This window comes from Rhinopithecus roxellana, chromosome 4 (genome assembly GCF_007565055.1).
Source record: "Rhinopithecus roxellana isolate Shanxi Qingling chromosome 4, ASM756505v1, whole genome shotgun sequence".
Classification (NCBI taxonomy): Eukaryota; Metazoa; Chordata; class Mammalia; order Primates; family Cercopithecidae; genus Rhinopithecus; species Rhinopithecus roxellana.
In genome coordinates, this window is record NC_044552.1 from 54,443,864 (window position 1) to 54,515,952 (window position 72,089).

Here is a 72,089-nt window from a genome sequence, read left to right on the forward strand (position 1 = left end):
GGAGTTCACTCAAGATTTAGCTCTCTGTCTGTTATTGATGTATAGAAATGGTTGTGATTTTTGCATATTGACTTTGTATCCTGAGACTTTGCTGAAGTTGCTTATCAGCTTAAGGAGATTTTGGGCTGAGACGATGGGATTTTCTAAATATACAATCATGTCATCTGCAAACAGGGACAATTTGACTTTCTCTTTTCCAAATTGAATACTCTTTTATTTCTTTCTCCTTCCTGATTGCCCTGGCCAGAACTTCCAACACTATGTTGAATAGGAGTGGTGAGAGAGGGCATCCCTGTCTTTTGCCAGTTCTCAAAGGGAATGTTTCCAGTTTTTGCCCATTCAGTATGATATTGGTTGTGTGTTTGTCATAAATAGCTCTTATTATTTTGAGATATGTTCCATCAGTACCTAATCTATTGAGAGTTTTTAGCATGAAGGGCTGTTGAATTTTGTCAAAGGCCTTTTCTGCATCTATTGAGATAATCATGTGGTTTTTATCTTTGGTTCTGTTTATATGCTGGATTATGTTTATTGATTTGGGTATGTTGAACCAGCCTTGCATTCCAGGGATGAAGCCCACTTGACCATGGTGGATAAGCTTTTTGACGTGCTGCTGGATTTGGTTTGCCAGTATTTAATTGAGGATTTTTGCATTGATGTTCATCAGGGATATTGGTCTACAATTCTCTTTTTTTGTTGTGTCTGTGCCAGCCTTTGCTATCATGATGATGCTGGCCTCATAAAATGAATTAGGGAGGATTTTCTCTTTTTCTATTGATTGGAATAGTTTCAGAAGGAATGGTACCAGCTCCTCTTTGTACCTCTGGTAGAATTCAGCTGTGAATCCATCTGGTCCTGGATTTTTTTTGGTTGGTAGGCTATTAATTATTGCCTCAATTTCAGAGCCTGTTATTGATCTATTCAGGAATTCAACTTCTTCCTGGTTTAGTCTTGGGAGGGTGTATGTGTCCATGGATTTATCTATTTCTTCTAGATTTTCTAGTTTATTTTCATAGAGGTGTTTATAGTATTCTCTGATGGTAGTTTGTATTTCTGTGGGATCGGTAGTGATATCCCCTATTTCATTTTTTATTGTATCTATTTGATTCTTCTCTCTTTTCTTCTTTATTAGTCTTGCTAGTGGTCTATCAATTTTGTTGATCTTTTCAAACAACCAACTCCTGGATCCATCGATTTTTTGAAAGGTTTTTTGTGTCTCTATCTCCTTCAGTTCTGCTCTGATCTTAGTTATTTCTTGACTTCTGCTAGCTTTTGAATGTGTTTGCTCTTGCTTCTCTAGTTCTTTTAATTGTGGTGTTAGGGTGTCAATTTTAGATCCTTCCTGTTTTCTCTTGTGGACATTTATGCTGTAAATTTCCCTCTACACACTGCTTTAATGTGTACCAGAGATTCTGGTATGTTGTATCTTTGTTCTCATTGGTTTCAAAGAACATCTTCATTTCTGCCTTCATTTTGTTATGTACCTAGTAGTCATTCAGGAGTAGGTTGTTCAGTTTCCATGTAGTTGAGCGGTTTTGGCTGAGTTTCTTAATCCTGAGTTCTAGTTTGATTGCACTGTGGTCTGAGAGAGTTTGTTATAAATTCTGTTCTTGTATATTTGCTGAGGAGTGCTTTACTTCCAACTATGTGGTCAATTTTGGAATAAGTGTGATGTAGTGCTGAGAAGAATGCATATTCTATTGATTTGGGGTGGAGAGTTCTATAGATGTCTATTAGGTCTGCTTGGTGCAGAGTTGAGTTCAATTCCTAGATATCCTTTTTAACTTTCTATTTCGTTGATCTGTCTAATGTTGACAGCGGGGTGTTAAAGTCTCCCATTATTATTGTGTGAGAGTCTAAGTCTCTTTGTAGGTCTCTAAGGACTTGCTTTATGAATCTGGGTGCTCCTGTATTGGGTGCATATATATTTAGGATAGTTAGCTCTTCTTCTTGAATTGATCCCTTTACCATTATGTAATGGCCTTCTTTGTCTCTTTTTATCTTTGTTGTTTTAAATTCTGTTTTATCAGAGACTAGGATTGCAACCCCTGTTTTTTTTTTTTTGTTTGTTTTCCCTTTGCTTGATAGATCTTCCTCCATCCCTTTATTTTGAGCCTATGTGTGTCTCTGCATGTAAGGTGGGTCTCCTGAATACAGCACACTGATGGGTCTTGATTCTTTATCCAATTTTCCAGTCTGTGTCTTTTAATTGGACCATTTAGGCCATTTACATTTAAGGTTAATATTGTCATGTGTGAATTTGATCCTGTCATTATGATGTTAGCTGGTTATTTTGCTCATTAGTTGATGCAGTTTCTTCCTAGCATCGATGGTCTTTACAATTTGGCATGTTTTTGCAGTGGCTGGTACCGGTTGTTCCTTTCCATGTTTAGTGCTTCCTTCAGGAGCTCTTGTAGGGCAGACCTGGTGGTGACAAAATCTCTAAGCATTTGCTTGTCTGTAAATGATTTTATTTCTACTTCACTTATGAAGCTTAGTTTAGCTGGATATGAAATTCTGGGTTGAAAATTCTTTTCTTTAAGAATGTCAAATATTGGACCCCACTCTCTTCTGGCTTCTAGAGTTTCTGCCAAGAGATCCACTCTTAATCTGATGGGCTTCCCTTTGTGGGTAACCAGACATTTCTCTCTGGCTGCCCTTAACATTTTTTCCTTCATTTCAACTTTGGTGAATCTGACAACTATGTGTCTTGGAGTTGCTCTTCTCAAGGAGTATCCTTGCTCTTCTCAAGGAGTATCTTTGTGGCATTCTCTGTATTTCCTGAATTTGAATGTTGGCCTGCCTTGCTAGGTTGGGGAAGTTCTCCTGGATAATATCTTGCAGAGTGTTTTCCAATTTGGTTCCATTCTCCCCATCACTTTCAGGTACTCTAATCAGACATAGATTTGGTCTTTTCATGTAACCCCATATTTCTTGGAGACTTTGTTCATTTCTTTTTACTCTTTTTTTTTTCTAAACTTCTCTTCTGGCTTCATTTCATTCATTTGATCTTCAATCACTGATACCCTTCCTTCCAGTTGATTGAATTGGCTACTGAAGCTTGTGCATTTGTCAAGTAGTTCTCGTGCCATGGTTTTCAGCTCCATCATGTCATTTAAGGGCTTCTCTACACTGGTTATTCTAGTTAGCCATTCATCTAATCTAATTTTTTTTCAAGGTTTGTAGCTTCTTTGTGATGGGTTCGAAATTCCTCCTTTAGCTCAGAAAAGTTTGATCATCTGAAGTCTTCTTCTCTCAACTCATCAAAGTCATTCTCCTTCCAGCTTTGTTCCATTGCTGGTGAGGAGCTGTGTTCCTTTGGAGGGGGAGAGGTGCTCTGATTTTTAGAATTTTCAGCTTTTCTGCTCTGTTTTTCCCCATCTTTGTGGTTTTACCTACCTTTGGTCTTTGATGATGGTGACATACAGATGGGGTTTTGGTGTGGATGTCTTTTCTGTTTGTTAGTTTTCCTTCTAACAGTCAGGACCCTCAGCTGTGGGTCTGTTGGAGTTTGCTGGAGGTCCACCCCAGATGCTGTTTGCCTGGGTATCAGCAGTGGAGGCTGCAGAACAGCAAATATTGCTGAACAGCAAATGTTGCTGCCTGATTGTTCCTCTGGAAGCTTTGTCTCAGAGGGGTACCCAGCCATGTGAGGTGTGAGTCTGGCCCTACTGGAGGGTGCCTCCCAGTTAGGCTACTGGGGGATCAGGGACCCACTTGAGGAGGCAGTCTGTCCGTTCTCAGATCTCAAACTCCATGCTGGGAGAACCACTGCTCTCTTCAAAGCTGTCAGACAGGGACATTTAAGTCTGCAGAGGTTTTCTGCTGACTTTTGTTTGGCTATGTCCTGCCCCCAGAGGTGGAGTCTACAGAGGCAGGCAGGCCTCCTTGAGCTGTGGTGGGTTCCACCCAGTTCGAGCTTCCCTGCCGCTTTGTTTACCTACTCAAGCCTCAGCAATGGCGGGTTCCCCTCCCCCAGCCTCGCTGCTGCCTTGGAGTTCAATCTCAGACTGCTGTGCTAGCAATGAGTGAGGCTCCCTGGGCATAGGACCCTCTGAGCCAGGCGTGGGATATAATCTCCTGGTGTGCGATTTGCTAAGACCACTTGAAAAGTGCAGCATTAGGGTGGGAGTGACCCGATTTTCCAGGGGCCATCTGTCACAGCTTCCCTTGGCTAGGAAAGGGAATTCCTTGACCGCTTGCATTTCCTGGGTGATACAATGCCTTGCCCTGCTTCGGCTCACGCTCGGTGGGCTGCACCCACTGTCCTGCACCCACTATCCAACAAACCCCAGTGAGATGAACCCAGTACCTCGGTTGGAAATGCAGAAATCACCCATCTTCTGTGTTGCTCATGCTGGGAGCTGTAGACTGGAGCTGTTCCTATTCGGCCGTTGGAACCTCCTATGTTTCTTCTCATGGTAATCATCACAGTGTGTAATAATTCGTTCCTGTGCTCAACAAACATTTATTGAAGACACTTATGTCTCATGTATTCATTTAGGCACTTTGAAATATAACAATTAGCAAGATATACCAAATTCCAAATTTCATGAAGTTCACATTCTAGCAGAGGAAAGAGAAAGAAAACTGTCTTGCAAATAAATACTTAATACAATGTCAGGAAATGACAAATGCTATGAACTAAACTTGGGAAGAGGATAGAGCATAATGAGGGTAGACGGAGAGGGAGAAATGTTAATTTAAATAAGATTATCAGGTAAATCATCTCTAAACTGCTAAATGCTATTTGGAGCTTTGAATTTATCCTGTTAGTAATGAACAACCAATTGTAAGATTTTAAACAGAAGAGTGACAAAATCTGAATTGTGTTTCATGAAACAAAAACACAATACAAGTGAGAGAACCACCAATAGATAATTTGATGGAGGAGACTTTCAGGCAAGAATAGTGAGTATGTTATTGAGGTAAGAATAAACTTGGCGTATTTGATTAAAGACAAGAAGTCTATAACAGCTGGAGTAGAGGGAGCACGGTAAAGAAAATATTAAAAAGAGGTAAGAAAGTTAGGCAGGAATCTGCTTATATGGTGCCCTCTAGGGTAGGTAAAGAATTGGGATATTATTATAATTAAGATGGCAAATCATCAGAGTATATTAAAGAGTGATCTTAATAGATCTAATATTGTGAGAGGACAAGAATGGGAGCAAGAAATCAGTTAAGAAGCTATTCATAGCCAAGCGTGGTGGCTCACGCCTGTAATCCCAGCACTTTGAGAGGCCAAGACAGGGGGATCACGAGGTCAGGAGATCAAGACCATCCTGGCTAACATGGTGAAACCCCGTCTCTACTAAAATCACAAAAAATTAGCTGGGTATGGTGGCGGGTACCTGTAGTCCCAGCTACTCGGGAGGCTGAGGCAGGAGAATGGCGTGAACCCTGGAGGCGGAGTTTGCAGTGAGCCGAGGTCTCACCACTGCTCTCCAGCCTGGGTGACAGAGCGAGACTCCGTCTCAAGAAAAAAAACAAAAGCTATTCCCTAGAAAAGAGATTAAGTTAAATTATTCTAAATTATAAATATATGTGTGTGTGTGTATATATATATGATATACCATACAAATAAAGATATAATATGATCATCTCAAAAAATGCAAATCATTGCACTTGACAAGATTCAACAGCATTTAATGAAAACAATTTTCAGAAATCTTAGAAGGTAACTTTCTTATTCTAATACAGAGCATCTACAAAATCAATCCCTGAGCTAACCTTATACTTAATAGTGAATGACTGAATGTTTTTTCTTTTAATTTCTTGTCATTGAAAAGATGATTGCATCCTTTTTATCTGGAATCCATAATCAGGAATAAGGCAAAGATGTCAGTTTGTACTATTTTTGTTCTGTAAACCAAAAAGTACCCGAAACAAGTGTCAATCAATTTAGAAAGTTTAATTTACCAAGGTTAAGGATGTGCCTGTGACACAGTCTCAGGAGGTCCTGACAACGTATGCCCAAGGTAGTAGGCCTACAACTTGCTTTTATACATTGTAGGGAGACATATACATCAATCAGTACATGTAAGATTTACATTGTTTCAATCTGGAAGGGCAGTACAACTCGAAGCAGGGGGACTTCCTAGTCATAGATAGATTTAAACATATTTTGATTGGCAATTAGTTGAAAGAGTTATTATCAGTAGAAAGCAATGTCTGGGTTACATTAGGGGGTCGTGGGGACCTAGGTTTATCATGCAGATGAAGCCTCCAAGTAGTAGGCTTTAGAGAGAATAGACTGTAAATGTTTTTTTATCAGACTTAAGGTCTGCATTAATGTTAACGCTAGAGAGGTATAATGAGGCATGCTAGACCCCCACTTCCCACCAAGGCCTGACACAGTCATTCAGGTAAAAGTTCAGAGTGCCCTAGCCAAGGAGAGAATCCCTTCAGATGATTATGGAGAACCTTTGAATTTTACTACTGGTTTACGATTCACTATTTATGTTATAGCCAATGCAATAAGTAAAGGAAAAAAAATAAAGGTATAGAGATTAAAAAGGCAGAAACTGCCTTAATTTGAAAATTAAAATGATATTGTAGAAAATCTGAAGGAACCAATAGAAAAGCTACTAGAACTAATAAGTTTAGCAAGGTCACATGATTAAAAGGAGGGAGTGTATCTTACTGATAGAGAAACAGAATAAGAATTACAGTGGAATTCTCATTAGAAACCACGCAAGCCATGCAAGCAAAAGAAAAAATCAAGATAATGATAAAGAGGATCACAGTTTTTACTACTGTATGCCATGGAGGGGGCAACAAATATACATTGGAACTGATTTAAAGATTTGTGACACAGAACACGGCAGGACTCTGTATCTTTAACTCTCTTACTCTATATCAAGAGCCAAACTTCACTCATCACTTTTGTTGATAAGATCTACAATGATGGTATTGTACAGCTGAAACTAAACATGAGAAAATAATGATTTCAAAGAAGCATTGTGCTACATACGTGGGCATTATCTCAGTAAGAGCCTTCTGATCCAAATAGCTTTCAATGCACAGAAAACAATATTCATCAGAATAAGAGTATATATCTTTCCACATGCATAAAATATATCTGGTACTGTTTCAGCAGTGAATCCATACAGGTCTGCAGCAACCTCAATTCTTGCCTCCTCAGAAGAAATAATTTGACCAATAGGACATAAGGCAGAAAGAGAGACCAAGGCAAATTTTAGAGCAGGAATGAAAGTTTATTCAAAATCTTTAAAGCAGGAATGAAAGGAAGTAAAGTACACTTGGAAGAAGGTCAAGCAGGCAACTTGAGAGATCAAGTGCATGGTTTTGTCAGAAGTGTGTGAATCAGAGCAACTCCATCTTAAATAGGGACTACGTAAAATGAGGCTCAGACCTACTGGGTTGCATTCCCAGATGGTTAAGGCATTCTAAGTCACAGGATAAGATAGTAGGTTAGCACAAGACGGTCATAAAGATCTTGCTCATAAAACAGGTTGCAGTAAAGAAGTCAGCTAAAACCCACCAAAACCAAGATGGTGACAAGAGTGACCTCTGGTTGTCCTCACCGCTACACTCCCACCAGCACCATGACAGTTTGCAAATGCCATGGCAGCATCAGGAAGTTACCCTATATGGTCTAAAAAGAGGAAGCATGAATAATCAACCCTTTGTTTAGCATATATTCAAGAAATGACCATAAAAATGGGCAACCAGCAGCCCTCATGGCTGCTCTGCCTATGGAGTAGCCATTCTTTATTCCTTTACTTTCCTAATAAACTTGCTTTCACTTAGTCTATAGACTCACCCTGAATTCTTTCTTCTGTGAGATCCAAGAACCCTCTCTTGTGGTCTGGATCAGGACCCCTTTCCTGTAACATCTTTCCAGTGACCATGAAGAGATAATACTGAGGAGACTCCCAACCCAAAGGAAATAGACTGCAGCACTGATTGGCTGACTTTAGGTAAGTGGGGCGCATATACTCAGGTAAAGAATGGGATTGGGTTAGAGGCCCACTTAGGGGGGTTAGAGTCTCTCCTAAGACAGAGTAGGCTAAAAAGCCTCTCTTAATAAAAGTAAGGATGTTTGACTGAATTTGGGTTCAAGGCCCAACTTAGGAAGGTCAGAGTCCTTCCTAAGATGTAAGGGGTTAGAGGCCACTCTCAGTAAAGTCCCTTTTGCTAAAAACAGATTTGGCACTACGGAATGTTAACCACCATTCTCTTTGGATTAATCTGCCTTACACTCTTTGGTGACAGCTGTGGGTGACAGAATTAGGCATGTAAAGGATCACGGGACATGAGGAACTTTTTTCCTCCATAAAAGGGGAAACTTGATTGCCAATGGGAGTGCTCGAAAAGATCCCTTCTTGACTGACAAGCAGCCACCAGAACTTTTGATTCAGTGCCAGCTGCAATGGGTGGGTCTTTCTCTGGCCTCCCTGAGCACCTCACTTTCCCCACCCTGCTGCAGGCAATGCTTTTCTCCCTTCCCTTTCCTTTCTCTCTCTGTGCAAACCTGTTGAATGAATGGTAAAAATTAGTGTTTACTTTCTCTGTAAAGTTTTGATTAATGGGAAAAAGGATTTGCAAGGCTAGTCTTAAACTATAATAAATCTGGTGTGCTTTGTATGTCTTTTTGCATTGTTCTGTCATAAAAGAGTGGTACCTTAGGATAGAATGTGGACTTAGGACTCTCATAAGCCCACTGTTCAAGATGACCCAGCAAACCGGTCAGTTACAAACTTTGCTGCAAGTCCCTGAAAAAAAACAGAAACCTGGATGAGGTTTCTATCTTGTCTTGTATGTTCTTGGAAGCGTGACCTTGTAATCATGTGGCAGTACTTTCTCTTGGTCTCTGCCATCACAATGGCAGCCCAGGTTCAGGGTTCAATTCCTGGCTTAGGGAATGAGTCCTTTATCTTATTCTGTCTATGTATTTATGTATGCTGTGTGTGTGATATAAAAGAGCTTTAATTAATTGGTTTAATAATAAGAGCTCAAATAGAATATTTTGTCAGAAAAGTACAAAGTGTAATATATTTTATTTATTTCATGTGACTTAAGTAATCTTTGGGAAATAAAGACAGTTTTAAATATTATTGGTAAAATAAAAATATCTTCAAAATGTAAACATTTGGTCTAAATTATACAGGTTAGATATTAGGTTTTCTTTAAGGTCATGAACTGCTTCTTCAACTCTCAAAAAATGTTCAATTTATTTTGGAGCATTAGATTCTATATAAAGCCTGGGGACGTGTGGCCGGGCGCAGGGGCTCACGCCTGTAATCCCAGCACTTTGGGAGGCCGAGGCACGTGGCTCATGATGTTGGGAGATCAAGACCATTCCGGCTAACATGATGAAACCCCATCTCTAATAAAAATACAAAAAATTAGTTGGGCATGGTGGCAGGTGCCTGTACTCCTTCTACTCGGGAGGCTGAGGCAGGATAATTGCTTGAACCTGGGAGGCAGAGGTTGCAGTGAGCCGAGATCATGCCACTGCATTCCAGTCTGGGCAACAGAGTGAGACTGTGTCTCAAAAAAAAAAAGTCCTGGGCACATGTTAAATTAGCCATGTCCCCTATCTATGTATACAAGGTTATAAAGAAAAGAGATTTCATATAAGAAAAAATCTTGTATGGTAAATCCTTGTCCTAAAGTAAAATAACTGGTTGTTTAAAAAGACGGATGTTTAGGACAAGTGAGAAAGCCCAAACACTTCATAGATGGTCTGGGTAAGTCATGAAAGAATTTATAAAATGGAATTTGTGCAAGAAATGTGCAATTTAAAGGTGATTAGGCCTCCTAAATGCTTCATAAAATGCCACTATGACACTTAACTGTACAACTTGCCTACTTTACAGCTAGGTAAAGCCTGAGACATGTGGAGTTAGATATTGGAAAAAGTCAGACCTTATCTGCACTTCTATCTGGGTCCTAGGCTCTACACTTAGTACATAATTAAAATCCTGAACTTTCCAAGGTTTTCACCAAAAGTAAATGTTGCTAAGAGTTAACATTGTAACATGTAATCGAGACTAATGAAGAAACAGTTTTACATGCAAGGTGTATAAAGAAAGTAAAATGTGTTTTCAGTTTAAAAAAATTATAAGAAGTCATGGGAATGTGACTTTTTTTTGCCTAAAGGGTAAAGGATTGTTTGAGTTCGGATGAAGCTGAAGTTTTAAGCAAGTTGTGAAAGTTTTGTGAAAAATTAATTGTAAAAGAAATTCTGTGTGTGAACATATCGACTAAAGTTAAAGGGGTATCATTTCAGTTTTTCTAAAAATTAAACATTGGAATAAAAGCACAACAGGTTTTTCTTAGAGCACTGATCTACTATTTAACAAAAATTGGTAAACAGTTATAAAAGGTTTAAGAGAATATTACCTTATGGTCAGACATTAAAAATGGATAGATTTGTCCATAAGATTGTATTAAAAATTGGGTTTAACATTAATAGTACACTAACACAGAAGTGAAATTTGGCTTATTTGATATAAAAGTCACACAGGAAGCACCGTCAAATATGAAATGGTGTTTGGCTTTCTTTGGGCTGTATTTGTATAAACATGTTGCTGGTATGTGTTCCAAAATTATAAAAATCTATAATTTTGATGTGACTTAGTGTATGTTATTAATAGTTGTTACATAAAATCATTATAAACCACAAGGGCAACCAAATTTCTTTGTCAATAATGTTTTTGACTGTGGCTGCCCTAAAATATTTTGTCATCCACAGACAATTGCCTTGTTTTAACCCTCTCTAAAAGGTGGTTTTATAATCAATGATAGGACTTTCACAGGTACTAAATGCAGGTTTTCTGATATCTTTGGAAATTGTGACATTAGAATAGAGGAAAAAACTTTCAGGACTCTCATGAAGAGCTGAAATATTTATGACTATTTTTCAGAACAGGAGTTAACTGCATGGACTAAACCAAAAAAGTCTGAAGTAATCTTTTTGACTGTGCTTAAAATGTTGCTAATCCTTTGTTTTGTTTTTCAGAGTCTAGAAAATTTTATTTTAAACTGTTTACAGCTTTTAACAACTAGGTAAAGTATGCTTCTATAAACAAAATCAGAAGCACATTTGTTTCTCTCTGCTGATTTATCCAGAATTTGAAAATGGTTTGTGGGTATTCTTAACTTATGGCAATGTAGTTATTTGTGTAAGTGTAATAAGAATCAGTTTTCTTTTGCAACAGGACACAATTGGAGAAATTGTTCATTTTATCAAGGCTTTGACTGGAATGGTGTGCTTTCCTTTAAGAAATCAAACTTGACTAGTAAAGCCAAAAAAAGCCCCTTCAGAAAACTGACCTCATACCTTGTCTACACAGTCCCTCTACAGGGTTCCTGACCTTTGGTCAGTAAAGAATGTCACTTCCTGACAGGCCTAAGAGCCCCAGATTGTCTTGAAACCTCAAGAGTTGAGGAATTTAGCCAACTGTTAGGTATTTGAGGGTAAAAAACCCATGGTTGGGCTTGACGTTGAAAAAGCCTTATCTGAGATTCCTTTCACGAAACAGAGTTCCATCAAAGCCAATTTTTAAAAAAAAGCTTATGTGAAAAATAATTATTCTTGCTACACTTCATACAAAGAATCCAGCCAAGCATAATAAAGCAAATCAGTTTTACCATGATTTGTCCTTTGTAAAAATAGGAAACTGGAAGGAGAATTATGTTTCACGAACTATGGTGTACCTGCTATGAGACTCTAGTCTCATCAGTTGTTTTGAGTTTTTTTCTGCAATTTAGAGTAACCCTGCTTATTCCTGTGAACCAACCAGCAATCTCTGGTTGTTGCTCAGAAGAAAATGAAGGAAAGGATAATGTAAAAATCTGAACCAATATTCCAATTCTGGGCACACTGGAATCAGCTAGTGACCCCATATCAGCTTGGTTTCAACAGTTGCCCAGTTCGTGGAAAGCCTTCTAGTGTAGTTAACTTAGGATAATTTTGCTTATTTTGCTTTACTGTTTTAAAATATCTAGCTGTTGTGCTCTTTGTGTAGGAATAGAGGATAAACTTACTCAACCTTTTAAAAAATCTTCCAGATATCACCTTTTGTTGAAACTCAAGAGTTATGAATGGCCTTCATCATGTTAATGCATTCTGACTGAACTCCTCTGTACCCTGAACACAAGAGATCCTAATAGTTACACAGAAATATCTTTGCTCCATTCAGCCTGAAGAAGTTAAAGAAGATGAATCTTCATCTTTCTGCAACTGTTAGGATTAAGGATTCTCTTATAAAAGGGAGAGTAGAAATGTCAGAGGAATGTGAACCAGAGCAACTCCATCCTAAACGGTCTGTTAAAATGAGACTGAGACCTCCTGGGTTGCATTTCTAGACAGTTAAGGCATTCTAAGTAAAAGGATAAGATAGGAGTTTGACACAAAATACAGGTCATAAAGACCTTGCTTGTAAAACAGTTTGCAGTAAACGAGTCAGCTAAAACTCACCAAAACCGAGATGGCAACAAGAGTGACCTCTGGTCGTCCTCACTGCTACACTTCCACCAGGGCTGTGACAGTTTACAAATGCCATGACAATGTCACGAAGTTACCCTATATGGTCTACAAAGGGGAGGCATGAAAAATCCACCCTTTGTTTAGTGTATAATCAAGAAATAACCATAAAAATTGGGCATCAGCAGCCCTTGGGGTTGCTCTGCCTATAGAATAGCTAATCTTTCCTGTAGAAATTTGATCTTTTGACTTGGGGTTTTATATGTTGGCATACTTCCAGGGTCTTGCATTGCTCTTCCCTGACTCTTCCCCTGGATCAGGCCATCTGCATGTGTAGTAGCCTGCTAGCACTTGGGAGTGGCCTCATGCACAGTGTGTTTACTGGACATGCTCACTGAGAATTTTTTCTATACCAATACAGTGCTCCTAGAAGTGTTTCCACTTGTTTTAGTCCTAGAAAGTCCTTTGGTTCTCTGCCTCTAGGCCCTATTCTCCTGCTTCATTTCCCCACTGAAAGATGTGATCTCCGTAAATCTTTATGGGAGGTAAAAAAAAAAAAAAAAAAAAAAAAAAAATCTTTATGGGAGGTGGAGCAACCGATGGTCTTTCTTCTGTAAATGCTTTATGACTGGCGTGGGGATCATAGACCTCTTGTCTTGCTTTGCCTAGTGGAGGAAGGGTAGCTCCTTGATGGTCAGGGGAGGCATCTTCACCTGGAACTGGCTGGAACCCTTGTCACATGATTATCTAAAGCTTAATGGTCTCTATGCAAGAGGAAATGAATTGGGTTAAAGATTTAATGGGAACTTCAGGGGGTGGATACCTATTCTGTCAGCAATGTTTGTTCAGGAAATTTGCAGGAGAAAAACAAAACCTGATCTTTTCTAGGATCTATGTGTTTCCTTAAAGTCTTAGCACAAGCGACCCTGTTTTGGTTTGGTTTGGTCTTTTGGGGCCTAGTGCATGAAATCAGTCCAAAACAATGGCCTCCTATGCTTTTGCGTAAAAAGAAAATCCCCCCCCCCCTTTTGATCAGGTTTTCACTTAGGTGAGAGTGTGACCAAAACTTAGGGTGTTAGCGCCACTCTTGATTCCCATTATTTCAGGTTTCTGGTCTCACCACATCATTCATAGGTTATGGAGTCCTCATGGTCACACATTTCTTTCAGCTCTTGTCATTCAAAAGTTGAAGAGAGACCATTTGACATTCAAGCAATGGCTGCATGCAAGCATTTAAAACCTTTGAGAGAATGCAGTGTACCAGGGAAACTAGTATTATGACTATCAGGAGGATAATACCAAGAGTTTGGAGTATGCTCTTTACCCAGGTTACCCATAAACCAAACCACCTAAAATTAAATAGATCAAAAAATGAGCTAAAGAGTCTGCTTACTTAATTAAGCAATCTCTTCATTTATCCTCTACAGCTAAACCTCTATAATCTTCATTGGATGTATTTCTCCATAGGCCACAAGTGCCAGCAGCTGCACAGATACTTCTCTATTCAGCCAAAATCTATCAACACTTTTAAAAAATCTCTTCATATTCCACCCTTTTGTCCCATTTCTACTACTACAAAATTAATCTGGGGAATTGTCACCACACTTATTTTTCCTGCCATTAATTTGTCAGCTCTGCAAATCACCCCATGCAGTGAGATCAGGTGGCTTTTATGAAATAGTATTTTGATCAAATAATTTCCCAACCCTCCAAAACATCAATGAAATTACTTTCCTATGTTATACAGAAAAGCACATCTCTTTAGACTTCTATACAAAGTTTCCCCAACCTTTTTAACAGTCTATCTTCCTGTCTTGAATATGCCTCATGATATAATGATTTATCTGCTTTTGCTCTTCCAACTCTTTCTCCCTTCAAATCAAGCCATATGCATTATTCAACAACAGTTCAGATGTCAAAACTTTCCTAGGTTTTACCCAGATCATATCAACTCACCGAACTCTCAATTACTGTATATATTTTTGGTTGCCCTATTTAGCATTAAACTACAAATGCCTAATAGTATTCTTTACTTATTCATATACATACTCCTTTCTCTCATAGTACTATGAGTCTTAGAAAAAAGAGATTTTATGTCCTTTTTTCTGTATTTTCTAAGAATCTATGTCAGGTCAATATTTAGTCATTTAACAAATATTTACAAACTACCACCTATATTTGGTATTGTGCTAGGTTTTGGAGATACAGCAATAATCAAGAGAGACATAGCCAATTTCTGAAATTCTTGTTCACCAGCAATTTCTGGCACCACAGCACTCAAGTTGCTCTCATTCTGATATCATCAATGTGAAGATGGGAACAAGTAATAATTACAGGAATGGCTCTTCTCCAAAAATGAAAAATAAGATATTCATAGTAAATGACAGACTATTATAGAGCTGAGAATGAATTGTTTGGCACTAGAAAGAACAAATAGGTAGGCAGAGATTTTGTGCATATAGGTATTTGAAATGTCCAATTAATAACTTAGGCAAGATATGGTGAAAACATGAACATACAAGTGAGAGACAGATTGAGGACTAGATTTCATAAATATTTAGAAAGGCAAACTGTCAGAAATGAACTTTGATTGGATGTAGATATAGGAGTTAAGCAGTCTAAATTCCAAAATTTTTGTCATTGCTGCATGAACTGAAATAAGCAGCAAAAGAAAACTAAAACAATGTCTGTGTGCTGATCCCTTGAAATTACATTGTAACACTGCCAAAGAAAAATGGCACTGAGCACCAAGTTTGTTATAGTTTCAGTTGTGCCCAAGTGAGTCTCCAGAGTTGGTGAAATCTCAAGCTTCTTATTGCGTGGCTTACAGAGAACCAAGGTATGACGGATATTAATCCTTGGTTTGACATCTTTTGACCCAACCTTCTTCCTCTAGGTCATGAGCTAATTCACTCCTTTTCCCTTTGAAAACAACAGTGAATAGGAGAAAATGCACCTATTACTCATCTGCCTTCTGAGAGAGGCAACATGTCTTTAACCAATGCTTGACACATCTGCTAAACTTGGAGCCAGTAGCCTTGGGTCAGGAATTCTGAGTATTTTCATAAGAGTTGTTCCTGCTACTCTTCGTGAATTTTCTCACCATAAAACTGTTGCCAACGGGGAAAGAGGGGCAAGAACATGAAGTGTTTATGAGAGAGCCTGAAACTGACAACCTGTGTAACCGGAGTGCGCGGTTGGCATGATACTGGCAGCACATAGCAAACTTAAGCAGCTGCGGACTCCTAATTCTCTCTTTAAATTGAACTACATTAATGCAGGCATTCTTGTCTGAATGCGAACACCTCCTTTTTCAAGCCACCCACTGGGCAATCCGAATCCTTATATGGCCTCCCTCCTCCTCCTACTATGGCGCAGGTATGCGAACAGACATTTTCTTTCCTCATCAACTGGTGGTAATGAGAAAAAGAGAACTCTGCTTTTCCCAAGGGAAAACGGGCAGGGTTTTCTCCGTAGTGGGGGCGGGGAGGCGATAGGAGGAGAGCAGCCCACGTAGGCGGGTAGCGGCGATGAAAGCATAAAGCCCGGTGACGTCGCCCACACGCGGCGCCTGGCAAGTGCACAATCGCGGTGAGGGAGGCGCGCAGCAGCCGCCAACGCTCCGGCCCAACTGCCGGAAGGTCTGTGCTCTGGAGCCAGGGTAAATATAAGACCCAGATTGTAGACTAGAAATGGCTAGGGACGGGGAGGTGTGGTGAAGCACAGGGGAAAGAACCATCGTTGAGGTGAGGGGGCTTCTGATCCTCCTTCGCTTCTCTGCCGGCACCTGGAGGGCACATAGCTGATGTCGGGCAGACTGAGAGTTCAATTTTGTTGCTCAGCACCGACCTACCACAACTTTCAACATGCTTCTCTATGTTTAGTCTATTGAAACTCTTTACCTACCTTAAAAGATAAATCATTCTAAGTACAAAAGACCCACTGAATCATAGTAGAAGCCTGAAGCCATCTCTAAATCTGATTTTTACGAAGTCAAATTAAGACTCTTAGTTTCTAATAGATGTTTTGAATGTACAGGTATTAGAAACTGTAATAACAATTAGAATTGGGGTTATTGACTCGGCTGGACTTTATATTATCTATTGGCTTCCAGAATTAAAAAAAAAAAAAAAAAAAAAAGAGATAAAGCTGTTACCCCCAACTCCACATAGTTAATACTTACCATGTGGGACACTGCTTATGGAAATGATCTTTTAAAGAATGGATTGAAGTCCTAGATAAGGGGTTGGGAGTCTTGAAAATAGGTTGCAATTTTCCAGGCAAGTTAGCCAACTAGTAGTTACTGAACTTCAAGAAGTCCACTTTTTTGTTAGTGTTTGAAGGAAATATCAGGACGCTGAAATACAATCTGACCTCAGAAGGACAATATGGTCTTAACGGTGAGATCAAATAAATAAAGTATTAGAAACAATACTAAACAATTGAGTCAAAATTTAAGTTTGTGACAAAGATTATAGACACCATCTATAAGCGTATTTTTCACATCTTTATTTTAAATATTTTGTAAATATTTTGTTTCCTTGTTCTAGGGCTATAAAATTATACATCATGGCCCTCCTAGAGACACTCTAGGAAAACCATGTCATCCTGATCTTAAAACACCTGCAAGAAAGAGCACAGTACTTCACCATTAGTAAGTAGCAAGGAAAAAAAAAAAATGGTAGCCAACTTTTCAACTATATATCAATGTGGGTTTAAAGAAATAAAATGTAACTATACGGAATAGAAAAAAAATATTTTTACTTGAATATACTCTCACCAACAGTGACATTGCTTTCATTGATGCAATGAAGATGATTATAGGTTAGATGGTTGAGGGTATGGGAGAGAAGAGCAGCAAAGAGAAGAATATGGCATCATGGCCTATTATACAATTCTGGGTCATCAGATGCAAACAATGGGTGATTGAGCTATGCAGAAATCTTCAGGCTTCTGTGTATTGCTTTCAATGAACTGATGACGATACAGCAGCCCAGATGTTAGAGCATTTTCCTAAACTTAGCCAGAAGGTCTCTAATAGAACCAGGCCTTGAACATATGAATCTCGAATTAGATTATACTGATTTGTTTTTCCTATAACACCTAGAAGGAAATACATGTCTCTCAAACCCTTAGAAATTAGCAATTCAATCAAACAGCATATGTTTACAGAAAGATCTTATGTGCTCAGCAATCTAGCAGGCATTGCAAATGATAATAAAAACATGGATAATTTCCATTTATTTGTATTATATGCATAATGTATTTATTGTATTAGAGGTGTTACATACATTGTCCCTTCCAGTCTTCAAAGCAAAAACCTGTGATATAAAAATCTACATTTTACGTAAGAAAAAAACTGAAGTTTGGCATAGATTTCCCAGACCTGATGGTTTCCAAAGACTGCACCTGTAACCAATAAGGCACAGGTAGTTGATAACTAGAAAGTAAAAATCATAGACAGCTGAACTATAAGAGTTCAACTATAAAGCAGAATCCTGGTAACCTTCACAGTAATTAACCTGTCTTGGGTTGTCAGTATAGAAATACCAGTCCAAAAAGGCCACATCCAGATTATAGTGTGCCTAAGGAGAAGGGAGGACTGATTAGAAAGGGAGGGCATGATTTACTTACTCATGTTAAAAACTATGCGGGAAGCAAATAATGTCAAAAGCATTATCAGACAACTGGCAAGGAAGTTTGAGGTTACTGGTATGAAAAATACTATTTCAGAACTTTGTTAACTTAGATTTATTTAACAAAACCAGAGTTTGCCAAAACAGGAATATGTGTGATATATATGTTGCTCTAAACCTTCCACCTTCTTTCTTTCTAAAGATAAAGCAGATATTTCATCTTGCTCGGAAAACCAACAGTAAGTGATAATTCATTTATTTTAATGTGAATATTTTATCATGCCAATCATTTTTATGTTGTCAAGGGTAAAACGATTAGTGAGTTTGCTCATGATTTTATCTTTCACTTTTTGTTTGTTTGTTTTAGAGACAGGGTCTCTTTCTGTCTCCCAGGCTGGAATGAAGTGCTGTGATCATAGTTCACTGCTGCCTCGAACTTCTGGGCTCAAGTGATCATCCCACCTCAGACTCCTGAGTAGCGAGGAATACAGGCACTTGCCACCATGCCCAGCTCATTATGTTTTGTTTTTGTTTGTTTGTTTTTAGTAGATGTGAGCTCTCACTATGTTTTCCAGGCTAATCTTGAACTCCTGGACTCAAGTTATGTGCTGTCACCTCAGTCTCCCAAAATGTTAGGATTGCAGGAATGAGCCACTGTGCCTGGCCTATTCATGATTTTCAAAACTTTGATAAATTTGTATTGAGAATGACCTCAAGTTAATTTTATTCTTTTACAGTTAAGAAGGTAAATTACAGCAGTATCATACCCCCCAAAATTTGATATATAAAAATTTTTTACATTTTTTTTCTAAAAATAAGTAATGGAATTAATTCTCATGTTTGTGACTTTAAACAATTATAGTAGAACTACCTTTAATAGGAAAATGGAAAAGTATGACTGTTTAAGCATATCGTATAAGCTGGCATATTAATGATTTTACTATTAACATACACAGTTATGTATTAAGGGAATTATTAAAGTAAAAATAGAGGGTCTCCATTGTGCTGCAACAATGTCTGCCTTTTCCCAGTTAAAACTGTGTCTCTTTCAATGAGTCAATATCTCTTTCAAAGTCATTGACTTTGAAGTCATAATTGGATGAAGACTAATTTCTGACATTACCTATGCATTGGCACAGGTTAATTAACTGTCTTAAGCCTTCATTGCATCATCCATACAATACAAATAGTAATACCCAGTAAGGTATGGGAGTGAAATTATACATCATTTTCCACAAACCATCAATAATTGTTCACCCCTCATCCCTTTTTTGCATACCATTGAGGATAAAGGCAATGGATGGAACAAGTATCAATGATACACTATTTACAGTAAGTGAAGCCTGAGAAGTATCACAGATAAATTGTTTGGAATTTTCTTTCCTTCCAAGAATTTGGGAGTGCAAATCCCACACACATGCAACAAATCTAGGGAGCATAACTCTAATTTACAAAAGTAAACAATTTATATGTCTAGTGGCAGAAAGGTGAGTGTTTCTAAAACTAAGTGGTCTTGTTGCTTCATCTAAAGGATGTAGGACTTTTTGACATATTGAGAAAGGACAACATGGGTAACAAAATTCTGAGTATCTTTTTAGGAGATAATGAAAATATGAAACAATCTTCGTACAAAATAATGCATTGAGTAAATTTGAACAAGCTATATTTTCAATGCATTAATTGTATTTTTTCTATACAGAGAAATTTGAAAATATTCACAAGTGTAAGGAAGAAAATAGATATAACTTCTAGTTACTCCATTAGGGAAATAACTAATAAAGCATTTGTACAACCATACCTGTGTAATCACAACCTTGTTATCTTAGAGTCTGGTATAAATAAAAGGACAAACCATTATACTTTTCATATAGAATAGCCAATTGAAAGATGGTACATATTGAAAATAAACTTTTCTCCAAAAATTGAGATGAAGAATGAATGTCAGTACTATAATTATTCAGGAATCTGTTTTCTTTTTGATGGCGTAAGGATAGCAGAAGTAGGCAGAAAGAAGGGAGTATGTGTCTATCTTTTATAGATGTACCTCAAGGGCATCAGTAGAGTTCTTCAGCTTATTTTTTTATTGTCACTACCAGAGACAAGGTTGGCCTCATTATGATTCTACTGGTACCATACGGCAATTCTTCTTTTGTTCCATTCTTAACGAATCTGGAAATCACAGTTCCTTTGAAATAATCGAGATTATATTGATATTCTCCCTCTTAGAAGTTTTTAAACTACTTATTTCAATGCAGACCTTTGTTTTTCCTGACTTAGTTTTCAGCAATGGCTTTACTACCGGTGTTGTTTCTGGTTATGGTGCTGCTTCCATCTTTACCTGCAGAAGGAAAGGTAAGGTTAAAATGGAAAATCTTTTCAGAGCTATCCAGCAACTTTGTGCTATGGCAGGCTATTTTGAAAGTAAAGGAGGGGAAGAGAGTTTGGTATGTCAGAGTTTCCACTGGTTCTCTCAGAGTTCTCAGACCACTGAACACAATTATTGAGATGAAAGGCCGAGGCTATGCTGTATGTGTTCTGCATGTGTATGCTAGCCACCTGTCACATGCGACTATTGAACACATGAATGAGGTTTGAACAGGCAAGATGGACTCTGATGGTAAGAAACTCACCAGATGTCAAACATTTCGAACAAAGAAAGAAGAAAATATCTCAATTTTTTATATTGCCTCCACGACGAAATGATAATATTTTAGATATTCAGTTAAATAATATATTAGGAACTTAGGTTGGTTGCAACAAATTACCACAAGCTAAGTGGCTTATAACAGCAAAAACTTATTCTCTCACAGTTATGGAGGCCAGAAATCTAAAATAAAATTATCTACTGGGCTGAGCTCCTTCTGGAGGATCTAAGAGGGAGGGATCTGTTTCACGCTTTTCTCCACCTTCTGGTGGCTTCTCTCACTGCTTGGCATTCCTTGGCTTGTGGCTGCATCACTCCAATCTCTGCCTCCATCTTTACATTATCTTCTCCTCTCTGTGTGTCTCTTATAGAGGCACTTGTCATTACATTCAGGGACAACTGGATAATCAGGGATTATCTCATCCTGAGATCCTTAACTTAATTACATCTGCAAAGACTTTTTCCAAATAAGATCGCATTCACAGTTTCTGAGCATAAGGACATGGACATATCTTTTTGGAGACTACCACCTAACTCATTACAAATAAAATATATTATTTAAATTAATATCACTTAAAAATTAAAATGGCATATCATGTTTAAATTATTTTTCTAATAAATATCACTGGTCTGTGGAGTTAGAAAATTGATGATAGTTCTCTTACCCCAATCTATTTTCTGATTTCCTTAATTTTATTTCTTTTTAATGCGATCCCCATACAAAATTAACAATATACTTACATAATATTAAATTAACACAACTTCTCCACTATATTAGCGTATTTAATTTTTATAGTTAGGGTATAATAATAATTAGATTTATATTTTTAATTAAGAAAACAAAAACCCCAACTCTAAAGGTCTTAATGGTTTGTTTAGTAGTGATCATAGAGTTAGTATGTGAAGGGCCAAGAGGATTTTGAATTCAGATCCTAGAGTTATTTCTAATATGCTACTTTGTTGAATTGACCCTATATTATGATCAGCAATCTTCAGTGATAAAATGTGCAGTGTTCACATACAGTGTGTATCTCCTAGCCAGGAAGCCTCTGAAACAGCTTTGGCATTGCTGTTCGTTGTCACATCTTCCATTAACTCCGTGCACACTAGACTCACTAGGACTTTTCAGACTGGAGGACTCTGACACTCAGTTCAAACTTCATTTGGCATTCAGAAATAGAGTCATTGTATTACTGTAATTAAATTATCAATGTGCAGGTAATTTATTCATCACCTAGGACCTCATTCAAATAATTTGCTGTTCTTTTCATTTCTTTCACCGAAAGATTTTCTTTCATACCCCTTTCCAATCCCCTTTAACCTCTCTGACTCATCTCCTGGTCTTCATTTTTAAATTATTAAAAAGTGAGATGTCATTTTGTTTTGGCACCACTACATGTTTGAAATCAGATGCTCTATAAACACTCTGCCCAGTATGATTTTCTGATGTTTTCAAAATGCCTAGAAAACTCTGTTCATCTTTCAAAACCCCAGAATCACATTTTATGAAGCTTTCCCTGACTTCAAAGAATTGATCCCTCCTTCCTCTCTATCTTGTAGATCCCTAAGATCAGTTCTGTTATCATGTGTATTGTAATTTTTACTTATGTCACCTATTCAGTATAAACTCTTTAAGGATAGATACCATATTTATTTTATTCTCAATATGTTTAATGTTTCTAGTCAGGTAATAGCTTTATGAACACATTTAAAAGTACATCTCTTTTTCAGTACAATTTTATCTGCAAAGCAAGAAGGTGTGAGAAGCAGGAAATAATTTAGAAATTAACTTTTTATGTGTTTTGAAATGAAACCACCATAACCAGATTTTTTTAGGTCAAGAGGAAATATCCAGGGATGGTATTTTATGCTTTGATGTGATGCAGAAATCTGCTTCTACTGATATTTTATATGCACATCTTTTCTAACTTATGAGTCAATAACTTTGCCATATTTATTGGTACAATGGCATCTGCTATCAGGCCCTGTTGTTAGGAACATAAAAGCAGGAAAGAGAAATTCATATATAGTAGATAATGGCAATAATGTGCTCAGACCTATGGTGTAAGAATTGTGAGAGCCTTAAGGGAACTCAGTATGGGAGGAGAGGAGGATAACTTATTCCAAGGTGTCAGAAAAAAATCTTTAAGTGGCCCTGTTCCTTTTAGACTTATACTTCAAAATCTTGCTCATACCTATATAACATCATACTCGTGTGTAAATTTAGGTCATCAAATTGCTTGGACCTTGATCCAGCAATTTTCAGACCCTATTTTACCTCCAAGCTTAGCAGGCCCCATACCACACACACAGACAAATATACAACCACAAAGATAAACCAAACATATTAGGGCCCAATTTAATACTTTATCAGTTATGTTTCTGTTACTAAAAGGAACAAAGTCAGCAATAGATAGATTTGATCCCTCCAAATTGCTTTAATTTTTTTTTTTAGTATTACAAAGTTATCTTTTATGCAACCCATAAAATTTGCTACATAATAGGTATAATGGTTTTACTATAGTACTGAATGTAGACATGCACTTCAACTGGGCCTAAACATTTTTCCTTAAAGGCAGATACCATGTCAAGGAAAACTGCCCCATAAAATTTAGGATGAATCATGGACTCCAGCTTTACCCTACCTTGCAGCCTGATCAAATGTGAATGAATATATCTCAAGGTTTTAAATTTGCATGCTTGTAGTTATAAAATATTATTATTCATATGTCTATACAAATCCTATTAAAAGTTCCCTTGCTGGGGGAAATGGCAGATAGGAGGCATGACTAACTTGCAGTTGCCACTTGGATAAACAGAACAATATGTGGATAAACAGAACAATATATGGATAAGCAGAACAATATGTGGATAAACAGAACAATATGTGGAGATTCACATCATGAACTTTTGCACCAAGAACCACTGCAGGGGCATGGCAGAAAAACTGAAAGAACTCACAGACCCTTTGAAAGAAGTGGCTTGCCACTACAAACTCTGTGAGTTCACTGAAACACTGTGAGTGCCCAAAGTGTGAGGGAAGAAAGTCTGCCTCTAAACACACATCCTCACTGAGGAAGCTGAAAATCCAGATTATGGGAGAAGGATTTAACCTTACTTAAAGCTGAAACGAATTTAGAGAGCCATGCAAAATAAAAAAGAAGAAGAAGCAGTGAGAAGAGCCCTGTAGGCAATCCCAGTCCCCACAGAAGCCCAGGGAAGCAATTTCTGACTTTATCTCACAGAGATCCTCAAGGAGGGAAGCCGGTGGAATTAGTGAAGGGACACAGGGAGGAGACTTCCAGCTGAACTTTGTAATAATTTTGACCAAGTACAAATTTTTCTGGGCAGATCTTGGATTGTGAATGGGAAGTACAGATACGAGTACAGAAGCTGCAGCAGGTAGGAAGTGGGGAAAGGCCTGAAAGCCCTGCTTACTGTCTCCTTGGGGAGGCTTGTAGCCTGGACCAAGATCTCAGCCTTGCACAACAGAGGCCTGGATATAAATTCAGCTCTATTGGCTGTTGAGGGAGCACAGCAGGGGTGAGACTGACCTTGCTGGCTGAGTAGGAGCTTAGTGAAGCCTGTCACTGCTGGCTTTCCACCCCTTCCCTGGTGACCTGTATGAAGCAGCAGAGGCAGCCATAGCCCTCTTGGAACATAACTCCTTTGGCCTGAGAACCACATCCCCACCTTCCACAGTGGCTGCAGGAAACCCCCACCAAGGAGAGTCGGAGTTCAGGTATCCCTAATCCTGCCCACACATGATGGTCTTTCTCTACCCAACCTGGTAGCCAAAGACAAAAGACATAAACTCATGGGAGCTCTATGGCCCTGTCCATCACCTGAAAAACCTGAATATTTATCCAGTAGACCTTAGGGCAAACTTGTATCCCCCCATACTACCACAGCTTATGCTGTCTTGAAACCAACTCAGGCTGTTACAACAACTCATAACAGAACAACTCTACCCCAAGGAAGGAGAAAACAACAGTTAATTCCACTGCCTGTAACAATCCTGGCTAACCAGAGGTCCTGAGATTGTCCACATGACAACTTCATTATTAGCATAACCAACATTCAAGAAAACCAGTGCACTAAACAAAACTACAACCAAGGACTCTCGGAGTCCACTTCACTCCCCTGCTACCTCCACTGGAGCAGGTGTCAGTGTCTGTGGCTGAGAGACTTGAAGATGAATCACATCACAGGACTGTCTGCGGGCACTCTCCAGTACCAGCCTGGAGTCCAGTAGCTCTGATGGGTGGCTAGACCCAGAAGAGCAATAACAATCACTGCAGTCTGGCTCTCAGGAAGCCCCATCTCTAGGGGAACGGGGAGAGTACCACATCAAGGGTTCAAGGCAAAAGTACCTGAACAGCAGCCCTTGAGCCACAGATCCTTCCTTGGACATAGTCTACCTGATGAGAAGTCTACCTGATTACAATTCTGGTAATATGACAAAACAATGTTCTATAACATCCCCCAAAAGATCATACTGGCTCACCAGAAATGGATTGAAACCAAGAAGCAATCTCTGAATTGCTGGAAAAAGAATTCAGAAGGTTAATTATTAAGCTTCTCAAGGAGGAATGAGAGAAAGGTGAAAACCAACTCAAAGAAATTTAAAAAGTAATGCAAGTATGAATGAAAAAATTTCCAGAAAAATAAATATCACAAATAAAAAACAATCACAACTCCTGGAAATGAAACACACTTAGAGAAATGCAAAAAATACTGGAAAGTTTCAACAATAGAATATAACAAGTGGAAGAAAGAATTTCAGAGCTTCAAGATTTGGCTTTTGAGTTCTAACAAAGACAAAAAAAAAATGATAAAAAGAAAATGAACAAAGCCTCCAAGAAGTTTTGGGATTATGTTAAGTGACCAAAGCTAAGAATAATTGATGTTCCTAGGGAAGAAGAGAAATCTAAAAGTTTGCAAAACTTATTTGAGGGAAATAATTGAGGAAAACTTTCCTGGCCTCACTGGAGACCTACACATTCAAATACAAGAAGCTCAAAGAACTTCTGGGAAATTCATCATAAAAAGATCATGACCTGGGCACATAGTCATCAGGTTATCTGAAGTCAAGATCAAGAAAAGAATATTAAGAGCTGTGAGGCAAAAGCATCAGGTAACCTACAAAGGAAAACCTACCAGATTAACTGCAGATTTTTCTGCAGAAACCCTATAAGCCAGAACAGATTGGGGTCCTATCTTTAGCTATCAATGTACACAAATCAGTGGTACTGCTATACACCAACAGCAACCAAGATGAGAATCAAATCAAGAACTCAATACCTTTTACAACCGCTGAAAAAACAATAAAATACTTAGGAGCATACCTAACCAAGGAGGTGGAAGACGTCTACAAGAAAACTGCAGAACACTGCTGAAAGAAATTATAAATGACACAAACAAATGGAAACACATCCCATGCTCATGGATGGATAAAATCAACATTGTAAAAATGACCATATTGCCAAAAACAATCTACAAATTCCATGTAATTCCCATCAAAACACCATCATCATTTTTCACAGAACTAGAAAATACAATCCTAAAATTGATATGGAGCCAAAAAAGAGCCTGCATAGACAAAGCAAAACAAAACAAAAATAACAAGTCTGGAAGCATCACATAACCCCACTTCAAACTATACTACAAGGCTATAGTCACCAAAACAGCATGGTACTGCATAAAAATAGGCACATAAACCAGTGGAACAGAGTAGAGAACTCAGAAATAAGGTCAAATACTTACAGCCAACTGACCTTAAACAAAGCAAACAAAAACATAAAGTGGGAAAAGGACACCTTATTCAACAAATGGTGGTGGGATAATTGGCAAGATCCATGTAGAGGAATGAAACTGAATCTTCATCTCTCACCTTATATAAAAATCAACTCAAGATGGATCAAGTACTTAAATCTAAGACCAAACCATGTAAACTCTAGAAGATGACATCAGAAAAACTCTTTTAGACATCGACTTAGGCAAATGTCTAAGACCAAGGCAAATGTCTTATGACCAAGAACCCAAAAGCAAATGCAATAAAAACAAAGATAAAAACATGGGACTTAATTAAACTAAAAAGCTTCTGCACGGCAAAACAAATAATCAGCAGAGTAAACAGAAACCCCGGGGGCCGGGCGCGGTGGCTCATGCCTGTAATCCCAGCACTTTGGGAGGCCGAGGCCGGCGGATCACGAGGTCAGGAGATCGAGACCATCCTGGCTAACACGGTGAAACCCTGTCTCTACTAAAAAATACGAAAAAAACCTAGCCGGGCGAGGTGGCGAGCGCCTGTAGTCCCAGCTACTCGGGAGGCTGAGGCAGGAGAATGGCGTGAACCCGGGAAAATCTCAGGCATCCTGGAGCTTGCAGTGAGCTGAGATCTGGCCACTGCACTCCAGCCTGGGCAACAGAGTGAGACTCCGTTTCAAAAAAAAAAAAAAAAACAGAAACCCCACAGAATGGGAGAAAATCTTCGCAAATTATTTATCCAACTAAGGACTAATATCCAGAATCTACAAGGAACTCAAACAAATCAGAATCCCATCAAAAAGTGGGCTAAAGGCATGAGTGGACAATTCTCAAAATAAAATAGAAAAATGGCTGACCAACATATGGAAAGCTGCTTAACATCATTAATTACCAGGGAAATGCAAATCGAAACCACAATGAAGCTAACACCTCATCCCTAAAAGAATGGCCATAATTTAATTTAAAAAATAATAGATATTGGTGTGGATATGGAAAAGGGAACACTTTTATACTGCTGATGGGAATGTAAGCTACTACAAGCACTATGGAAAACAGTATAGAAATTCCTTAAAGAACTAAATGTAATTCTACCATTTGATCCAGCAATTTCACTACTGAGTGTCTACTCAGAGGAAAAGAACTCATTATATGAAAAAAAGACACCTGCACACTCATGTTTATAGCAATACAATTCACAATTGCAAAAATATGGAACCAGCCCGAATGCCCATTAGTCAATGAGTGGATAAAGAAAATGTGATATATATGTATATATATAATATATATTATATATAATATATAATGTATACCTATATATACATACCGTGTGTGTGTGTGTGTGTGTGTGTGTATACACACCATGTAATACTGCTCAACCATAAAAAGAAATGAAATAATGGCATTTGCAGCAACCTGGATGGAGTTGGAGACCATTATTCTAAGTGACGTAACTCAGGAATGGAAAAACTAAATATCATATGTCCTCACTAATAAGTGGGAGCTAAACTATGAGGATGCACAGGCATAAGAATGATACAATGAGGCCAGGTGCGGTGGCTCACGCCTGCAACCCCAGCACTTTGGGAGGCCTATATGGGCGGATCATGAGGTCAGGAGATCGAGACCATCCTGGCTAACATGGTGAAACCCTGTCTCTACTAAAAATACAAAAAAATAGCTGAGTGTGGTGGCGGGCGCCTGTAGTCCCAGCTACTCGGGAGGCTGAGACTGGAGAATGGCGTGAACCCGGGAGGGGGATCTTGCAGTGAGCTGAGATGGTGCCACTGCACTCCAGCCTGGGGGACAGAGCAAGACTCCGTCTCAGAAAAAAATAATAATAATAATGATACAATGGACTTTGGGGACTTGGGAGAAAGGGTGGGAGGGGGGCGTGGGATAAAAGACTACACGTTGGATACAGTGGATACTGCTTGGGTGATGGGTGCACGAAAATCTCAGGCATCACCAGTAAAGAACTTAGTCATGCAATTACCACCTGTTCCCCCAAAACTGTTTTTTTGAAAAGTTCCCTTGAAACAGAAATCGGCATTTGTGGCATCCGAGGGTTTTTTAGTTTGTCATGCCATGAGTTACTCACAATTCCCAAAGCTTCAATCTACTACTTTCCTATTTAAACATTTTGATCTACTACTTTACTATTTAAAAGTTATATCTTCAACTCAGATTTAGTGACAATGCTTAACAACTAATATTGACTTTTAATATTTAAATATTTGTAATATTTAATATATGTACATGATAACTAAATATTTTACACTTTTTAAAGTGACTTTGTTCTCTTGCATTAACTTATTCACTATTATATGAAATTTACAACATTGTTAAATTCTAATTTTATTTTCTTTTAGGATCCCGCTTTTACTGCTTTGTTAACCACCCAGGGGCAAGTGCAAAGGGAGATTGTAAATAAACACAATGAACTAAGGAAAGCAGTCTCTCCACCTGCCAGTAACATGCTAAAGATGGTAAGAGGCAGTGATGTAAGGAGATGGGTGTGAACCAGCTGTGGCAGGAGCAGACGGCTGGCCACTAGCATCTCCTATGAACTTTGTGGTTTACAAGGTTGTGTCTTTTTTTTTTTTTTACAATGATTAAAAAAAACTGTCAATTATACAGGGTTATTAAATTTGGAAGGCAGAACTGGAAGTCAAATATTCAGGCATCCAGTCTTAAACCATTACACTTTTTGTTCATTTTCTTTCCTGGTTTAAAATCAAGAAATCCCCTTTCCTTCAGGGTGTCAGCTGTTGTGAGTAAAAGCCCACTTCCCAGGGCACAGTCCCTGAAAGACAGGTATCTCTGATACGAAAGCAATGGCCTACATGTGAAAACAAATGGAATTGGAAATAACGTTGGCCAGCTTATTACTATTAAAATATAATGAGGATATTTCACCTGCTTATCAGTATTTACACTAGCATCATTAATAAATATCCTAGGTATGGCTGCTTTGCTATCATAAATAATCACATATTATTGTCTTATTTTGCCTTTTAGATACATTACCTATGGACTACCCTTCATGTGTAAACTGGCACCAGAACAGATAAAAACACTTAAAAATATTTTAGTAACGGTAGTATTAGAGAATACATCTACAGAAATTTTAAAGTATTTACAAATCAGATTATAAAGTGTATGTTTCATTGTGGCTGAATCATTAAGTGTATTTTGTTTTCTTGTGACGTTTAGGAATGGAGCAGAGAGGTAACAGCGAATGCCCAAAGGTGGGCAAATAAGTGCACTCTACAGCACAGTGATCCAGAGGACCGCAAAACCAGTATGTAAATTAGTAAATATTTGTTGAATAAATAAATGAATGAAACAATAATAGAGCATTGTAGGATGCTCTATAATAAGAAGACTTTGAAAATAAATGTTACTTATACTGTTATCTTTTTGAAGTCAAAGTATCTGTATACAGAGGGATATTTACAATAAGAACAATGTTGTGCTTTTTTATTGTGTACATTATGCAAATAATTTTGCTTCTTGCAACCGGTTCATGAATACAGCAGATTTTATATCATCTTTCTTTTTGTAAGTGTAAGGATTAGAAAAGCCAGAATTTGAAAGAAAAGTGACTCACCCAAGAACATAATCTGAAACAGTGTCGTACTAGAAATTTTTAACCAAGCTTTCTGATTTCTAACCCACTGCCCTTTTTGTTAATTTATGTAGCTGTCGGATGTTTTGAAATCTATTCTTTTGTATCCATAAAATATATTGAACTTATGATGAATTATTCCTTTTTTGATCTAAAGTGGATAAAAGTGGATAAAGTGGATTTAAATTTATCATATTCAAAATTTCTATAAAAATGAATATTTTTGAATATATTATTTTTAAAATTTTTAATATGAGGCAATCAAGTATTTTGTGTGGACTGGATACCTACAATGCACAGAATGCTACATTTGAGTTTTAAAAAGACTTATCAAGGATTATAAAAACTAGTAAATGCCCAAATAATTTATGAAGTGTTTCTGGGCTGTAAGGCACTTCTTGACAAACTCACAAGGATTTCAACTTGTAATATCTGATTTCCTGGTTAAGAGAAAATCCACAAATTTTGAAAACTGTTATCCTTCCTGGTGTCAGTTTTCTCTTTCTTGGGACTCTTAAAAACAGACTATAGGCCGGGCGCGGTGGCTCAAGCCTGTAATCCCAGCACTTTGGGAGGCCGAGACGGGCGGATCACGAGGTCAGGAGATCAAGACCATCCTGGCTAACCCGGTGAAACCCCGTCTCTACTAAAAATACAAAAAATCAGCAGGGCGTGGTGGCAGGCGCCTGTAGTCCCAGCTACTCCGGAGGCTGAGGCAGGAGAATGGCGTGAACCCGGGAGGCGGAGCTTGCAGTGAGCTGAGATCCGGCGACTGCACTCCAGCCCGGGTGACAGAGCAAGACTCCGTCTCAAAAAAAAAAAAAAAAAAAAAAACAGACTATAAAGTCTTTTTTTCAGATTTCACGCAAAGTCATATACATTTATTTAGGGTCCTATATTTGAAAAATCTCTGTTGAGGGTTACTAGAGCAAAAGACAAAATGTAAGAGTTGGTCACTGCCTTTAGCAAGCTTACGATATAAAGCTGGGAACACTCAAGGCATACACGCGGAAAATTTAGCATGCAAGGATTTTTAAAGAGCAGAGTGTTAGCCTACTCAAAGTTTTATGTGGTCAGGCCAGCCTCAGTGTGTTAGGCAGTTCAGTGTTCTTATCGGCCTTATAACTGATAAGGAACTGAAGCACTCCTTTATGTATTAATCAACAGTTAGCATCTGCTGGACCCTGGGTTTGAAAGGCAACATCTTTGTGTTTGTGTAGTCAATTTCTTTTACCATTGCATGTTTATTACCTTGCTCATGCCCCTTAGGTACAAAATGTGGTGAGAATCTCTATATGTCAAGTGACCCTACTTCCTGGTCAGCTGCAATCCAAAGCTGGTATGACGAGAGCCTAGATTTTGTCTATGGTGTAGGACCAAAGAGTCCCAATGCAGTTGTTGGACATTATACTCAGGTAAAAAGAATGCATGAAAATACCTATGTCACAAATGTTCTAATAGGAAAGCTTCTCCAAATTATGACCACTGCAACGTTCAATTTAGGAGAACAGTCCAAGTGGGAAGAATACAGTCTTGGAATTTGGCTGCTGTAGAGCTGTCATTTTTGTCCATTGTCAGCCAAACTCTTAGTAGGAAAGCATACTCTGTATTGTTCCCACATTATAAATTTTAAAGTGATGAATGTACATGAAAATTAAATATTTTTAAAGTTTATGACTTTGGTTCAATAATTTAAATATTTGTATGGTGTATGTCTATAAACTAAAACTAACATTTTTCAGTTTTATATTTGCTACTATTTTTAAAAATATTTTTCCTCTTCTCTAATGTACTTTTATATATTTATTCCATTGTTAATTTGCAGCTTGTTTGGTACTCGACTTACCAGGTAGGCTGTGGAATTGCCTATTGTCCCAATCAAGATGCTCTAAAATACTTCTATGTTTGCCAATATTGTCCTGCGTAAGTAGACTGTTTAGCGTTTAATGGCAATAATTCTATCTGGAATTTATTTTTTAATAATTCTCATATCTTAAACCAGAATGAAAGCATATCTCAATAAAGGGGAGGGGATAAATGTTTGGAAATGTTTTTTAAGGTTGAGACACTTTCAACTTCTCAGAGGAGAACAACTTCTCAGTTTCAGTTATAAAACTGAATCTCTCATTCCTCATTAATAGAATAATATCTTTTCTTTCAGTTGGCTTTCCCTCAGCTTAGGGTTACTCTATGAGCATGTGTAGTGTGTATTTCTCTAGAATTGGTATCATCACGGCTTGCTAATTTCATACTCTAGGAGTATAGATGCTTCAGAGTGCTGGTGAGATTGCAAATGGAAGATGGATTGTGATTTTGGCCCTTTCTGCTCCAATATTCCTACTTCTGCTTATGTAAAACACACACACACACACATATTCACAATTACCATTGCAAATGATTCATTCATTTGGATTTCAATGGCTTTTCAGGACGTCTTTATTTCAGAATACAGAAAAGATAATATCTTAAGTCTCTGATTCTCAGAATTGTTCACAGAAAGCTCTTTAACCATCTTGTAAAGTTTGATTTGTAGCAGTAAACATGCTCCTTCATTAAACAATATGTTTAGAGTTATCCACAATAAATCCTATGGATATTTTAAGGAGATATTCACGATACGTTAATTGAAAATTTAATGTTTGAAATTATTTACCACTGGAGGCTGCGGTGGGGAACACAACTACAGGATTTGTTTCGAGACTGTAGATAACGAAGATGATATAGGGTTCCAGTTTGCGAAGTATAACGTCCAAAGTCATTTTCCTTCAAGTACCTATTAAGATTTAAGTAGAGAGAATTGAAAAGCCCTAGGAGGATGTATCCACACTCACTGACTGGCCTTCAGAGGGAGGCATCAGCAGCCAGGTGACAGAAGTGACAGTTGGAATAGATCATGAGGGAAGTCAAGGGAATTAGAACTTTTAAAATCCTTTTATATCTGTTTCACAATTTTCCAAGAGCTCATACACATACAGCTATATTCTAGGCAAAGAGACAGATTTAGCTGCATTTCCTTGGGTCCTTAGCCCACTTGGTCTACTAAAATTTAGACTCCTACATATTTTTAAATGAATTTAATGGCCAATAGAATAATGATCATCATTAACTTATGGTTAATCATTGCAAAACTATTATTTCCTGGAGATCAGTATTTATCAAAACTTTTCTTTAATATTTTTCTTTTTTTTTTTAACTAAGTTCTGGGATAACAAAAACTAATATTCTGTTTTGGTAAATGTAAAAATCTCATACATACATGCCACCTCTAGAAACTCACAAACCTTCCTAAGCACACTCCTACAAACACACACGCCACTAACTACTGAAAAATCGCAACCTCCATCTGGGAGAAAGAAATACTCTGGAGGTATATTTTTCATAGTTTCTGTTAGAGACACTATGGGTTTGTTTTCCATTTTTCAAATGGAAAATGATATTTTAACATTGCATATTAATTTCCTGCTACTCCTAGGATCTTGTCCTCTCCCTCTACAAGATATGTTTTGTCCGTTATTGGCACCTTGGGATACACTGCCTTAGTAATTTGACTAAATATACTGGGAGATAAAGATAGTGTCGCCACACTGAATATACTCTGAAAATTTCAGACCCTTGTCATCAAATTTAGTTACCCAGCCTGTGAAATTATGGTCAAGAAGGTATGTCCATGTGTGAAGCATTTTCTTAATTTGGGTTGTTATCTGAAATACCCATTGGGAATTGTAATTTTTCAGTTTTGTTAACATACTAAAAACACTGAATAACTATTTATATATATTTGATGATTGATACTGCCCTTAGAGTATAAACAGTAAAGTGAAAAATATTTGACATGTATTTCAAATTTCAGTGGTAATAATGTGAATAGAAAGAATACCCCTTACCAACAAGGAACACCTTGTGCCAGTTGCCCTGATAACTGTGACAAAGGACTGTGCAGTAAGTTTGAAGTGTTTAGCTTGCTATTATTTATTATATAATTGATATTTTCTTTTCTTTATATAATTTAACAAATCTCCTAAAGTAATGAATTGAAATAACATATTTATGAAAAAACCCTAAAAATATTCAACAAAGTATGCTTAAAAAAACATTTTACACACTGGAGGAGCTACATATTATTTGTAATGAAAAGCATATTGCCCTATGTAACTTAATGGAGTATTTATCATCAATGTGTTTTTGTGGCTCTGCAGAGCCCATTAATATTAACCATACACCGTTTGGTAAATAGTTCAATTATCAAGTTCGTATAACTGTACCAAAAGTGGTATTTTAAGAGAATCAAAATGTATAAATCTAAGGTGTGAGACCAAATTATGGCTCAGTCTAGATAGGCATGCCAAATATTACTGTTTATTTGTGCCAATGTGTTTGTCATGCTGATTTCCTCACTCCTTTTTTATAGTATAATTAGGATCATAGTGTTTGCCTTAATAAATGATTACTTTCCCTATAATTTCATAATTGTTTTGTGTATATTTTTATGACAAAACTCTATATGCAATATTGGCTCATAGAACCTGTGCACATATTTTTGCAAAAGGAGAAAATGAAATAAATATCGTATATCTCATTTAATAAATTGCCATGAATATAAGTAAAAATAGCTGCTGGCTTTCTGTAGTTGGGATACTTTTATTAAAATTATTATGAATAATAAAGTTGACACAATCACTGAAACTTTTACCTCTTCAATGCACTCACCTTTACTAAGCATTTTTTTCTGACTCGGTTATATAGCTATATTTCAGAATATTAATGATACCAAAGCTATAAATCAGGCAGAGGTGGGCAGATAACAAGGTCAGGAGTTCGAGACTAGCCTGGTCAACATGGTGAAACCCCATCTCTACTAAAAAGACAAAAATTAGCCAGGTGTGGTGTGGGCACCTGTAGTCCTGGCTACTTGGGAGGCTGACGCAGGAGAATTGCTTGAACCTAGGAGGCAGCCACTGCACTCCAGCCTGGGCAACAGAGCAAGACTGTGTCTCAATAAATAAATAAATAAATAAATAAATAAATAAGAAAAATAGTTGAATACTTATACATTTGCTGAATGCAGTTTGCTAACAAGTCTGGAATTCATCTGTCATGGTATCAGCTGGTATCAGCTGCTGTGTCCATGGGATTGCCTGCATCACCCCTCTCATAAATCCTAGGTAACACAGAGTGGAGAGAGACACTGTCCACTTGGGGGAAGGAGAAGGAAGTGCATGGGGTACTCTGCCTTGGATTTAGTACTGGGCCTGCCACAACAAAATACATACCAGTAAGAAACCCACAGCTCCTAAATCCAGATTGGTATGCATAGATAGAGCCTCTAGACCCACCACAGCACCAAAAAGGAATCTGCTGCCCCAATGGGACAGACTTAAGTCTCAGTACCACTGGTTAACAAAAATGGCCTCAGACCCAAAATACATCACTAATAATGAAATAACTGCCATCTTAGGAGACTCATTAGTCTCCTTTAAATTCTTGGAAGGCCTTCTGAAGAAGAACAGGTACAAACAAGCCCAGACTGAAAAGACTAGAATAATTAATTCTTTAGTGCCTAGATACTGAGATAGTAATCCACAAGTTTCAAGAACATTCAGGAAAACACGACCTCATCAAAAGAACTAAGTAAAGCACCAGTGACCAACCCTTGAAAGATGGAAATGTGGAATCTTTAGGATAAGGAATTCAAAGTAGCTGTTTGTAGGAAGCCCAATAAACTTCAATAAAACACAGAGAAACAATTTAGAAATTTATCAGAGAAATTTGAAAACGAGATTGACATTAAAAAAAAAAAAAAAAAAAAAAAACCAGAAATCCTGAAGCTGAAAAATACGATAAATAAAGTGAAAAAAACATTAGATGGTCTCAACAGCAGAATTCAGTAAGCAGAAGAATCCGTGAGCTTGAAGACAGGCTATATGAAAATACAGAGGAGAAAAAGAGAAGGAAAAAGAATGAACTTTCTTCATTGATCTACAAGATCAATAAGACAGCATCAAAAGCACAAATGTAAAAATCATTGGGATTCTAGAGGGAATAAAGAATGAGAAAGGGGTAGAAACCTTATTGAAAGAAACAACAAACAGAAAACATTCCAAACCTGCAGAAAGATAGAAATAATCAGTAAAGAAAGGCCAAAGTTTATTAATCAGATTCAACCCAAATAAGACTACCCCTTGGCATATAATTATAAAATTCTCAAGGGTCAAGGAAAAAAGAGAATTCTAAAAGCAACAAGAGAAAAGAAGCAAATAACATGTAACAGAGTTTCAATACACCTATCAGCAGACTTCTAAGTGGAAACCTTACAGACCAGAAGGAAGAGGGGACAATTTACACAAGTGCTAAAAAATGATTTTAAAAAACCTACCTAAAATATTGCACCCAACAAAACTATTCTTCAGACATAAAAGAGAAATAAGGACTCTCAGACAAATTCTGGAGGAATTCATTATTACAACACCTGTTTTAAAAGAAGTGCTAGGCTGGGTGCGGTGACTCACGCCTGTAATCCCAGCACTTTGGGAGGCTAAGATGGGCAGATCACGAGGTCAGGAGATCAAGACCATCCTGGCTAACACAGTAAGACCCCCTCACTATTAAAAATATAAAAAATTAGCCAGGTGTGGTGGCAGGCACCTGTAGTCCCAGTTACTCAGGAGGCTGAGGCAGGAGAATGGCGTGAACCTGGGAGGCAGAGCTTGCAGTGAGCCGAGATCATGCCAGTGCACTCCAGCCTGGGCAACAGAGCTAGACTCTATCTAAAAAAAAAAAAAAAAAAAAAAAAAAGAAATGCTGAAGGGAGTTCTTCTATCTAAAAGAAAAGAATGCTAAAGTGTAACATGAAAATATCTAAAGATATAAAACTCACTAGCTAAAGTAAGCATACAGAAAAATTTAGAGTATTCCAATATTGTAATTGTGGTATTTAAACCACTCATATCTTTAGCATGAAGACTAAAACAACAAAACTGTTAAAATAATAACTATAACTAAAGGTATAAATTGAGATATCCAAAAGTCAAAAAATATCATGGGTATATGAAGTTAAAATGTAAAATTTTTGTTTCTTTTCTTTGTGATCAAAGTTGTCATCATTAGTTTAAAATAATTTGTTATAACTATAAGAACTTTTGTAAGCCTCATGGTAGCCACAAAGAAAAAATCCTATAATCTACACACTAAAAATACACTAAAAATAAAAGGCAATTGATGAAAACATACAATCAGAAAAACTCACTTAACAACAAAGGAAGGCAGCAAGAGAGAAAGAAAAGATTACAAAACAACCAGAGAATCTGTAACAAAATGGAATTAGTAAATTCTTACCTATCAATAATAACCTTGAATGTAAATGGACTTAATTTTCCAATTAAAAAACACAGAACAGATGAATGGATTAAAAAAACAAGACTCAAATGTGCTTCATACAATAAAAAACTCATTTCCCCTGTAAAGACATGCATAGAGTGAAAGTAAAGAGATGAAAAGAGATATTCCCTGCAAATAGAAACCAAAAAAGAGAAAGTAGCTATAAGGCCATTATTTAATGATAAAGGGGTCAATGTGTTAGGAAGATACGATAATTATAAACACATATACACCCAACATCAGAACACCTAGCTATAAAGCAAATATTAATAAACTTAAAGAAAAAGTCAGATAACCATTTAATAATAATAGGGGAATTCAATACCTCACTTTTAGCAATGGACAGATTATTCAGACAGAAAATCAACAAAGAAAATTTGAGTTAAACAGCTTTCTGGACCAAATGAACCTAACAGACATTTACAGAACTTTCCATTTGATAGCTACAGAATTCACATTGTTTTCATCAGCACACAAGATATTCTCCAGAGAGAACACATAGACCAGGAAACAACTCTTAAATTTTTAAAAAATGGAAATCATGTTAAGTATCTTTTCTAACTACAGTGCAATAAAACTAGAAATCAGAAACAAGAGGAACTTTGAAAACAATATAAATACATGGAAATTAAACAAGATGCTCCTGAATGACCAATGGATCAATTAAGTAATTTTAAAAGATTAAAAAAATTTCCAAATGAATAAAAATAGAAACACACCATATCAAAAAGTATGGGATACAGCCAAAACAGTACTGAGGGAAAGTTTACAGCATGAAACTACTACATCAAAAAGTGGAAAGATTTCAAATAAGCACCCTAATAAATGATGCACCTCAAGGAACCAGAAAAGCAAGAGCAATCCACACCCAAACTTAGTTAAAGGAAAGAAATAATAAAGATCAGAGAAGAATAAACAAAATTGAGGCAAAAAAATATAAAAATATAAAAGATCAAAGAAACAAAAGGTTAGTTTTTTGAAAAGATAAGGAAAATTGACAGATCATTAGCTGGACTAAGAAAAAGAGAAAAAACTAAAATATAAAATCAGAAGTGAAAAGCAGACATCACAATTGGTGCTATAGAAATGTAAAAGAAAAGTAAAAGACAATTAGAGACTATAATGAACAACCAAGAAATTGGTAAACCTAGAGGAAATGGATAAATTTATGGATACATACAACCTACCCAAGATTGAACCAAGAAGAAACAGAAAACTTGAATAGACCAATAATAAATAATGAAATTGATTACAAAATAAGTCTCACAACAATGAAAAGTTCAGGACAAGATGACTTCGTTGCTGAATTCTACCAAACTTTTAAAGAACAAATACCAATTCTTCTTGAACTATTTGAAACATTTGATGTGGTTGGGGAAATTCTTCTGAACTCATTTACAATGCCAGCATTATCCTGATACAAAAACCAGACAAGGGCACCACAAAAAAGAATGAATATAGATGCAAAAATCCTCAATAAATACTGTACTACCAAAACAAATTCAACAACACACAAAAAAGATTAAATGGCATGATCAAGTGAGATTTAGCTCATATATACAAAGATGTTTGGACAAAATATACCACCTTAACAGAATGAAAGACAAAACCATATGATCCTCTCAATAGACAAAAAAAAAAAAAAAAAAAAAAAAAGCATTTGGTGAAATTTGATAAAATTCAATATCTCTTCATGATAAAAACTAGAAACAAACTAGACATAGAAGGAACATATCTCACCACAATAAAGGCCATATATGACAAGCCCACAGCTAATATCTTACTAAAAGGTAAAATGTTAAAAACTTTTTTTCTAAGATCAGGAACAAGACAAGGATGCCCACTCTCACTCTCATCAGTCTTATTCAACATAGTATTGAAAGTTCTAGCCAGAGCAATTAGACAAAAGAAAGAAATAAAAGGCATCCAAATTGTAAAGAAGGAAGTCAAATTTCCCCTGTTTGCTAATGACGTAATCTTATATTTAGAAAAACAAAGAACTCCCACCACACAAAAAACAAACAAACAAACAAACAAAACTCTTAGAACTCATAAACTTAGTAAAGTTGCAGGGTACGAAACCAAAATAGAAAAACCAGTTATGTTTTTATACACCAACAATGAACTATCTCAAAAAGAAAGCAAGAAAACAACTACATTTACAAATGCTACAAAATGAATAAATAAATACATAGGAATAAATTTAACAAAGGAAATAAAATATTTCATAGGAAAAACTATAAAACACTGATGAAAGAAACTGAAGACTACACAGAAAAAAATGAAATACATACTATGTTCATGGACTGGAAGAATTAATATTGTTAATAATGATCAAACTACCCAAAGCAATTTACAGATTGAATTCAATCTCTATCAAAACATTCGTGCCACTTTTCACAGAAATAGAGAAAACAATCCTAAAATTCGTATAGAATCACAAAAGACCCTGAATAGCCGAAGCAATTTTGAGGAAAAAGAGAGCTGGAGGCTCTGGCTTCAAAATATACTACAAAGCTATGATAACCAAAACAGCATGGTATTGGCATAAAAATAATCATGTATACCAATGAAACAGAGAACCTAGAGATAAATTAACACATTTATAACCTATTGATTTTTGACAAAGACACCAAGAACATACACTGGGGTAAGGACTGTCTCTTCAGTAAATGGTGTTGGGAAAACTGGATATCCATATGCAGAAGAATGAAACTAGACCCCTATCTCTCACCATATACAAAAATAAACTCAAAATGGATTCAAGATTTAAATGTACAACCTGTAACCATGAACTACTTGAAGGAAACAATGGGAAAATCCTTTGGGACATTAATCTGGGCAAAGATTTTATGGAGAAGACCTCCAAAGCACAGGCTGCAAAAGCAAAAATAGATACATTAAATTATTATCAAGCTGAAAAGCTTCTGTGCAACAAAAGAAACAACTGATAATGTGAAGAGACAATCTGAAAAATGAAAGAAAATATTTACAAACTGTTCATCTGACAAGGGATTAATATCCAGAATATTCAAAGACCTCTGCAACTCAGTAGGAAAAAAACATATTAAAAAGTGAGCAAAGGGCTGGGTGCGGTGGCTCACGCCTGTAATCCCAGCACTTTGGAAGGCCGAGGTGGGCAGATCGTGAGTTTGGGAGATCAAGACCATCCTGGCTAACTAAACCCGTCTCTACTAAAAATACAAAAATAAAAAATAAAAAAAGTAGCTTGGCATGGGCAACAGAGCAAGTCTCCATCTCAAAAAAAAAAAAAAAAAAAAAAAAAAAGGAAAGAAAAGTACATGAATAGACATTTCTCAAAAGAATACAACAAATGGCCAAAAAGTATTCGAATAAAATGGTCAACATCCCTAATCATCAGCAAAATGCAAATAAAAACTACAATGAGGTTTCATCTCACCTAGGTTAGAATGGCTATCATCAGAAAGACAGAAAATCAAATACTGGCAAAGATGCAAAGGAACTTTTATCACTGTTGCTAGGAATGCAAATTAGTACAGTCATTATAAGGAACATTATGGAAATTCCTCAAAAAATAATGAAATTACTATATGACCCAGCAATCCCACTACTGAGATACCTCCAAATGAAAGACCAATGTGGCAAAGAGATGTTTGCACTCCTATAAATACTGCACGATCTCACTAATATGTGGAATCTAAAAAGGTTAATAGAAGTAGGAAGTAAAATAGTGATTGTCAGTGGCTGGAAAGGGTAGGCGGGGGTGGAAAGGGGTGGAGAGGGGTCAATGAGTGCACAGTTGCAGACAGGAAGAATAAGTTTGGTATTCTATTACATAATAGAGTGACCATAGCTAATAATAATTATGTCTCAAGAAAGCTAGAAGGATTTTGATTGTTATCACCAAGAAATGATAACTAACTTATTAGAAAGAAATGTGTTTAAAGTGATAAATGTGCTAAATACCCTGATTTGCTCATGATGTAATATATACGTATATCAAAACATCACACTGTACCCAATAAATATATGGAATTATTATGTACCAATTGTATATTTTAAAATTAAACTTTTTAACAAACATATGCCTTTACTACAGGACTAGCAAAATGAGTTTAAAAAATGGACAGGTTTGAGAGACAGAAAGTAGAATAGTCAATCAATGTTTATCCCCTGTGCTGGGTGAGTGCTGGCCAAAAGAAGAAATGAAAGAGTTCAAGTTGATTCCAGTTCCTGGCTTAAATTACTGAGTAATTGGAGTGTCATACCCCTTAGATTGTGGGAGTGATGCAGGGAGATCACTCCTGAGAATTGTCAGCCTTTTAGCTAATACAAGGAGTTTAATTTGAGTTTTATTGAGTTTTATTGAGTTTGAGGTCCCTGGGGAACATCCAAGTAGAAACATCAAAAGGAAAAGGGCATATTGTCCTTGTTTTATACTTTTATCCACCCATAAAGATTATTAACTCAAAAAAAGCATTGGAGTGTAATGCCATGCTGCCCAATATTATGATATGATGGAAACAGTCTCTATCAACATGTGCTACTAATCACACTTTGAACGCTTGAAATGTGGCTAATAAGATTAAGAAACTAAAATTTTAATTTTAATTTAAATACCTATGTGTAGCTAATGGTTCCCATATTTGGCTGTGCAGGCATAGAAAGATTTAGTTACATTCATATTATTCTGCTTGCTGAGGGGGAAAAGTAGGTCAATTTATTTTAGAAACATATCACTAAATGTAGAATTTAAACAGTGATGGATTTATCAGTGAGCTCAACTAAGACACCTCATATGTCCCTTAAGATGTGAAAGACCCATTATAGTGTAAGTGATGCTAACTTGTTTGTTCCCTCCTACCCCCTCCCGACACACTTTGAATGTATGGTTTTGCTGTTACTGAGGAAAATGATAATGACATAACTAATCTGTTTTTGTTACAGCCAATAGCTGCCAGTATCAAGATCTCCTAAGTAACTGTGATTCCTTGAAGAATACAGCTGGCTGTGAACATGAGTTGCTCAAGGAAAAGTGCAAGGCTACTTGCCTATGTGAGAACAAAATTTACTAATTTGCCTAGTGAGCATTTTGCAGGACTACATGGATAAGGGCTGCATCATTTAATTGACACATACCAGGGGAAATTGTATGTATGTTAGTTACAAATTTGATTTCAAAGAGCAATGCATCTTCTCCTAGATTCAAAGAGCAATGCATCTTCTCCCGGATCGTCACAGAAATCACTTTCAGGCAATGATTTACAAAAGTAGCATAGTATATGACGACAACTACGAACTCTGACATAAATTTAGTGCTTTATAATGAACTGAATCAGATTGAGGATTTTGAAAACTGTATAACCATAGGATTTAGGTCACTAGGCCTTTGGATCAAAATAGTGAGTTACATATAACCTGAAACATGCTGAAGAAGACTGTAACATCATTGCCATTCCTACTACCTGAGTTTTTACCTGCATAAACAATAAATTCAAAGCTTTACATCTGCATTTGTCTTATGACCTTTCTTTTAAACAAAAGTAATCAGCTTTGCAAACAAAGAACTTTTCTAGCAACCATATGATATGATTCTTATGCCATATTTTATACCATTCATAATTAACTCCAGCTAGATTCATCTGAGATAAATGATAAAACAACTATTTTCAAAATAGTTGTCTATAAAGTTAAATTTTAACAAAAAATGAATCAGTTCTACTCTTATTTGCTTTCTCCTTTCTGATATTTTGATCTCCCTACTGGTTTAGTTTATTTTTTTTAAGCCAACAAAAAGAGGACACAATTCAACCAAATATACAAATATAGCTTTCCAAGAAAACAAACAAGTGGAATAATCAGTATTAGATTGATAACAACAGGGTAAAGTAAGCCCACTTTATAGATGAGAAAACATATACTAAAACCCTTTTTAAAAGTGAAAAAGTTACTGAAAATCAGAAAGTAGATCTGGCTAGACAGATGGTGAAATAGCATGAGCTACTAATGCCTCCAGGATTAAACAGATTATCGGAATCATCCTATAGCCATTAAGGAAATTGAATTAATAATCTTAAAGCTTCCAAAAAGGGAGTTTCTAGGCCCCCAAATGGTTTCACCATGTGATTCTGCCAAATACTTAAAAGAATAATTAATAGCAATTTTACAGTTTCTTCCAGAAAATTAAATGGGAGAAAATACGTCTTAATTCAGTCTTTAAGACCAGTATTATTTTGGTACTAAAGCTAAGGACATTTCAACAGAAAGCATACATAGAGATCTATTGCTATCATGAGCATAGATGGAAAAATTTTAAACGAACATTTAGTAAATGTTTCAGGAATATAGTAAAAGGAAAATATACCCTGACCCAGACTTGAAACAAATTACTAGAATAAATCAAAAATTATGCTGTGTCTAGAAGATAAATTGCCTATTACAGAGTATATCAATTGTATATATAGCTCCCCCCGAATTTCTTTGGAAATTGATTTTTCCACAAGATTAGCATTTCTTCATCCTAATCTTAATAATTCAAGTGTCTCACAAACTATGTTTTAAAATATTTAAGCCTATTTTAGGGGAGAAAAGGAATATTTATTTTTGTAACTGCAAGAGCACTGAGGTACAGTGACAATGTGGGAGAGAAGCAAACAGAATATTCCACTTGAGTGGTTCTCATATGAAGCACCCCATTATTGAGGTGGCATTTGAAAACTTTTAAATACAAAGTTTTCTTTAGAATTTTAAGATTAGAGTTAGCTTTGTGGGTGGAAGATCTGATCTGGTCCTTTACAGAAGTGACTAAAAAATAACCCTTATGAATGATTTTGGGTAGTGGGAAAATCTTTGCTAGTCTCATAGCATTCTTAAAATGTATCTAACTCTAGTGACTGGTTAAAAAAAAAAACAACAACCCTCCATACTAGAATCTTTAAAATTTAATTGCTAATTAAGAGTTACACTCAAAACACTTTTTCTCCCACTAAACTGAACAGTTGTTTTAGTAATGTGTGTTTTGTCTTACATAATCGAATTTGTATCACTAAGCTTACCTTCATTCTACAATAATAATAGCAAATTTTTAGATACTGTATAGTTAATTTTTCAAAATGTTAATGATGATGATTTTAATATATAGTTTTTTAACCCACGAAAATGTCCAAATCTAAACTAAAATGTCTTCAGAAATACCCCAAATACCCACAAACATTTGACTTTATAAATTCTGCTGAATCTTTTCCAAAATGAACATTTTCAGTGAACATTATGATATCATTGCTAACTCAAGTTCCTCCTTCATTTGGTCACATATTAACTATTCATCTGTGTTTCCTTCTACATTCATGCACCCATAATTCATTGATTTCTGACATTTGATTGTGCCTCAGCCTATTTATTTTCATACTTCCTGACTTTTGTTTATCTTAGTTTTTCTTACTCAATCTGGTCAGAATCGTATTTAATTTTAATTTCAGTTCAATGTTTCATGTGAAATGACTCCTTCCTCTTGGATCACACAGGATTTGTTTTGGTTTCTTTTGTGAAAACCTGCTTTCTCTATTAAATATTAAGTTACCCCAGGAGAAACCTGTGACTATTTATTCCTATGGCTTGTAGTGCATGCACAATGTGGTATGCATATGGTAGGCTATCATTCAGTATTTACCACATGAATACAAATGACTTTATCATCAATTCTGTTCTCAATCAGGTATTGACTAAATAGGAGACAAGATACATAAGGGTACAGAATACTAAGAATAACTTTTTTGATAAGCAAACAACATAAGTTTTACATTAGGAAAATTCATAACTATGTTTCCAAATGCAAATTCTCTTTAAATTGCTGACTGATAGTTATTAATTCCAATAAAGCAGATATGGAAATTTTAAAGATAGAAGATGCTCTTATAAACAGCTGAGAATTTATTTAATATACTCATTTTTGTCTTCTGCTTTGAAAACCCTCACACTCTCCTCTAACTTGGTTTCTCTCTGGAAAGAGCGATATGGAAGAGGGTGAATTTATCACCTTTTTGTTAAAAATTATGAGGAAAGGGGGATTCTGATTGGAACTTAGATTAACCCATACTATTAAGTTCCTCCATTTACTCAGAGTATACTTCATGTTCTTAGAAAACATTTGATAATATTTTAATGTTTCCCCATGTACATTTTGTTCCTTTAAAAAAAATTATTCCTAAAAATGTAAAAGTTATGAAATAAATTTTTAATGATTAAAGGGTTATTGCTATTATTTTTAAAAAAATTTTTATACCTATTTTATATCCAGTCACCTCATTAAACTAATTAGTTTTAGTAATATTTGAGCTGTTTAAATAATCTGTTATTTAAAATACCACTTGGCATATAATGAGTGATTAATAAACAATGTTATTATCATCCAAGACTGTGCTGTATTCCAGTAAAATAGATTAATAACTCAGTGCCATTTTATAGCATTAAATGCATATAAGCAAGGAAATAATAAAAACATAAGTAATTATAGCCCAATATGATAAATACCATACTAGAGGTATATATTAATTTGATTTTCACTGGGAAGTTTTGATGTCTGTAATATAATTTTAAATATTCTAGTATAAAAGGGGCTGTCTAAATACATGTGTTGGTTTTAAATTATGCTTTAGGAATAGTCATTTTCTTTCATCAGAAATTCATAATCCAGGTTGGGCGCAGTGGCTCACACCTGTAATCCCAGCACTTTGGGAGTCCAAGGAGGGCAGATCACCTGAGGTCAGGAGTTCAAGACCAGCCTGATCAACATTGTGAATCCTCATCTCTACTATAAATACAAAAATTAGCTGGGCATCGTGGCGGGTGCCTGTAGTCCCAGCTACTTGGAAGTAGGCTGAGGCAGGAGAATCACTTAAACCTGGGAGGTGGAGGTGGCAGTGAGCTGAGACGACGCCATTGCACTCCAGCCTGGGCAACAAGAGTAAAACTCAGTCTCAAAAAAACTGAAAAGAAAGAAAAAAAAAAGAGAGAGAAAATCATAATCCAGGGTGTACAGCTAGTGTTTACTCAAAACAAACTATAAAGATAATGTAACTGCTACAAATATGTCAACTAATAATACCTTAATCAATATGAGACTTTTTAAATGAAAATAATGAGATTCAAAAATGAATTTTTATGAAAATAATGTAATGTAAAGCAGTCGTTTTGGAAAGGGGCCCTCAACATAGACACTAATGGTATTCAAAATATTCTACAAAATTTAGAGGCAATCCCCACTCAATAGGTAACGTTGACAGAGTAAGGTCTGTTTTCATAATATTTTCTCATCACAATATAATGGCTTTTTGGCCTATTCCTCAAAGCCCAATTAGTTGCCAGCTAGGTTGCTAGTAAATGCTCAGTGAATCATTTGTGGCAGATAATGGTTTAATGCATTCTCCTAATTAAAAAAAAGTATTTTTATTTTGATTTTATTTGCATTTATATTCTGTATATTTCCCAGTTAACTAGCCTTAAAAAATAAAAAATAAATAAAAAAGAAACATCTTTATCTTAAAGCCTTCTAGTATTAACAGAGGAAGCACTGCATAACACAAAAACAAACATGCTTTTCTAAATACAAGGAAAACTGAATCCTGTTCAAGCTTTTCTCCAACTGTAAATACACACGTCACTTAATTTTTCAGAACCATGGTTTTGTTAATTTGTTTTAAAGATGTAAAATTAAAAGTGAAAAGTCAGACTTTGCTTAAGACTCATCCATTGCAGGTTGACCTCCCAGAAATGGGACTAATTCCCTTCAAAGCTCCATGGCAACAAGCTATGGCCCAGTGATTGAGACAGTGTCTCAAAACTTGAACATCAGTCCCTCAGCATATCAAAGGAAGGGCTGGTATTTCCCCAGTCATGAACACAGGTGTGCCTAATACTGTTACTTGTTACACCATAAGACTTTAACCATCTGGCTTAGATCCCAGGCCTCTGCCACATCAGGGGAGGGGTAACTGTCCCCCAAGCCTGCCCCAAACCAGAAAGCAGAAGTACCACAATGAAACTGAAGCAAGGTTCATTTCACTTCTGAATCCCAGCCCCTGAGTACATGAGAGGAGAAATCCATGTTCTGTGATCATGAAACCGAAAGGCTCCAGGGCTCAAGGACAGAAATCTCTAACAGTCTAATGTCTGAACCTACTGTATCTCTTCATACTGACCTAAATGGTAATGGACAACAGATTAACCATCTGACCCCAACTCTATGAATTTTTCCCAGTAATCACTACTCTAGCAGTTCTGGCATGCGTACTGTGTGGTCATTTGCGGTTGTTTGCATGACAAGAGTTTTGTACTAGAACACCACATTTCAAGATTCTAAGAATGAAAAATTTCTGCATAGAAAATTTAGAACCTCAACGTGATGCTTCCAGTGATGTCAAAGATCAGGAAGAGTTAGATAATATTACTCCTGGCAGAAAGTGATGTAAGAAAAAGAAATTATTAGTAGCTTCAGAATGATTCATGCTTTATCAACATTTATACTAAATATGCTAGTTCACATTTATTTATTGAATATGCTCATTAATTCAACGTATTTCACTTAATTGCATTTTTTGTTAAGTATAAGATTAAAATTAAAATGTTAGGCTTTAATTTAGACATTACTGATAATTGTATTTAAAAATTAAAGGGTTTTATTGGTATTTTCATTTGAAACCAGAGAGGGAAATTCGGCAATATCTAACAAAGCTGCATGTGCATTTATCCTTTAATCTACCAGTCCTTTAGAAATGATCATTAATTCGCTTCTAGCAATTGCATATTGTTGTTCCAAGAATTTGGAAATATATATGCTCAAGATTATTAAAATATTATTTGTATTGGAAATAATCTATACATACACAAAATTTGGTTAAGCGAACTATAACACATCCACACAATTGATTATTGTGCAGCTTTTAAAATTAATAATGATATTTATGAGCTGATTTGGACTTATCTTAAGGATACATTACTAAATGAAAGACAGCAAAGTGCAAAGCATTTTTATAGTATTCTACTTTTTGTATTAAAAAATGATAAATACAAAAAATATATAGCTTCACATTTTTGCAAACTGTGTATACAACGTAGAGTATACTAGAAAGTAATGAGTCTAGTATACTGTGGGTGGCTGAGAATGGGGTGGGCTGGATGAAGTATGACAATGGTGTAAGAAAAAATGGTTGGGAGGAGTGATACTTCTCTGGGTATTCCTCTTTGTATAGGTTCGGCTTGTGAATTATATTAATGTCTTACATACTCATTCAAATAAAGTATAATTAATGTAATTAAGAGGTGGGGGAAAGTCCGAAAATGGGATAGAAACAAAAAACAAACTATATTTCAAATAAATAATCACAATAAAAAGTGGGGGGAAAAAGAGCCAACCTAACGAATATTATAATGCCATATTCCTTCTAGGTAAAGATAAAAACTGCAAACAAATGTTTGACTCCAATTAATAAAGTTGTGTTTATTTTTACCACAGACACACGAGTTAGTAGTTCTGAAACTGACTATATATTTTATGACTGAACAAATGAATAAGTACATTATGGATAATGAGAACCAGGTTTCTCACTTTTGGAGAAGGGATTTAAACATGAGAAAAGAGAATGTGGGAGTAAACCCTGTGGTGTTCTATTGAAATTGGTGGTATCAGTATGAATTTATGGTTTTTAATATATAGAGATAAACAGAGCTGTCAGGGAAATATCAGTGAACAAAGTGAATCCCTGCCTTCATCAGCTGATAATTTTAGAAGTAGGAAATAAGGACATAGACACTCCCAGTCACTACAGAGACAACCTTTCCTCACAATCATAAAAAGATTCATAAAATGATACAATGTAACACCGAAGGGCGGAAATGCTGTCTTAGGACTTTCAAATGGAACACGGTGTGACTTTAAGTTAGAGGAAATTTCAGAAAACACCATTTCATGCTGCTCATATGAAGTGTCCATCTTTCTCACTGCAGCATTGGTGGCCAGTGGCAAAGGCAGTGGGGGTTGATGAGGCAATGGCAGCCATTGGAGGCATCTGTGGAGCCCAAAAGAGAAACTCATTTGTGAGACCTGGAACTACTGGCAGTGTGCTCACCAACCACAGATCAAAAATAGTAGGAAAAAAAAAAAATACTATACAGATGGTTGCATATGTATTGAACATGCACGGACTTTTTTCTTGTCACTATTCCCTTAAAAATACAATATAACAACTATTTTTATAGGATTTAAATTGTATCTGGTATTATAAGTAATCTAGCGATGTTTTAAAGTATGTAGGAGGCTGTGTGTAGGTCAGAGCAAATGCTACACCATTTTATATAAAGGACTTGAGCTTCAGTGGAGTTTGGTATCTTCAAAGGGTCCTAGAACAAATTCCCCATTGCTACTGAAGGATGATTATATTCATTTTTGCACTTTATCCTCCCAATATTCCTTTCCCTGCATTTTACAGATGAGGAAACAAGGATAGGAAGATTAAGTACTTTGCCCAGATACAATCAGCCGATGAACATCAAAGCATGGACTAAATACAGATATAGTAGGACTCAAAGTCTTATACTTTTAAGCGCTACCACAATTCTGTTTCCTGATGAAAACTAAAATTAACTCATAGCTTGAATTAAAATATATTCAAACTGGACATTTAATTTGAAAAGAAATATTTCCTTTATATAAAGCTCGTAGGTAGATTACTTGTTCTATATTCATGCAAATGTGTTCACTTTTGACAATGTAACATTTAAAACCTTTAGTTCAATGGTAGTCAGGCTTAAAACATGTCTTCAAAAATTACATAGTGACTTAGTCCTATTAACTTCTGTGTATGTGTGTGTGTGTATATATATATATACAAATATATATATATTCAAAAAATATATATAGAGAAAATATATAGAGAGAGAAAAAAAAATATATATATATGGAAACGGAGTCTCACTCTGCCGCCCAGGCTGGAGTGCAGTGGCATGTTCTCGGCTCACTGCAACCTCCACCCGCCAAGTTCAAGTGATTCTCCTGCCTCAGCCTCCCGAGTAGTTGGGATTACAGGTGCCTGCCACCGCACCTGGCTAATTTTTGTATTTTTAGTAGAGACGGGGTTTCACCGTCTTGGCCATGCTGGTCTTGAACTCCTGACCTGGTGATCTGCCTGCCTTGGCCTCCCAAAGTGCTGGGATTACAGGCGTGAGCCACCGTGCCCAACAGTTTCTATAATATTAAAAACTCATAATTATAAAAATGGTGACAAAAAATAGATTAAACCTTGAAGGGTCCTGATTGGGTGAGAACATGAAGGAGCCCTTTAGAGTGCTATTTACATAGGTATATACATGTGTAGAAATTAAATGAGCTATGCAATTAATATTTTGTGTGCTGTATTGTATACACTATATGCCTCAATTAATTAATTAATTAATTTATTTATTTATTTATTCTGAGATGGAGTTTTGCTCTTGTTGCCCAGGCTGGAGGGTAATGGTACGATCTCAGCTTACTACAACCTCTGCCTCCCAGATTCAAGTGATTCTCCTGCCTTAGCCTCTGGAGTAGCTGGGATTACAGGCATGTGCCACCATGCCCAGCTAATTTTTGTATTTTTAATAGAGACGGGATTTCGCCATGTCAGCCAGTTGGTCTTGAACTCTTGACCTCAGATGATCCACCTACCTTGGCCTCCCAAAGTACTGGGATTACAGGCATGAGCCACTGTGCCTGGTGACCTCAACTTGAAACAGGAAGAAAAGAAGGGAGGAAGGGATGGAGGGAAGGAGGGAAGGGAGGAAGAGAAGGAGAGAGGGCGGGAATGAGGGAAGGGAGGGAGGAAGGAAGGAGAAAGAAGGAAGAAAAAAGAAAAAGAAAGTGAAAGAAAAAGAAACAAAGAAAGAGAAAGAAAAAGAAAAGAAAGAAAGAAAGAGAAAGAAAGAAAGAGAAAGAAAGGAAGGGAGGAAGCAAGGAAGGAGAAGGAAAAGGAGGAGGAACAGGAGGAACAGGAGGAGGAGGTGGAAGGAGGAAGGGAGGATGGGAAAGAAGGAAGGAAGAAAGGTAAAGAAAGAAAGAAAGAAAGAAAGAGAGAAAGAGAGAGAGAAAGAAAATAAATGACTATGTTATGTGGTTGCTAGTTTGGGAACTAAATCAGGTGTTCAGTTTGGACATGTTGAAAGTGTAGGCATAGAGAAGACAGTTGAATACATAAGGAGGGATTTAGTCTAAAATGGAGATAAAGATTTGAAAATCATCTTTGTATAGATGGCACGTAAAGCCACAGTACTACCTGAGATTCCTGGGAAGTAAGTGAAACAATATGTTAAATCCAAGAATTTAAAAAAGTTTGTGAAAATAAGAGCAACGGTCCACCAAAAGTGTCAAAAACAAGAAGAGGAAAGGATGAAATAGTATAATATGGATGTCAGAGAAACAGATGATTATTTAACTTTTATTTTTTATTATTTTATTTCACGGAGATGAATCTTTAAACTCTACAGCCTGGCACAATTGTCTGAAGGAGAAAAAGAATGATCTAACCTGTGAGGACACAGTAAATAATTATTTAAATGTTTGGGGGATATTAAGAAACATTTCAAGGTGATCATGAGATCACTGTCAGTTAACCAGGAATAATGACAAGGAGGACCACAATATATTGATTAACATGTGACAAATGGAAAGGGCAAAAAAAAGTCTTGAAGCTGGGCATGGTGATGTGCACTTGGAATCCAAGCTACTTAGGAGACTGAGCTAGGAGGATTGCTTGAGCCCAGTAGTTTGAGGCCAGCCTGGGGAAAAAAAATAAAAGAAAATCTTGGCATTAATCTGAGAAATTCCTCCAATTTAAAGAGATTTTATCATTTTTAAACCATGATATTATATGTAAAACAGTAAAATATATTTTTTAAATTTGCTATGCTAAATTTGTTTCTTTTTGATAGTTTACAAATGTAAATCAAAATTGATTCTGTTTTATAAATCTATATGTGATTGCCCACATTTAAAGTTTCAGCAGAATTCATTAAATACTTTGTTCAAATGTGGATCTATTTACTAATATTATGATGGATACCTTAATCTAGTTGAAAAAATGCTAATTCCAGAGAAAATATCAATCTATAGGTCTCTATAATTGTTCAGCACAAGATTATAATCTTGATTGGATGCTATTATAATCAATGCTTCCAGTGACTTTTATGTAAGCAAGCATTTAGGCAGTGTGTTAGGACAGCAATGAACAACCTCTCAGGAATTGGTAATTAATTTTTTTTACTTTATCAAACCAAGTTATGTATCAATTTCTACTGAAATGTCTACGAAACCCCAAAACTTTAGGCAAGATAACCTAAATTTACTCTCCTGGGATATTACATGAATGCAACGATAATTATTTAAGTGGAAATTTATTAAGGAAAGACTATGTAGTTATACAGAGTAGGTTAGTCTAAGGCAGTGGTTCTTAAAGAGCCATCCCCAGCCAGAAGCATCAGCATTCTGGGCTCCCTTCATGTTAAAAACTCTCAAAAACTAGGTATTCAAGTAACATACCTCAAAATAATAACTGCCATCTATGACAAAGCCACAGCCAACATCATTCTGAATGGGTAAAAGCTAGAAGCATTCCCTGTGAAAAATGGCACAAGGATGCCCTCTCTCAGCACTCCTATTCAACATAGTATTGGAAGTTCTGGCCAAGGCAATCAGGTAAGAGAGAGAAATAAAGCATATTCAAATAGGAAGATTGGAAGTCAAACTATCCCTATTTGTAGACAGCATGATTCTATTTCTAGAAAACTCCATAATCTCAGTCCAAAAGCTCCTTTTAAGCTGATATGTAACTTTAGCAAAGACTCAGGATACAAAATAAGTGTGTAAAAATCACAAGCACTCTTATAAATCAACAACAATCAAGGCAAGAGCCAAATTATGAATGAACTCCCATTCACATTTGCCACAAAAACAACAAAATACCTAAGAATACAGCTAACTAGGGAGGTAAAAGATCTCTACAAGAAGAACTACAAACCACTGCTCAATGAAATCAGAGATGACACAAACAAATGGAAAAACATTCCATGCTCATGGATAGGAAGAATAAATATTGTTAAATGGCCATACTGCCCAAAGCAATTTATAGAGTCAATGCTATTCATATTAACATTGACATTCTTCACAGAACTAGAGAAAACTATTTTAAAAGTTATATGGAACCAAAAAAGGGCCCGAACAGACAAGACAATCATAAGCAAAAAGAACAAAGCAGGAGGTATTACACTACTCAACTTCGAAGTATATCACAAGGCTATAGTAACCAAACAGCATGGTACTGGTAGGTACAAAAACAGATAAACAGACCAGTGGAACAGAATAGATAACCCAGAAATAAGACAGCACACCTACAACTATCTAATCTTTGACAAATCTGACAAAAACAAGCAGTGAGGAAAGGACTCCCTATTCAATAAATGGTGCTGGGATAACTGACTAATCACATGCAGAAAATTAAAACTGGACCCCTTCGTTAGACCATATACAAAAATTAACTCAAGATGGATAAAGACTTAAATGTAAAACCCAAAACTATAAAAACTCTGGAAGACAACTTAGGAAATACCATTCAGGGCATAGGCATGAGCAAAGATTTCATAATGAAGATGCCAAAAGCAATTGCAACAAAAACATAAATTGACAAATGGGATCTGATTAAACTAAAGAGCTTCTGTACAGCAAAATAAATTATCAACAATTAAATAGATAACCTACAAAATGGGCGAAATTTTTTGCAAACTGTGCATCTGACAATTGTTTAATATCTAGCATCTATAAGAAATTTAAATTTACGAGAAAAAATAAAACCTCATTAAAAAGTGGGAAAGGAATATGAATAGACACTTTTCAAAAGAAGGCGTTCATGCAACCAACAATCATACCAAAAAAGTTCAACACCACTGATCATTAGAGAAATGCAAATCAAAACCACAAGGAGATACCTTCTCACACCAGTCAGAATGGCTGTTATTAAAAAGTCAAAAAATAACAGATGTTGGCAAGGTTATGGAGAAAAGGAACGCTTATACACTGTTGGAGACAGTGTAAATTAGTTCAGCCATTGTAGGTGACAGTGTGGCAATTCCTCAAAGATCTAAAGTCATAAATACCATTCAACTCAGAAATTCCACTACTGGGCATATACCCAAAGGAATATGAGTTGTTCTATTATAAAGACACATGCACGTATATGTTCACTGCAGCACTATTCACAATAACAAAGACAAGGAATCAACCTAAATGCCCATCAGTGATAGACTGGAAAAAGAAAATGTGATATATATACACCATAGAATATTATGCAGCTATAAAAAAGAATGAGATCATGTCCTACGCAGGAACATGGATGGGGCTGGAGGCCATTATCATTAGGAAACTAACACAGAAACAGAAAACCAATCACTGCATATTCTCATAAGTGGGAGCTAAATGATCAGAACACAAGGACACGTAGAGGGGAACACCACACACTGGAACCTTTCAGAGGGTGGAGGATGCAGGACGGAGAGGATCAGGAAAAATAATTGATGAATACTAGGCCTAATACCTGGGTGATGAAATAATCTGTACAACAAACTGCTATGATACAAGTTTACCTATGTAACAAACCTACACATATACTCCTAAATTTAAAATAAAAGTCGGCTGGGTGCAGTGGCTCACACCTGTAATCCCAGCACTTTGGGAGACCGAAGCGGGTGGATCACCTGAGGTCAGGAGTTCAAGACCAACCTGGCCAACATCGTGAAACCCAGTCTCTACTAAAAATGCAGAAATTAGCCTTGTGTGGTGGCACTTGCCTGTAATTCCAGCTACTTGGGAGGCTGAGGCACAAGAATCACTTGGACCCGGCAGGCGGAGGTTGCTGTGAGCCCCCCTTGCGCCACTGTACTCCAGGCTAGGTGACAGAGTGAGACTCTGTCTCAAAAATAAATAAACATTTAAATAAATAAATAAATGTAAACAAACAAATAAACAAAATACAAAAAACCATGAATCAGAAACTGGGGTAAGATTCAGCAATGTGTGTTCTAACTATGAAAATTTGAGGTTGACTGACCTAAGGCATGGAATATGGAAGGCAGACACCAGATTTGTCAGACCCCAGCGCAGTCATTAGGGCACTATGGAATATTGAGAGGCCACCTAACCCCCTTTGCAGGTGAAAAACCTTGGTAGGAGGAATTCAAATGAGAAAGTATCAACTTGATGCTGCTCCTGCTTGTTGTACAGTGATAAGAAGCATGTGCGCAAGGTCCAGCATTAATGGTAAAACACACTAGTGCATCAGGCTAGAGATTCTGCTCTCTTACCTCCTTCAATTTAAATCCTGATGCTATCTTCCCTTTGAAAACTGGCACAGGAGAGGGGATGCCCTCTCTCACCACTCCTATTCAACATAGTGTTGGAAGTTCTGGCCAGGGCAATCAGGCAGGAGAAAGAAATAAAGAATATTCAATTAGGAAAAGAGGAAGTCAAATTGTCCCTGTTTGCAGATGACATGATTGTATATTTAGAAAATCCCATCGTCTCAGCCCAAAATCTCCTTAAGCTGATAAGCAACTTCAGCAAAGTCTCAGGATACAAAGTCAATATGCAAAAATCACAACCATTTCTATACATCAATAACAGACAGAGAGCTAAATCTTGAGAGAACTCCCATTCACAATTGCTTCAAAGAGAATAAAATACCTAGGAATCCAACTTACAAGGGATGTGAAGGACCTCTTCAAGGAGAACTACAAACCACTGCTCAATTAAATAAAAGAGGACACAAACAAATGGAAGAACATTCCATGCTCATCGATAGGAAGAATCAATATCGTGAAAGTGGCCATACTGCCCAAGGTAATTTATAGATTCAGTGCCATCACCATCAAGCTACCAATGATTTTCTTCACAGAATTGGAAAAAACTAAAGTTCACATGGAACCAAAAAGGAGCCTGCATTGCCAAGACAATCCTAAGCCAAAAGAACAAAGCTGGAGGCATCATGTTACCTGACTTCAAACTATACTACAAGGCTACAGTAACCAAAACAGCATGGTACTGGTACCAAAACAAATATATAGACCAATGGAACAGATCAGAACCCTCAGAAATAATACCACAATCTACAATCATCGATCTTTGACAAACCTGACATAAACAAGAAATGGGGAAAGGATTCCACATTTAATAAATGATGCTGGGAAAACTGGCTAGCCATATGTAGAAAGCGGAAACTGGATCCCTTCCTTACACCTTATACAAAAATTAATTCAAGATGGACTAAAGACTTAAATGTTAGACCTAAAACCATAAAAACCCTAGAAGAAAACCTAGGCAGTACCATTCAGGACATAGGCATTGGCAAGGACTTCATGTCTAAAACACCAAAAGCAATGGCAACAAAAGCCAAAATTGACAAATGGGATATAATTAAACTAAAGAGTTTCTGCACAGCAAAGGAAACTACCATCAGAGTGAACAGGCAACCTACAGAATGGGAGAAAATTTTTACAATCTACCCATCTGACAAAGGGCTAATATCCAGAATCTACAAAAATGTAAACAAATCTACAAGAAAAAATCAAACAACTCCATCAAAAAGTGGGCAAAGTATATGAACAGACACTTATCAAAAGAAGACATTTATGCAGCCAACACACACATGAAAAAATGCTTATCACCACTGGCCATCAGAGAAATGCAAATCAAAACCACAATGAGATACCATCTCACTCCAGTTAGAATGGCAATCATTAAAAAGCCAGAAAACAACAGGTGCTGGAGAAGATGTGGAGAAATAGGAACACTTTTACACTGTTGGTGGGACTGTAAACTAGTTCAACCATTGTGGAAGACTGTGTGGCAATTCCTCAAGGATCTAGAACTAGAAATATCATTTGACAAAGCCATCCCATTACTGGGTATATACCCAAAGGATTATAAATCATGCTGCTATAAAGACATATGCACATGTATGTTTATTGTGGCACTATTCACAATAGCGAAGACTTGGAACCAACCCAAATGCCCAACAATGGTAGACTGGATTAAGAAAATGTGGCACATATACACCACGGAATACTATACAGCCATAAAAAAGGATGAATTCATGTCCTTTATAGGGAAATGGATGAAGCTGGAAACCATCATTCTGAGCAAACTGTTGCAAGGAGAGAAAACCAAACACCACATGTTCTCACTCATAGGTGGGAACTGAACAATGAGAACACTTGGACACTGGGTGGGGAACATCACACACTAGGGCCTGTCATGGGGTGGGGGGCAGGGGAAGGGTAGCATTAGGAGAAATACCTAATGTAAATGGCGAGTTAATGGGTACAGCACACCAACATGGCACATGTATATATACGTAACAAGCCTGCATGTTGTGCACATGTACCCTAGAACTTAAAGTATAATAAAAAAGAAGAAGAAGAAGTTCATGTGTGAAAATAAGAACAGTGAGGGCTCGGACTCAGACAAGTGGGAGAAACAACCTACCTGCACTGAAGATGTAAATGTAATGATGGAATGAAGGATGACTATGTTGCTAATTTTACCTAACCTGGACAGATATTAACTCAGATTTTTTTAATTCTGTATTTCATGTGTTTTAATAAAAATATAGTGTTTTCAAAAAAAAATAAATCCTGATGCTATCACATTTACATTCTCTGCAATTACAAATATCCCAATCCCGCAGGAGAAATAGAAAGCCAGGGAGTCGGGGGGAGCTAGTTAAGGAATGAGACAGCAAGTTGCGCTGGTTGTAAATAACTTTGTTTTGTCTCCACTGTTCAGATTCGAAAATAATAAATCTATCAGAACTCTTTTCTGGGAAAGGGCAATAAGATGGAAATTTTTACTCCCAAGTTTTTTGGAAAAACCATACACTGTAGAAAAGCAATTGGAGTTTATTTAAGCCTCTAGAGTTGGAATGGCATTTCTTGGAATCTGGACCCATGCTGAAATGGGAACATAACACTGCTCATGTGAGCTGGGCATGCCTTATCAACGCAATCAGGTTATATAAGCTATTTGGAGTAATGGATGATTTTTCTCTTGTGCCCACTAAAGTGCTTAGCACCCTGTAGATCCATACTGATGTTCAGGAAATACTTGTGTTGAATTGTTTCTGAATACCTCCCTAGTATTCTGTTTTATACATTATTTTTGTTTTTTTAATTCTGAATGCAGTGTTTTGGGTGTACTCACCCTGCAAGTATGTTATCTCAGAGCTTAGAAGTCCTTCTGAGGTTCCATGGCCCTTCACTCTGAGAGACAGAAACACTGGAACAACAGAGGAGGTTGCAGAGATCATTAGTAGGAGTTACAAGTCTAACACTGATTCTAAACCCAGTTTCTCTAACTCCAGTTTCAGTGATCATACCAAGAACTTACTGTTGAATACCATTATTTCTTATGTATCCACTATAATCATATCTGTCTTCATTACCTATTTCCTTATGAAGTTCCAGTCCTTTAAAAGATTGCCTTTTGGGCTTTCCCTATACTCCCTTAAGTATATGTTTATTCATTATTAAGCTTGGTGTGTGTTTAGCTAGTCCTCTGTTTAGTATCCTGCACCCAGTACTCCACTTGACATTAGCTACTGAGTAATAATTTGATGAATAGATACATCAGGAAATAAAGAATGAAAACAACAATAATTCCCACAGGACTGTATTTTGTAGGACTGACATTATAAGAAGTTATTCATATTGCCAAAGAAATCCTTAACGTATTTCCTGCTAAAAGTGCTTGTGAAAGAACACTACCTGCTCTTCAATCTACCAAAAACAAAGAAGAGAATAGCTGTCATCTGTGCTCTTTTGATAAACATGAAACATCAACTCTGTGGGAGGAAGGAACAAGAGCCAACTTCCCTTTGAAACATAATGATTACAAGGAATCATAAAAGTTTAGTTGAATGCCATGTTCTCACTGAATACAGTGTTTTTTATTTCAATATAGTAAGTTGATATCCTAAATGCTTGGTGCATGTAAATTTGAAAGACAAAGTAGAAATATCTAAAAACTTAATGGAAAGAACATACCACAATACATTTGATCAACAAGAATGAAACCATCCCCAAGATAACTTTGTAAAATTAAGAGACTCTTGCATGATACCACTACACCAGTGGTGCTGCCAAAGTTGAATAAGGAAAAAAATAAAGCTCACCTAAGCTTGCAGCACAATCAGCACTAATCATTAAGCCAGCTTGCCCTTTGGTCCTCTTCCTCGTAGCTGGTCACTGCTTACTACCCCAGTATAAGATAACCCTTGTCACAAGACTCTTTTTTCCTTTTCTGCTCCATAGATAAAATCTAAGGCATTGTGAGATGATAAGCTTTGCTTTTGAATTTATTTTTTAGGTTCCACATACCAATAAAACTAGTGATGCCAGCTGCTCTGAAGGACCTAGCAAGAAGCTGACTCATGGAGGAATGCAGTTTCTACATACTGATGATTACATCTCCCTTAACCTGACCAATCAACAATCCAAATTTTTCATCTTCTTATCCTCCACAATCCCCTTAAAGGACCACTTCATGAAGCAAATTTGTGGCTTGAGATTTCCTCTCATTTTCTAGTTCAAAGACCTTGTGATTATTAAACTCATTCTCGGCTGTAAACCCTGCTGCCTCAGTGTATTGGTCCATGGCTGCACAATGAGCATACAAACCTGGCAGTCTTGCAACAAAAACACAGAAATTAAAAGGCAACTATGGACATTGATACACAAAATTTATATTTATAATTGAACAGAGACTGGAGAACCAGCAGATTATGCCTGGCAAACAAAATATAGTCTTTCATTTAAAAATATATTAAATATATATTGATGCTCTAATATGTCTTGTAAATCCTGATTAGACTTCATAGAAGATACTGGTCTCACTATATTAAAACAATGTGGATAGATTTTACATTATCTTCTAAAATTGAGATCTCCATTTACTGGAGGTGATATTACTAATAGGGATGCAAATTCAGTTTATGATCTTTATTGGCAACTTGAAGTGATGAGCTAGGGTGCTGACTTGTCAAATATTTTATTGAACTGCAGCTGTCAGGGATAACAATCTTAAAGTCAAGGTTAACAGGGCAGAGTCAGCAGTTTGGAAGGCCAAACTGGGAGGATCACTTGAGCCCATGATTTCAAGACCAGTCTGGGTAACATAGTGATACCTCATCTCTACTAGGGACAATAATAATAATAAAATTAGCCAGGCATGATGGTGGACAACTAGAGCCCCAGCTACTCAGGAGGCTGAAATGGGAGGATCACTTGAGCCTGGAAAGTCAAGGCTGCAGTGAGCCGAGATCATGCCACTGCACTCCAGCCTGGGTAACAAAGCAAGACCTTGTCTCTAAATAAAAGAAAAAAAAGAAAAAGAAAAAGACTTTGATTTGGGTATATTTTCAGGTCACTGAGTCAAGGTGATAAAGTAGGTAAAAAACTAAATTAATTTCAGTTTTGTTTGTTGGAAAAAAGTAGGCACTAGCCCAGTTCTGCCTCGTGTAATATCACATGAATAAATAAAAAGCTCTAGAGAATAACGATCTACATCTGCTTCCATTATGTGAATTCACACATCATATAATATAATCACTTAACTCTCTGAGTCGTAGTTTTCTAAGTGAGAAAATAAAAATTCCTGCCCCATTACTTCAGAATCTTGTAATGTCACAACATTATATTTCTGAACATTTTGTGATGGTAAACACTGTGCAAACATTAGACATCATTATTATTCTGCTTAGACTACATGAAGATATTATTTTCTAATGAAGGCATTATTTTCTAATGTATGATTACATATGGGAGTTTTTAATAGAATATGACTTAAGGGAAAATACTTGAAAACCATGACCTATTACAAATTCTTGAAACAACAAGGGAAAAGATTGGGTTTGTAGGAATCTGAGAGCCATCTGCAAATCTCATTAAATTGTAATCCCTGTCTACTAATTATGAATGTCTTATCTCCATAAATTCAGTTCATCATGTACACTGCTACTAAACTATTCTTCCCGGCTCATACTTATTATGTGTTTCTCTTCTGCTTAAAAATCCTCCAAAACGTTATCTTTCCTACAGAATAAAGCATTTAACTGGAAATATTATGATCTTTCATAAATTGTCTATAAACCCTACTCCCAACCTTTTCCCGTTCCCAATAGTTCCCACTGCAACAATTTGGGAGTCTATATTAATCCTTTCTCACACTTTTATAAAGAAGTAACCAAGACTGGGTAATTTACAAAGAAAAGAGATTTAATTGACTCAAAGTTCCTCATGGTTGGAAAGGGCTCAGAAATCTTACAATCATTGCAGAATGGGAGACAGGTACCTTCTTCACAAAGTGCCAGCGGGGAGTGAGAGCATGCAGGGAAAACTACCATTTATTAAATCATCAGCTCTCATGGTAATTCATCCACTATCATATAAACAGCAAAGGGGAAGCTGCTCCATAATCCAATCACTTCTCTTCCTCGACACCTGGGAATTACAGGTTCCTCCCTCAACACAATGGGATTACAATTCTAGATGAGATTTGGGTGGGAGCGCAGAACAAAACCATATCAGAGCCCCTATCAGATAGCATAGTAAGAATAAGTAGTTTCTTCTTGCTGTAGTACTCCAGGTTTTTTCTGCTTTTTCTCTGAAAGGAACGATATGATGTTCTATTTTCCTTTTGATGTCACCAATACCTAGAACATAACATGCTTTATACAAGCCTGCCGAATCCAAGATCTGTAATAGATAGCCTATAAACGTGAATTTTGATCTTACTCATCACAGTGTCCAATTTCAAAATATCTTCTTTAATGTAAGCTCCTAATTAACTACATAGATATATTAATGCTCTTTTGTTGTAAAAATCAGAAAACTTAATTCCAAATGCCTTAAACAAAGCAGGAGCTTTTTCTGACTTCATATGACTAAAACGTCCCGAAGTGGGCACACTGTTGGAGCCAAAAGTTTTCAATATCATCAAGTCACTAGATTCCCTTCCCTGTGGTCCTATTGATTCTGTCTTCCTCCATATATTAGATTTACCTGAACATTATGTTATAATCTTATTTTAAAACATGTAACTTTAAACATGAAACAAAGAGCAAGATATTTGACTTTTCAGTGAGTGGATTTTTACACAACAGCATGGAATGAATAAAACAGATTTAATGTCATCTCCCAGCCTCCGTAGGCCAGACTTCAAAAAAATAACATCTTTAACTCAAGGGTGAAGCAATATAGCCTTTCAACACTTTAGACAGGGCACGAGACTGATGGCAGAGAACCATATGGGTTAGTGAGTATGTTCAACATTCTACTGATTCTGAGAAACTGAGGTGTCCCTGTCTAGTTAAAGGACAAAAAGAAAGGTCACCAATCCATGTTAACTGATCTAAAAGGAAAGGCATGGGATTGGGTATCCTGCTGCCTCAGACTTCCTAGAAAACACAACCATGGTGCCATGGGAGCCAAGAAGCAATGGGCTTCTTTCTTCTATGAGACTAATTATTACATATAGTCACAGCTCTTACAAATAATGACCTAGCATTAATAAACCAGGTCATCCATGAACATGTGATGCCTCCATTTTTTAAATTATATTTTTAGTAATTGCATTACATTTTAAACAGTATTCACTCTTACGTTATTATTATGTTCTAATAAGTAGGTCAGCCTATATTTAATATAAAACCTAACGATTTCAAGTAGTTAAGGGGACAGTTTGGTGATCCAAGAGAGGGTGTTTTCAACAGAAGTTGTATATACAAGCAAGGCCAAGACACACAAAAAGTTTTTATTTTTTCTTTTTTTAAATTTTATTGCACTTTAAATTCTAGGGTACATGTGCACAACATGCAGCTTTTTTACATAGGTATACATGTGCCATGTTGGTGTGCTGCACCCATCAACTCATCATTTACATAAGGTATTTCTCCTAATGCTATCCCTCCACCACCCCCACCCTCCCGACTGGCCCTAATGTGGAATGTTCCCCTCCCTGTGTCCATGTGTTCCCATTGTTCAACTCCCACCTATGAGTGAGAACATGCAGTGTCTGGTTTTCTATCCTTGTGATAGTTTGCTCAGAATGATGGTTTCCAGCTTCATCCATGTCCCTGTAAAGAACATGAACTCATCCTTTTTTATGGCGGCATATGTGCCACATTTTCTTAATCCAGTCTATCATTGATGGACATTTGGGCTGGTTCCAAGTCTTTGCTACTGTGAACAGTGCCACAATGAACATACATGTACTTGTGTCTTTATCATAGAATGATTTATAATCCTTTGGGTATATGCCCAGTAATGGGATTGCTGGGTCGAATGGCATTTCTAGTTCTAGATCCTTGCAGAATCACCACACTGTCTTCCACAATGGCTGAACTAATTGACACTTCCACCAACGTTGTAAAAGCGTTCCTATTTCTCCACATCCTCTCCAGTACCTGTTGTTTCCTGACTTTTTAATGATCATCATTCTAACAGGTGTGAGATGGTATCTCATTGTGGTTTTGATTTGCATTTCTCTGATGAGCAGTGATGATGAGCATTTTTGCATATGTCTGTTGGCCGCGTAAATGTCTGCTTTTGAAAAGTGTCTGTTCATATCCTTTGCCCACTTTTTGATGGGGTTGTTTGTTTGTTTTTCTTTCTTGTCAATTTGTTTAAGTTCTTTGTAGATTCTGGATATTAGCCATTTGTCAGATGGGGAGATTGCAAAAAGTTTCTCCCATTCTATAGGTTGCCTGTTCACTCCAATGATAGTTTCTTTGGCTGTGCAGAAGCTCTTTAATTTAATTAGATCCCATCTGTCAATTTTGGCTTTTGTTGCCATTGCTTTTGGTGTTTTAGTCATGAAGTCTTGGCCCATGCCTATGTCCTGAATGGTATTGCCTAGGTTTTCTTCTTGAGTTTTTATGGTGTTAGGTCTTACATTTAAGTCTTTAATCCATTTGAGTTAATTTTTCTATATGGTGTAAGACAGGGATCCAGTTTCAGCATTCTACATATAGCTAGCCGGTTTTCCCAACACCATTTATTAAATAGGGAATCCTTTCCCCATTTCTTGTTTTTGTCAGGTTTGTCAAAGCTCTGTGGTTGTAGATTGTGGTATTATTTCTGAGGGCTCTGATCTGTTCCATTGGTCTATATATTTGTTTTGGTACCAGTACCATGCTGTTTTGGTTACTATAGCCTTGTGGTATAGTTTGAAGTCAGATAGCATGATGCCTCCAGCTTTGTTCTTTTTGCTTAGGACTGTCTTGGCAATGTGGGCTCTTTTTTGGTTCCACATGAACTTTAAAGTAGTTTTTCCAATTCTGTGAAGAAAGTCAGTGGTAGCTTGATGGGGATGGCATTGAATCTATAAACTACCTTGGGCAGTATGGCCATTTTCACGATATTGATTCTTCCTATCCATGAGCAAGGAATGTTCTTCCATTTGTTTGTGTCCTCTTTTATTTCACTGAGCAGTGGTTTGTAGTTTTCTTGAAGAGGTCCTTCACATCCCTTGTAAGTTGGATTCCTAGGTATTTTATTCTCTTTGAAGCAATTGTGAATGGGAGTTCACTCATGATTTGGGTCTCTGCTTGTCTGTTATTGGTGTATAGGAATGTTTGTGATTTCTGCACATTGATTTTGTATTCTGAGACTTTGCTGAAGTTGCTTATCAGCTTAAGGAGATTTTGGGCTGAGACGATGGGGTTTTCTAAATATACAATCATGTCATCTGCAAACAGGGACAATTTGACTTCTTCTTTTCCTCACTGAATACCCTTGATTTCTTTCTCTTGCCTGATTGCCCTAGCCAGAACTTCCAACACTATGTTGAATAGGAGTGGTGAGAGAGGGCATTCCTGTCTTGTGCCAGTTTTCAAAGGGAATGCTTCCAGTTTTTGCCCATTCAGTATGATATTGGCTGTGGGTTTGTCATAAATAGTTCTTATTATTTTGAGACACATTCCATCAATATCTAGTTTATTGGGAGTTTTTAACATGAAAAGCTGTTGAACTTTGTTGAAGGCCTTTTCTGCATCTATTGAGATGATCATGTGGTTTTTGTCTTTGGTTCTGTTTATGTGATGGATTACATTTATTAATTTGAGTATGTTGAAGCAGCCTTGCATTCCAGGGATGAAGCTAACTTGATCGTGGTGGATAAGCTTTTTGATGTGGTGCTGGATTCAGTTTGTCAGTATTTTACTGAGGATTTTTACATCGATATTCATCAGGGATATTGGCCTAAAATTCTCTTTTTTGTTGTTGTGTCTCTACCAGGCTTTGGTATCACGATGATGCTAGCCTCATAAAATGAGTTAGGGAGGATTCTCTCTTTTTCTATTGATTGAAATAGTTTCAGAAGGAATGGTACCAGCTCCTCTTTGTACCTCTGGTAGAATTCGACTGTGAATGTTAAGAATTTATAAGTAAACAAAACATACATAAATCCTTGTCCTTGTGGTTCTTATATTTGGAGTTGGAGGGAAATAGACAATTAAGAGGAAAAATCAGGAAAATACATGATTCATGGTAATAAGCCACAAGGAGAAAAATTGAACAGGTAAGAGAGATAAAGGATACCTGTGGTCTGAGAGGAAGTTACAGTATCAGGATATCCTGGGAAGTCCTCACTGCAAAGATAACATTTGAAGAAAAAGCTGAAAGGGGATAAGGCAATGAGCCATGTGGAATTCCTTGGAAGAAAGCTACAGGGAAAGAACAGCAAGGGCAAAATACTCAGGTAGGAGAGTGTCCACAATTCAAAGCAAGGAGGCTGGTGTGGCCAGAATAGAGTAAGCAAGGTGGAAAATAGTGGGAGATCAGAGAACTCGAGGGAGGAAGGCAAATCATGTAAAACCTTGAGAGCCATTTGTAAGGACTTGGGCTTGGTTTCACAGTGAAATGGACGCCATTGGAAGGATTAAACAGAGGAATGACATAATATAATTGATGTTTTCATAGGATTATTCTGGTAACATAAGATTGGGCTATGTTCAGGCAAGAGCTGAAATAAGGAGACAAGAAAATATGGCAAATATTATAGACAAGAGATGAAAGTACTTAGGACAAAGTAGTTGCTGTGCAATAATTAGAAAGTGTAAGATTCTGAATATGTCTTTTCATATTCAGACTAGAGGAGGATTAAAGAATAGGACACATGGAGTATTCACAAAAGATTGCAGACCTTGATTTAGTCCAAGTGAGTTGTACAACTTTGCATCCCAATTGAGGGAAATTTAACCTATGAAATCAATTGTGTTAAATTTATTGTTTTATATCCCATGTTAGGGGTTTAGGAATCTGCAATCTTCCTTAAAATGAGATATAAAAGATGATGGGGGTTGGAAGTCTCTAGGCTTTGCACAGAATCAAATTATATTCATAATAAGAAACACAGACATGCCTCACAACTCCTCTGCGTCTCAGTTTCTTCACACTTAAACAGAGGGGTTTGGGTTTCAGAATTAACGTAATAATCACAGGCTGTTCTGATCATGTGCTAAGGTGAACACAACTGATTTCAAGCAATGTTATCCAGACTAACCTTTGAAGTAATAATCATTACTGGGCAATATGATGAAGAAGGAGCTGTTTATATACAACTTTTCAAACCAGTATTCTCTGTGCCCTTTTTACAACTGTGTATAAAAATCTTTCTCTCTGGTATTTGACTACTAGGGCTTTTGTGTTGTAAGAGATCAAATACAAAATTTCTTTACTACGTAACCTAATATTCTCAATAAAGGATCCAAAAATACAGTAACATTTTAGACACTGTGTTCTCTCCCAGGTTTATTTGCATGTTTCTTCTTCTTTTCCTCCTCCTTTTTTAATGTCACTAAACATTAATTGAACCCATGCTATAAGATAGACACTGTGGTGTGTACTGTAGACATGAAGATAAATGAGATAGACATATTAATAGCTCCTGCTCTTAGGCTGTTCCTGTATTATAAAAGAGATGAACATATTGTCAGCTAATAATAACAAAATGTGAGATAGGGAAAGGGACAGGGAAGACAGAATTCCTTTTTTTTTTAATTTTAAGTTTGAATGTATATTTTGAAATAAAAATGGAACATAACAAATTTGTACAAAATTATCACACAGGAACACACTTTAAGATACCATTACATGCTATGCGTATTTAGAAAAGTTACAGATCTAGTAAGAAAAAAAAAACTGTCATTGACAAATGCAAGTTCATTTTTTGAGCAACAAGAAATCTCCCGTGAAATGTCAGACTGAAAGCCAGTGAGACTCGGTGAGTGACGGCGCAGCACCTGCTGAGGCCTGGAGCTTGCCTCCCAGGCTGGATGCTCAGCTTGGCCTGCGGCTGGATGCCATCTAGAGTCCTATGTGCCATGGTCTTTTTCTTTCAGTAAACAGTATAAAACATACTATTTTCCTTTGACTGTAAACTTCAAAAGAAAATAACATTCTTAAGAACTGTGCTACAAAGAGTACTATGATTTTTATTGTAACTCATCACATTTAGAACATTTCCACTTCACAAGTTTCTGATTTGCTTCACTTTCTTACCTGGCAATGGTGCCCTGGCAGCATCGTCCACACACACCACTATGTATGGAGAAGCGGGCTGCAGGCCCTTCCTGAAACCATGGTCCATGGCTCTGCCTTCACGGAACAGGCCGAGTCATGTCTCTGCTCAAGATCAAACCATCTGCTCTCAAGTTAGAGGTAGCTCAGCCCATCCATTTATTGCTTTCCTTATATTCCACTTTTTATTATTTAAGTTGTATTTTCATATGTTTCTATAGAATTTATTCATATTACCTGGCTAATAAGCAACAGTTTGGGCTTTTGATATAACAGCTCTTCAGATATATTGCTGGTATGTGAAGCTCAACTGATCTGCGTAGGGACAAATCAGAAGGTATTCATGCTGGTAGATCAGCTGCATTGCAGCACCTTACAGTTAAAACTCCACCCCTCTATGAATGTTATGTTTTAGCCTTAAAAGAGTTGAGTTTGCTCACACTTCCTCTCACATAAAATACTTAGTCTCTTTCTCAATATTAAACATTATTATTATTATTTTTTACAACAAAAGTGTTCAGGACAGACATCACAAAACCATAATCCCACATAAATGGTCTAAAAATGCAGTTAGGTCATCTTTGTATATCAATACTAAAAAAAAGGTTTGAGCCTTTGACCATGCCCATAGATGCCTAAGTTCTTCCACATCATCATTTCTATAGTTTAACAAAACTAGAATGCACAGTCTTAAGTGGGGGGAATATCATAAAAATTCATTACTCCAGTGTTTACCTTTTCCACGATTACTTGAAAATTCATAGCACAGCATCAGTGTAACTTGCTAATCATGAAAGCTGTAAATTAACAATCATTGCCTCTCATAATGACTGCACCAGTGTCCATTTTTATTTATTCCTAATTTAATTCAATTACAACTACCTGGCTGTAAGTTTGAGGTAGCTTCACAGTGGTTCCACCTGATGGAAGGAGTATGACTTAACGTACCCTCTGCAGCATGAGACTAGGTCAAAATGAGAGGGAAATATAGTACCAAATATACCGTCTTCTCACCTGGCATACAAACTAAAAACAACCACCAACCAACCATTTCTTTAGTGATAAAAATACAGTTCTTTTGTGAGCATGGAAACAATACATGGAATCTGTTTCTTTGCATGAAAAGTAGCATCAAGGGAAAAGGACTCAAATTCTGTTGCCACCTTTCGGTTAACCTGGGTAAGAATGTTCATAAATTCAAGCTTGTTGGCGTACTGTTTCAGCATGGCATAAAGTGACTGGATGAACCAGTAGCCATCCTTTGAATTTCATCAGGAATAATAACCAGGTGCTGTGGAGTATGCATACAAGAAGTTGGCCTCCACTGGGATTTTATGACACACCATGTCATCCTCAACAGCACTGTCTGTCTCAATGCCACAGTTCAGTTCTGTACCACAGCAGGCCTGAATAATGAAAAGTTTGGGTTTTCCAGTTAGACTTCTACAACAATTCCCTCTGAAAAAGCTTGTTATTTTTTTCAGGTCAACAGGTCCATTTGTTCCAAAAATTATTCCTTCTTCACCATGGCTCAGAAGCACACAAACAAATCTGCTCCTTTTGCTGTGATCTTCTTTAGAAACATCACGCATCAATTCCACAATGTCTTCAGGTGTAAGATCGTTTTTACTCCTGACTTCATATTTCAAGTTTATGAATGTTTCCCTGAGGTTTGCTGCATCAACATCTGTACAGACCGAGATGCCATTCCAGTGCTTTTATGAAAATTCTTATTATTAATTATTATACATAAACCCATCTCGGGATAATCCATTTTATAACTGTCGTCCAAGGATATTCCAGAGTCCACTGATTTGCTTCCATGTATGATCTTTGGTTCCAAACTTTTAATGGATTTTGAATCCACTGAGCTTTCAGTGTTCTCCATGGATACCTTTATTAACTTCCACAACCGCCTTACAGCAGCAGCCACCCGCTACGATCCGCGTCTGCCGAGAGAATTCGTAGAAATACAGAAAGGAGCAACCATGAGAACAGCAAGAACTCACAAAGAAATCAACATTTAATATTGAACGATGTGAGGCAGCTTATTTACCAGGAAATGAAAGATCTATGTGTGTCTTAGAGAGTGAAGGTAACATTACCATAGGAGGGAAAAGCATGAGCAAATATTTGAAGAACGACAAGTATTTTGTTGCAGTCAGACCTTAGATTATGAGGCCAGATATCCAACTTAAAAGATTGTAAATAGACTTGCATGGCATGCTGAGTAATTTCTGTATGTCTTACAGACCGTAGGGAACAAGTAAAAGTCATTTACATACTGTATTTTTATAAGCACACCAGGAAGTAGAATGGGAGACGAACAGATTTGAAGAAACTGACAGGAAGTTATTGCACAAGTTTAGGTAAGAGGCAGTAGTAAATGGGAAAGGAGATAAGGTACTATTTAAGAAATATCCTTACAGTAGAACAATGTGCTGTGACGTGAGGATGAGGGAGAGAGAAAAAAGACAGAGCAAAGATGATTCAGAATTCTAACTTGGGAGAATAGGTGGAATGGGTTGCCATCAGCTATGACTGGGAATATGCAGAAGAAGCTGGTCTGAGACAGAAAATTGGTGACTTTGATTTTAGATACCCTAGGTTTTAACTGTCTGCAGAATATTCAGTAGTTAATTAGACAAAAGATTCTGGGCCTCAAAAGAAATAGCAGAACAGGAAATTTAGGTTTTTATATTAAAACCACAGAAGTAGATAAAGTGTGCCTGTAGAGAGGAGAAGGGAAAATGTCAAAATGATAAGGAACTACAAGTTTCTCTTTTTCTAAATGGAAAAGAATGCAGTTTTTTGTAAAAATTCACACTACACAAAAGTCATAATCTAATCATCTACCTTTCCATCTCACCCAGATATAATTCCACTCTTCATAGACAACGATGACTCAATACCCATGTTTAATTATTTTTTTCTCGGATTGTGGAACAAAGGACCCCTTACTAACAAGAAATTTGAGGTTCTAGAAACTGGAACCAAAAGTAAAGATAAACTCCAGTTTCAAGTGCCCCAGAAGTCTGAGTTTTATAAAATAGGAAGCTATTTCTCCTGCCCACCACTAATAACAGAATTATGAATAATAAGTTCTGAGGGGCAATCAAAAACAGAGATCATTTCTCTAACTGCATATGAAAAAAAGAATAACACATAGCTTCCTAGATATAAATATGAATTCAGACATTAGAAAGCTGTATTAATTTTTGCCAAACTTGCGGGATAACATTAGGTAGCAAAAATCTTATTTTTCAAGAGTTGTCATAATTGCTTTTACCTCTGAGGCAAACTTGTCTGATAGTGGTCATGCCCTGCAAGGTCCTAGATGACGAAACCCACCTAGATCTCTGACCTCACCTCCTAACATCCTTCCTTGGTTACCCTCTGTAGCCTAGTTTGTCCTCTTTGTGTTGCTCTAACATGACAATTTCTTTACTGTTTTAGGACATGTTATTTCCACTACCAGGAACACCTTTCCCCAAATATATGCATGTTAGCCTGCTCAAATGTTAATAATCTCCTCAGACTTTCCTTGATACATTCTCTCTCTCACAGGTACGTAACATACACACACATACACACACTCACACACCCCCTCACTCTCTTGCCCCTTACCCTTATGTCACTATTATTGCAAAATTCTATTATAAAATGTTTGTTTGTTGTGTTTCTTGCCCACAAAACTGTAAGTGGCAATAGCATGAGGATAGCATCTTTGTCTTAATTCACTGTTGTATCCCCAGCCCCTTGGCTCATAACACAGGCTCACTGGAGAAGTTTTTGAAAGAATGAATGAAGAAATGAATGATAATTTGTTGCATTTTAAACCTCAAATCTCCCTCCATGACTTTGTATGCACTATGGAAAAAATAGGTTTATATTTGTACAAAAATTAACAAAAACAGTTCTCGCCTCATTTTGCCTCTAACTTGTAGAATTTAGATA

At 36.7% G+C, this 72,089-nt stretch overlaps 1 protein-coding gene and 1 pseudogene across 1 annotated transcript; one reads left to right on the plus strand and one right to left on the minus strand.

Annotated features, from left to right (window-relative positions):
* The first annotated feature begins 16,023 nt into the window (after nt 1-16,023).
* On the plus strand, nt 16,024-42,592 carry CRISP2 (cysteine rich secretory protein 2). The gene is made up of 9 exons (XM_010374993.2): nt 16,024-16,098; nt 17,008-17,111; nt 20,371-20,445; nt 28,876-28,992; nt 29,720-29,807; nt 31,404-31,549; nt 31,960-32,057; nt 33,985-34,073; nt 42,438-42,592. Exons 3-9 carry the CDS (start codon nt 20,380-20,382, stop codon nt 42,563-42,565), a joined length of 732 nt encoding a protein of 243 aa, XP_010373295.1. The 5' UTR covers nt 16,024-16,098; nt 17,008-17,111; nt 20,371-20,379; the 3' UTR covers nt 42,566-42,592.
* A 26,581-nt stretch (nt 42,593-69,173) lies between these two features.
* Nucleotides 69,174-70,020, minus strand: LOC104671494 (annotated as a pseudogene).
* Between the last annotated feature and the right edge of the window lie 2,069 nt (nt 70,021-72,089).

What these genes read in the sequence shown, in the direction of transcription:
- CRISP2 (XM_010374993.2), top strand. Translation starts at nt 20,380, where the DNA reads ATGGCTTTACTACCGGTGTTGTTTCTGGTTATGGTGCTGCTTCCATCT. An exon ending in TTGTTGGACATTATACTCAG is followed by an intron (nt 31,550 to 31,959) that starts GTAAAAAGAATG and finishes GTTAATTTGCAG; the next exon opens with CTTGTTTGGTACTCGACTTA. An exon ending in GTTTGCCAATATTGTCCTGC is followed by an intron (nt 32,058 to 33,984) that starts GTAAGTAGACTG and finishes TTCAAATTTCAG; the next exon opens with TGGTAATAATGTGAATAGAA.